Source organism: Homarus americanus, unplaced genomic scaffold, assembly GCF_018991925.1.
Source record: "Homarus americanus isolate GMGI-L3 unplaced genomic scaffold, GMGI_Hamer_2.0 scaffold43075, whole genome shotgun sequence".
NCBI classification, from domain to species: Eukaryota; Metazoa; Arthropoda; class Malacostraca; order Decapoda; family Nephropidae; genus Homarus; species Homarus americanus.
The window spans coordinates 496,111-547,351 of record NW_024756438.1 but is presented as its reverse complement, the minus strand read 5'-3'; the positions used below and the strand labels follow the sequence as shown (position 1 = coordinate 547,351).

Below are 51,241 nucleotides of genomic sequence, written 5' to 3'. Positions count from 1 at the left end.
GAGGACATGGAGGAGGACATGGAGGAGGAATAGGAGGGAGGAATAGGAGGAGGACATGGAGAGGAATAGGAGGAGGAATAGGAGGAGGAGGAGGAGGAGGACATGGGGAGGGAGGAGGAATAGGAGGAGGACATGGATGGAGGAGGAGGAATAGGAGGAGGAATAGGAGGAGGAGGAGGAATAGAGGAGGAGGAGGGGAGGAATAGGAGGGAGGAGGGGGAATGGAGGAGGAGGAATAGGGAGGAGGACATGGAGGAGGAGGAGGGAGGGAGGAATGGGAGGAGGACTTTATGGAGGAGGAGGGGGAATGGGAGGAGGAGGAGGGAATGGGAGGAGGAGGAATATGGGAGGAGGACATGGAGGGGAGGAGGAGGGAGGAGGACATGGAGGAGGAGGGGGAATAGGAGGGAGGGGAGGAGGACATGGAGAGAGGGAGGAGGAGGAGGAGGAGGAGGAGGAGGAATAGGGAGGAGGACATGGAGGAGGAATAGGAGGAGGACATGGAGGGAGGAGGAGGAGGAGGAATGGAGGGGAGGGAGGAGGAGGAATAGGAGGAGGACATGGAGGAGGACATGGAGGAGGAGGGGGGAATGGGAGGGAGGAATGGGAGGAGGAATGGAGGAGGGGGGAATGGGAGGAGGATGGGGGGAGGACATGGAGGGAGGAGGACATGGGAGGAGGGGGAGGAGGAGGAATATGGGAGGGGACAGAATAGGAGGAGGGAGGAGGAGGAGGAGGAGGAATAGGAGGAGGAGGGGAGGAGGACATAGGAGGAGGACATGGAGGAGAGGAGGAGGGACATGGAGGAGGAGGGAGGGAGGAGGAGGAATAGGAGGAGGAGGAGGAATGGGGAGGAGGAGGAATGGGAGGGGAGGAGGAGGAGGACATGGAGGGAGGAGGGAGAGGAATGGAGGAGGAGGAGGAATATGGAGGGAGAGGAGGAATAGGAGGAGGACATGGAGGAGGACATGGGGACTATGGAGGAGGGGAGGAATAGGAGGAGGACATGGAGGAGGAGAATAGAAAGGAGGAGGAGGAGGGAGGAATGGAGGAGGAGGGGGAATAGGAGGAGGACATGGAGGAGGAGGGGAATAGGAGGAGGAGGAGGAATAGGAGGAGGAATAGGAGGGAGGACATGGAGGAGGAGGAGGAATAGGAATAGGAGGAGGAGGAGGAATAGGAGGGGGGAGGACATGGAGGGAGGAATAGGAGGAGGAATAGGAGGAGGACAGGAGGAATGGGAGGGGAGGAGGACATGGAGGAGGAGGGGGAATAGGAGGAGGACAGGAGGAGGAGGAGGGAATGAGGAGGAATAGGAGGAGGAATAGGAGGGAGGACATGGAGGGAGAGAGGAGGAATAGGAGGGAGGAGGAGGAATGGGAGGAGGGAGGAGGGGAGGAGGACATGGAGGACAGGAGGAAGGAAGGAGGAGGAGAATAGGAGGGGGAGGGAGGAGGAGGAGGAGGAGGACATGGAGGAGGACATAGAGGAGGAGGACATGGAGGAGGAGGAGGAATAGGAGGAGGAGGAGGAATAGGAGGAGGAGGACATGGAGGAGGAGGAGGAGGAATAGAGGAATGGGAGGAGGATGGAGGAGGAATAGGAGGGAGGACATGGAGGAGGAATGGAGGAGGAATAGGAGGAGGACATGTGGAGGAGGAGGAGGACATGGAGGAGGAGAATAGGAGGAGGGAGGAGGGAGGAATAGGAGGAGGGGAGGAGGAATAAGAGGAGGAATAGGAGGGAGGACATGGAGGAGGAGGAGGAATAGGAGGAGGAGGAGGAATAGGAGGAGGACATGGAGGAGGAGGAGGAATAGAGGGGAATAGGAGGAGGACATGGAGGACATGGAGGAGGAGGAGGAATAGGAGGAGGACATGGAGGAGGAGGGGGAATAGGAGGAGGACATGGAGGAGGGAGGGGAATAGGAGGAGAATAGGAGGGAGGGACATGGGAGGAGGACATGGAGGAGGAGGAGGAGGGGAGGAGGACATGGAGGAGAGGGGAATAGGAGGAGGACATGGAGGAGGAGGGGAATAGGAGGAGGAATAGGAGGAGGACATGGAATGGAGGAGGAGGAATAGGAGGAGGACATGGGAGGAGGACATGGAGGAGGAGCATGTGGAATGGGAGGAGGAATAGGGGAGGAGGGTGGAGGAGGGAGCAGGAGGAGGAGAAATTGTAGTAGTCGGAGGAGGAGGAGGTACTTCAGGAGGAGGATTTGCTTTCAGTCATGGAGGAGGACATGGAGGAGGAGCAGGTGTAGGAGGAGGAGGAGGAGGAGGAGGAGGAGGAGGAGGAGGAGGTACTTCAGGAGGAGGATTTGCTTTCAGTCATGGAGGTGGAAACGGATTTTCATTCGGTTCAGTTAATCCTGTTAATCGAGTTGGGGCCGTTGGTGATCTTGCAGCCGGAGGCCCATCAGGTATTGTCGGTGTTGACGGGGTACAAGACATACCACTATTATTGTTTCAACCAAGTGCTTTAGGAGCCCCTGCAGCTCTCGCTATTGGAGGAACAGCGGGAGCTCTTGGTTCACTAGGTAGTTCACCTCTGCAAGTTCCTTTTGTTCTCCTTGGACACAACTCTCTTGGAACAGGAGTGGCTGGTGCACATCCTGCAGTCAGTAGTGTGGCAAATGCTGGAGTTAACTCTGCTCAGACAGCTGCTCTTGAGGCGACTGGACTTGGTGGTGGTTCTGCTGCTGTTACCTCTAGATTGGGTATTCCTGGTTCGGTAGCTTCATCGGGTGCAGCTGCTTCCTCAACTGCAACTGCTTCGTCAACTGCAGCTGCTTCCTCAGGTGCAGCTGCTTCTTCAGGTGGAGCCAGTTTATTCATCGTTGACCCTTCTACATCTACTCGACAGTCTTCACTAGTTTCTCCTGAAAATTTCTCCCTAGGTGCGCCGAGGCCAGCGGTTGTACTTGGTCAACACGTTTTTCGTTCGACAGAAGGTAAAAATGATGGACCTTCCTCTTTTCCAGTCCAGGAAACACAGGCGGTCGTCTTAAGAAACGCCATTCAATCAGAAGGAACAAGATTTTCTGAGAGGAAACCCTCAGGGAACCATTTTTCTCATCAATTTACGAGACCTAAAGTGTCGAGGCTCTCGATCGACCGAAGCTCCCTAAACGAGGCTGGAGGCCTCGGCACCACCCGTCCAGTTGTGACAGGTTTAAGTCACCAAGAGTCCTTTGCTATAAGAACTCGTCCCCAAAGACACGGAACTAATATATTCTTTGACAATAGCCGCGGAAACCAACCAGCTGTGTTCAGGACAAGGAAAAGGAAGAGACTGTAGAGGGTTGGAAGGTGGTGGAGTCACTCGGGCCAGCATTCTTCTAGGTGATGGCAGATCTCGTGTCTGTTCATCAGCTCTCATGGATGATAAATTGAAATATTTTTCTTACTTTATATTTTCATTTATTTTATTATATATGAGCTATAAATATATATTATGTTTTTTGTTGAATATGTATAGATACGAGTATACATGCATGCATACTGTATACATCGTGAAAATAAACAATGAAATAATGTGGCTTTATTGTATAACCTTGAAAATCATTATATAACTGAGTAAAACAGACGGTAAACACAGCACTGTAAAGATCACCTGCACAGCTATACATCAAGAAGTGGCACCGAAGACGCTCCCTACCTGAGCCTTGGTGACGTAAAGCTCAACAACCTAAACCAGAAACACTAAAGATGGACGTTATGTAAGACTAATAAGGGACAAAAGCATAAACTGGCCAATAATACCACTTTGTTTCTCCTGTTATATCAATGAGGGTTGGCGACCACAGTCCTCCACTCTAAACGGGCTGTTTTTATCAATCCTCTAAGGTTTTGTATCTCTCGGGGGACCCAGTTATTAATTTCATTCACCCATCCCGATCCCTACCTTCCCCTGGCCCTCCTACTCTCAACTTTGCCCGTTAATATTTCTCTTATTATCCCCACATCTCTAATTATAAGACGTGGCATTTCATTTCCTTTGTCTGTACTTCTTCATTTGTTTTCCTGTCATTGTAGCTAATTCTTACCATTCGCCTATAACCACATTTCAAAGGCCTCCAACGTCTTTCTGGTGTCTGCTGAAAGTGTCCCCGCTTCTGGCCCATACATCAGTCCTTGCCAAAAAAGTCTTTTTCTCAAATTGAAGTTAATAACCCTTTCATGGGGTGTTTTAGATCGTTAAATACTGTCTTTGCTTGACCTATCCTTGTTATGATCCCTTCCGCACATCTACCATCACAGCTAATGTTACCTCCCAAATACACCAAACAAATCCACTAAGTTCCCCGTTACTTACCCTTAACCCATATTCTTCACCTTTTACCACGAATGCGTTAACCAGTTTTTGTAATGCCTCTTCACTCTCGTGGTAAGAGCAGCAGCATAGCGTATATCTGATATTACTTTACCATTAAATTTTATTCCTTGACTGTCACTAATAACTTCTCCCATTAAGTATTCTGAATATACTGTATGCTATACACTGTTGGCACTACACCACACTTAGTTATGTATTACCAAATTTAGGTAGGACCTACGGAGTCTCCTCACTCAGAGAGAAACATAAGATAAATATTTATTTATTAAGAACAGACATAAGTTCACTATGATTTAGCATATATATATATATATATATATATATATATATATATATATATATATATATATATATATATATATATATATATATATATATATATATATATATATATATATATATATATATATATATATATGCCATCTAGGAGGGTGATTCGTCACTTTTGTGCCCATACTTGCAGTTTCACCTCCTACCTAGACTACGGTTCTCAGTTGCTTTACCTACTCAATGGTCTTCGACCGGAGCCTATACGACTTCTCCTGCCCGAGTGCAGGTAGTACACCTTCAGCTAGTGCCCTGTCTGGTTACTCCTATTCCCAAGGCTGGACTACTCCTCTGGGATATGTGCAGTACAACTTGACTTACTTCTCACGAGGACCAGGACGGCTGGACCTCCTCTGCTATCTCGGGACCATCAGACCTTAAGTACAATTCCACGTTCCCACTTCCCGCCATTGTGTTCCCCTTTTCCCGTATGTTGTTTAGGTTAGATTTGTTCGTAGGTTTGGTTAGGATTTAGTTGATTATTTTGTGTGTTAGGAGTTAGGTTCTTATTATTCTATGTGCACCGTGTTTATATTTCTTTGTGTTTTGTTGTTAGTAAATGACATAATTTTATTGCCCCTTTACTGTCACCTGAGGAGAGGGTTATCTATTCGGGTCCTGTGTTTGTTGTGGAAGTGTTGTGAACTTCTGTGACCAGTTAACTTTGTTACGGTTGTCAATCGTTGGACACAAGTCAGGATATTCGCCGCATAATCATACATGCTCACAAGGGGCGACTCCGTCAGCTTATCCCATTCGCGACCCGTATATATATAAACAAGGGCGGATCCAGCGGGTCCTGGGGGTCCGGACCTTCCCTTTTCACCAAAAAATCACATTACTTTTTCTTTAATGCAGTACTGTACTCAGGGTTTTTTGTATAGTAAAACGTAGTTACTATTGACCTCAGAATATCTCCTAATATCAAGCGCTCGCCATGTTCCCTGATATACACCATACATACAAACTACTACGTGGACGGTATATGTGTACAAACGATGCACTGTATATAGAGAGATCAGGTATATAAACGATGTATATAAACAGATCAGGTATATAAACGATGTATATAGACAGATCAGGTATATAAACGATGTATATAGACAGATCAGGTATATAAACGATGTATATAGAGAGATCAGGTATGTAATGGCCCTTGTTTCATAAACAGAAGAATTATATTGTATTGTTTATATAATTCCTGAGTGTAGATCAACCGTAACTTCCACTATCTATGAGTGTGAAGGGAGAGGACGGCAGCTATGTAAATAGACCGTTTAATCACGTCCGTTAGATGAAGATTATGAGTGTGACTACTATGAGTAGTGACCCATCGAGGGAGAACGGAATAGGCACGTCGTCCTCCCTCGAGGGAAGACGGAGCCATCCACGGCGGCTCTCAAATAACGTCTTCCTCTAGTCAAGGATATCAAACTACTGCCCGCTTTGGGTGGCCAGAAAGCCGGCTACAAATGCCTTAACTCATCATAATATGACGCAGCTTCCCGTGGGCACACCTTATCACGTGCACTGAACATGTCACCTCATAGCTAGTGGAAAGTTACAGGGGATGAATCAGTATATAGATCAAATGTAATTAACCCATTTATATAATTCTTCTGTATGAAACAAGGGCCATTACAGGTATATAAACGATGTAGGTAGACAACACACACGCACACACACACGCACACAAACTTCTTGGAAAAATGCATACACTTAAAATAATTAACATGTGCTTAAATTTTATTTATAAAACATGAAAAAAAAATTTCTTCGTAGGGGAAGCCCAATAACCGATATATTATATTCCGAGTATTGTCACGAATTACTAAAGAGAATAGAACGTTGTGATGTGAAAAAGTTTACAAGAGTTATCCCTCTTATTGTTCAGGAGACCAGATTTACGTTTTCCTTATTGCATTGGTGGTTGAGTACTGCTGGTAACACCTTAGCGGGAGACTCGTCCAGTGAGCCACAGTCCTCGTGGCACATACACTCAGCAGAAATCACATTTATGTTTGGTGTAAGTTGTTCGTTACCTGAGGGCTTGGTTATGTTTATCAGTTCATATATAACTTCTTCAGCGGTCATGTTCGCCAGCATCACCTCCCTAGTGGCGGTGGTTAGATCAGTCATCAGCTCAGGGGTCTTTGTCATAACACACATAACTTCCAGTGAACTCTGAGAGCAGTATTCAGCCCCCTCCCCAGTACTGTAGTCTCTATCGGACATATGACCCACTTCCCTTGATAACATAATAAACTGTGGATCATTGTTTGGGAAGATCTTTCTAGTATATTCCATTTCTCGTTTCAAGGGATTATGTCAGAAAATCCTGCCACTAGCGGGGATTTATTTTCCACACCAGCGACACTCAGACACTCGGTCTCTGATTCACAAGTGTAGGAAGGTGATCCTCTCCTCCTGAACCACAAACTCTGATATTTAGACTCGTGAACCCGAACGAAGCAGTAAACATTGACACATTATTCTAAATCTTGGGGTTCGTGGTTCAGGAGGAGAGGCGAGAGGACTTTTGTGGGTGTCTGTACAGTATACGCCCGAGGTTCTCCTTCAGGGCTGACATAAATAACAAAAATAAACAAGTTGGTTTCTTGACACATTCAGCTGATCAACTCCATACCAATCGACTCTGATTAAGGATTGGAACAAACCCACATATTATACAATGAGATGCTTAACCATCCGTACCCGAGGGAACGATTGTGTTGCGGCCATTATCAAATGACAAGAAAATATACAAGAGGCACAATAGTCATCGAGATTACTGCCAGTCCTACAAGTCAAATACAAAATAACTCCCAAGAACAAGTTGAATGTAGTCTCGTGCTTATAACAAACTTGGAAGACTTACTAGTTGCTCCTCGGTCCTGTGACGTGTGTGTTGAGCTGGTGGGCGGAGGAGGGGGGATGAACAGTAGAGTACATGATATCTTAAGTCCATAATGTATACCAGCGTCAGGATAACTCTCAGGACTATCTCGTACTCAACTCGTCCGTGTATATCAAGAGTCCGTCATCAACTAACACTGATTACTGACACAGCTGACACCACACCCTTGTTGACCTGACCTCCTCACGTCGGAACTAAATAATTCAATTACCAAGACCTTGTCGTGCACACTGTAAACAGTTCGGTGCACACAATAAACAACTTGGTGCACAATAAACAGCTCGGTGCACACAGTAAACAACTCGGTGCACACAATAAACAACTCGGTGCACACAATAAACAGCTCGGTGCACACAGTAAACAGCTCGGTGCACACAATGAACAGCTGGGTGCACACAGTAAACAGTTCGGTGCACACAATAAACAGCTCGGTGCACACAGTAAACAGCTCGGTGCACACAATGAACAGCTCGGTGCACACAGTAAACAGCTCGGTGCACACAGTCAACAGCTCGGTGCACACAGTCAACAGCTCGGTGCACACAATCAACAGCTCGGTGCACACAGTCAACAGCTCGGTGCACACAGTCAACAGCTCGGTGCACACAATCAACAGCTCGGTGCACACAGTCAACAGCTCGGTGCACACAGTCAACAGCTCGGTGCACACAATAAACAGCTCCCAGCATTACTGTACACACAATAACTGCTCCTCGCCCCCGCGGTATTTATCTCATTAATCATAGGTCAACATCATCTGTTTCTCTACATAAGAAAAATTTCTCCTTAGTTAAATTCCTCAATTTATTCTGTTAATTATTTCATCTTTTTTATTTTGTATAGTAATTTATTCTATCATGTTAATTTAATGTTGATTTATACCTCATTAAATTATTTCGTTAATCCCAAATTTAACTCAATGGCTTTGACTTTAGAATAATTATAAAGGAATTATGTATCAACCCCTATAACACTTGATTCAATATATCAGTTATAATTAATATACTTCGTTACTTCAGGTATATATGAAACACCTGGTGATATCCTGTAGTGTTTGGGAATGTTATACGGGTATAAAAGTTTGGTCTATATCCTAATCCTAAGTACATGATGGATACTAATTTAGGTCATATAGTTAATTCATTCATATAGTTAATTCATTCATATAGTTAATTCATTCGGCCATAGTTAATTCACTCGGCCATAGTTAATTCACTCGGCCATAGTTAATTCACTCGGCCATAGTTAGTTCACTCGGCCATAGTTAATTCACTCGGTCATAGTTAATTCACTCGGCCATAGTTAATTCACTCGGTCATAGTTAATTCACTCGGCCATAGTTAATTCACTCGGCCATAGTTAATTCACTCGGCCATAGTTAATTCACTCGGCCATAGTTAATTCACTCGGCCATAGTTAATTCAGTGTTGATTAAGTATTCGTATAGGTTGAAGGTTAAGAAACAGACTCACTCTAAAGGTAAATAAAGGCTGGAATAACTGTTCATTCTAATGTGGTTTATTAGATCATTCTTCTCGATACATGATGAGGATGATTGGACAATAAATAAATATTTACCCTGGGTCTTATGTCACTCAATAAATAGTTATTATTTAAGTATTTTCATTTTTTGTGTCATCAGAGGCACAGACACACATTCATTTTATCAATGGTCAACACCTGGGAAGCTCATTTATAAATTAACAGGAAGGAAAAAGCCCTAAAATAGTAAATAATATCGTTATATATATTAAAGTATAAGATGAGGTGCAGAGATGGACTCACATCACCTATGCAAGAAGAGAGAGTGTGTGGGAAAGCTGTAGAGGAGGAGACACTAGCCAGCAGTTAGTGGGAGGTACAGACACAGGTATAGACACAGCCATGTGTTGTCAAGTCACCAACTGATTTACTCCTTAAACTACTTTTTAATTATAGCTCGTGAAGTTGAACAATAATCTCTGGGTATCACATTATACATAATATTAGTGAGCTTCCCGAACACCATAAACCTTTACCGCCTAAGTGTCGACATTTTATTTTGAACGCATATGGCACTCGTCTGTTTCTTTATTATGTAAAGATAAAGTTAAGCCGAGGATGACCTGCTGATGGTGACAGAGCCAGTTGCTTCGTATTTGTGGTCGGCGGGAGTGAAGTGATTGATAACACCGGAGACTCTCTCGGGTGTCTTGACGGAGACGGTACGGGTGAGAGACAGTTGGGATGGGGCTGGAGCAGCAGTCGGGGGGGAATACGCTGGGGCAGAACGGGCTGGGGCAGGGCGGGCTGGGGCAGCAGGAGCAGAAGAAGCTGGAGCCCCTGAGGTGTGTCTAGCACTGGAGGATCCTTGACTAGATGAAGCCCTGTTGATGGTGACAGATCCTGTGGCCTCGTACCTGTGGTCGGCGGGAGTGAAGTGGTTGATAACACCAGAGACTCTCTCGGGTGTCTTGACGGAGACGGTACGGGTGAGAGCCAACCGAGAAGCTGACGAAGACGACGAAGCAGTCTTTGAAGGTCGAGCTACATAGACTTGACGGGGAGGTGCAGGGGCAACAGGGGCAGGGGTAAATTTAACTCTTGCTTCCTTGGATTCACTGGAAGAGGCTCGACTAGTTGAAGCCCTGTTGATGATGACAGATCCTGTGGCCTCGTACCTGTGGTCAGCGGGAGTGAAGTGGTTGATGACACCGGAGACTCTCTCGGGTGTCTTGACGGAGACGGTACGGGTGAGAGCCAACTGAGATGAAGCAGCAGCTGGTGATTTCCTGACTGCGGGACGAGCAGCAACGGCAGGTTGAGTGGCCACAAACACAGCCCGTGCGGGACTAATGGATTCATGACTTGAGGAAGAGTCGATAGTCACACTACCAGTCGCTTCATAAACATGTTCAGCAGGAGTAAAGTGGGAGATTACATTTGATACTCGTTCAGGTGATTTGACTGAAACTCTGCGTGTTAGAGAAGCTCCAGATGAGGACCGGGCGCCAAAGGTAGAGGCTCCACTGCCAGAACCAGAGGAGAAGCTATAGGAAGGACCTCGCCTTGAAGATGAGAACTTTGATGAACCAAAGCTTTGACTTGAGGAAGAAGAAGCGCTTGATTCTTCTTCCTCTTCAGAGCTGGATGCACTAGAGCCTTGACTTGAGAATCCAGAGGAGAATCCACCGAATGAAGACTTAGTTGAGCCTGAGCCTCTACCTGCAGATCCAGAGAACCTGCTGGAGAATGAACCTGAAGCACCAGAGGATCCAGAGGAAGATCCGAATCCAGAGGAAGATCCAAATTTAGAGGATGATCCGGATCCAGAGGAAGCTCCAAATCTAGAGGAAGATCCGGATCCAGAGGAAGATCCGGATCCAGAGGAAGCTCCAAATCTAGAGGAAGATCCGGATCCAGAGGAAGCTCCAAATCTAGAGGAAGATCCGGATCCAGAGGAAGATCCGGATCCAGAGGAAGCTCCAAATCTAGAGGAAGATCCGGATCCAGAGGAAGATCCGGATCCAGAGGAAGATCCGGATCCAGAGGAAGATCCGGATCCAGAGGAAGATCCAAATTTAGAGGATGATCCGGATCCAGAGGAAGATCCGGATCCAGAGGAAGCTCCAAATCTAGAGGAAGATCCGGATCCAGAGGAAGATCCGGATCCAGAGGAAGATCCAGAGGAATCCGGATCCAGAGGAAGATCCAAATTTAGAGGAAGATCCGGATCCAGAGGAAGAGATCCAAATTTAGAGGAAGATCCGGATCCGAGATCCAGAGGAAGCTCCAAAATCCAGAGGAAGATCCGAATCCAGAGGAATCCAGAGGAAGATCCGGATCCAGAGGAAGAGATCCAGAGGAAGGATCCATCCCGGATCCAGGAGGATCCAGAGGAATCCAAATCTAGAGGAAGATCCGGATCCAGAGGAAGATCCGAATCCAGAGGAAGCTCCAAATCTAGAGGAAGATCCGGATCCAGAGGAAGATCCGGATCCAGAGGAAGATCCGAATCCAGAGGAAGATCCAAATTTAGAGGAAGATCCGGATCCAGAGGAAGATCCGGATCCAGAGGAAGATCCGAATCCAGAGGAAGCTCCAAATCTAGAGGAAGATCCGGATCCAGAGGAAGATCCGGATCCAGAGGAAGATCCGAATCCAGAGGAAGATCCAAATTTAGAGGAAGATCCGGATCCAGAGGAAGATCCGGATCCAGAGGAAGCTCCAAATCTAGAGGAAGATCCGGATCCAGAGGAAGATCCGAATCCAGAGGAAGCTCCAAATCTAGAGGAAGATCCGGATCCAGAGGAAGATCCGGATCCAGAGGAAGATCCGAATCCAGAGGAAGATCCGAATCCAGAGGAAGCTCCAAATTTAGAGGAAGATCCGGATCCAGAGGAAGATCCGGATCCAGAGGAAGCTCCAAATCTAGAGGAAGATCCGGATCCAGAGGAAGATCCGAATCCAGAGGAAGCTCCAAATTTAGAGGAAGATCCGGATCCAGAGGAAGATCCGAATCCAGAGGAAGATCCGAATCCAGAGGAAGCTCCAAATTTAGAGGATGATCCGGATCCAGAGAACTTGCTCGAGGTTGAACCAGAAGAGGCAGAGGATCCAGAGGAGACTTTTTTAGAGGATGAACTAAAGGAACTTGAAGATCCAGAGGTGAAGCTTGTGGACCCAGAGGAGGAAGCGCGGGATGATCCTGCTGCTGCTCCTGCTGCTGCTCCTGCTGCTGCCTGCTTTGAGGAGAAACTACTGGCTGAAGATCCACCTGCTCTCTGACTCTGAGCTGCGGATCCAGAGGTGAAACCGCTGCTACTTGAGGCACCAGATGAGCGGCCTGTGAATGAAGCACTGGAGAGACCTGCACTCTGACTTGCTGATGAGGAGCCACAGAGAGGTGACCCAGAGGGGATGGCGATGGTGCGGGAACTGGTTGATCCATATTCTCGGACAATTCTGTACCCACAGATGTGACTGGCCGGACCGGTTGAAACTGCAGGCACTGATGACGATGATTGTGACCTGCCAACCTGCAGAGACTCGGCCAAGGAATCGGCAAAAGTGGCAGCGGCGTTCTGTTCGAAGTCCATCCTTCCTTCAGTCTGGAAATCGTTGTTGATGCCTGAAATGGCAAAGTCACCGAACCTGGTGATGCCTTGGTTGGAGAAGATGGTGGCAGGGGCGAAGATATCTGCTTCAACGGGCTTCATCACGATACCAGAGTCCACACGCGTTACCTTAACCTGTAAAAATGCAAAGGTGAATAAGTACAATATTAAGTAACACTATAAACAAGGATACAATGCTACCGTAAACAAATTATACATCGTCACCACTGTATACTCCCGTACACACGCATAAGGAGCCTTTTCACCAGACGACACCGACAGGTAATTCTGTACATGGTTACCTGGGGCAAAAACCTGTAATTAATTGGGTTAATATTTACCTTACATTTTGTTCCGTGATGTTTTTCTGCTAATGTTAGGTAAATAGAGTAAAGATAGCAACATACACACGAAATAAGCATGCGTATTAACTTCTCTAACCTCTACAGTATACTTGACTGTGACTTAGGTGCATGGTAACTGTTCTTAGTATACCTGTACAGTGTTGGTAGAGCTGTCGAACACCCAGGTATATATTATGCCTTAAATGGACTGGTAAATTAGGTAAAGACAGAGGGCATAGATAAGGCATTTCTCAGAGATCAAGAACAAGATATTGTTATAGAGATGAATATTAAAAGGTTGGCATTGATTAACGGAATATAGACAAGATTAAAAGAGGCATAGATTAGATATTTGTTAAAAGAATATAACTAAGAGTTGTTGGTATAGAAAAGTGCTTTGTGAATATAGAAATCCATAAAGATGCCATAGAACTGTGAGATATAATGGCATACATAAGGAAGTTCTCAAAGCACAAGAATAAAGCAAAGACTCTGGCATAGCGAAGAGTTTTCTGAAAGTAGATACGTATATAATAATAATACCAGAGAAGAGTAGGTCATAGGCATGATAAAGACAAGTCATTTCTATAAACCACAAGAGTATAGACATAGACATAGAGAAGAATTAATATTATGTATTAAGAATAAAAATTAAAGAATTTAACTAAGATAAAGTTTAGGGAATCGAGGAAATATTTCTTTCATAACAAGAATGAAGAATTTGAAATAGGGATGAGATTATTAACTTGAAAGCCATAAGAGAAACTTTTAAGAGTATAGGAAAGCTAGAGGTACAGAGAGAGTATTTCTTAAGACAACAACAGCTTTGGGAGGATTGTGATATTATAAGATGTAAGATGGGAGAGAAGCAGAGGTCGAGGGGAGGAGGGGGGACTATGGAGCATGTTGCCAGCCTACAGTGTGTACCTGGTAGCCTTTAACTGGGTGAGCAATGTAGGAGTAGTTGTATTTGAAGGCGTCAGGGAGTAGCACTGTGTACCAGCCGTAGGTTATGCCATCTTCACCCACCCACTCATCTCTGCTCTGGTAATTGGTGTTGTCGTGGTCCTCCACTCGCACGCTGAAGCTGTACGGGTCTGACCCCTGAGAACACAAGCAGGTTAATGCATGGCTTTTGTTGTCAGTTGTGAAATTCTGAAAAAGGCAACTGTCGTTTGTTCGATTGAAAATTCTGAAATGTTTGATGTATTGGTCATAATTTGTTGAGGTGGAATTTTGCTCTAAATGTTATAACAAGATGTAACGGAGGATGTCACCCTGGTTACTTGTCCTGGTGCCATCTTCTTCCTCAGAAAACTCCTTAATGTTAGGCACTACTACATACCCGGCGGTGTTAATAGTGAACTATGACTTAAACCTCACTTACACTGTCACTATCAGCTAGCCTGGTCTGAGCATCTTGGGTAATCTTCACACCAGATCTGGCAGCATCTGCCCTGAACTCCTCCAGTTCTGCCAGTAGGTCGGAGGAAGACACGGAACTACCCCCTTCATAGGGAGCCGCTAGACGGTAAGTAAAGGACTGGGATCCACCAGACGAAGATGATGAAGACGATGATGATGACTGGGAGCGCTGAGAGGCTGCTGCTGCTGCCTGGGAGCGCTGAGAGGCTGCTGCTGCTGCCTGGGAGCGCTGAGAGGCTGCTGCTGCTGCCTGAGAGCGCTGAGAGGCTGCTGCTTCTGCTTGTGAGCGCTGAGAGGCTGCTGCTGCTGCTGCTGCCTGGGAGCGCCGAGAGGCTGCTGCTGCTGCCTGGGAGCGCTGAGAGGCTGCTGCTGCTGCTTGTGAGCGCTGAGAGGCTGCTGCTGCTGCTGCTGCCTGGGAGCGCCGAGAGGCTGCTGCTGCTTCTGCTGCTGCTGCTGCTGCTGCCTGGGAGCGCCGAGAGGCTGCTGCTGCTGCCTGGGAGCGCTGAGAGGCTGCTGCTGCTGCCTGGGAGCGCTGAGAGGCTGCTGCTTCTGCTTGTGAGCGCTGAGAGGCTGCTGCTGCTGCTGCTGCCTGGGAGCGCCGAGAGGCTGCTGCTGCTGCCTGGGAGCGCTGAGAGGCTGCTGCTTCTGCTTGTGAGCGCTGAGAGGCTGCTGCTGCTGCTGCTGCCTGGGAGCGCCGAGAGGCTGCTGCTGCTTCTGCTGCTGCTGCCGCTACCTGGGAGCGCTGAAACGCTGCTGCTTCTGCTGCTGCTGCTGCTGCTGCAGCTGCCTGGGAGCGCTGAGAAGCTGCTGCTGCTGCCGCTGCCTGGGAGCGCTGAAAACCTGCTGCTGCTGCCTGGCTTTGAGACCCTGCTGATGAACTGTATCCAGAGGAAGCTGAGGCCGCTGCTTGTCTGCTGGCACTGGCTGCAGCTTGTCCGAAGGCATTAACTGATGACTGACGGCCAGAAGAACCTGAGCCCCTGCTGATGGTGACAGATCCTGTGGCCTCGTACCTGTGGTCGGCGGGAGTGAAGTGGTTGATGACACCAGAGACTCTCTCGGGTGTCTTGACGGAGACGGTACGGGTGAGAGCCAACTGAGAAGCTGACGAAGACGAAGACGACGAAGCAGTCTTTGAAGGTCGAGCTACATAGACTTTACGGGGAGGTGCAGGGGCAACAGGGGCAGGGGTAGCAGGGGCAGGGGCAACTTCACTCTTGTTGCACGTGAAGCACCGAAGGAAGCCTGACTTGCTGAAGAAGCTTGTTTTGTTGAGCCTCGGGTGATGGTGACAGATCCTGTGGCCTCGTACCTGTGGTCGGCGGGAGTGAAGTGGTTGATGACACCGGAGACTCTTTCAGGTGTCTTGACGGAGACGGTACGGGTGAGAGCCAACTGAGAAGCAGAGGAAAGTGCAGGTCGGGCAGGCTGACGTACAACTGCAGGACGCACAGGAGCAGAAGCAGGAGCAGGACGGGCAGGGGCAGGAGCCGCAGGCTTAGCAACAAATTGCGCTTGGCTTGAGGCACCAGACAGGAGTTTTGAAGAACCTTGAGAAGCCCTGCTGATGGTGACAGATCCTGTGGCCTCGTACCTGTGGTCGGCGGGAGTGAAGTGGTTGATGACACCGGAGACTCTCTCGGGTGTCTTGACGGAGACGGTACGGGTGAGAGCCAACTGAGAAGCTGAGGGAAGTGCAGGTCGGGCAGGCTGACGTACAACTGCAGGACGTACAGGATCAGTAGCAGGACGCACGAAGACAGGTACAGTTCTTGCGGGACCTGAAGAAACAGCTCTCCCACTGCCTGTTGAGCCCCTGTTGATGGTGACAGATCCTGTGGCCTCGTACCTGTGGTCGGCGGGAGTGAAGTGGTTGATAACACCAGAGACTCTCTCGGGTGTCTTGACGGAGACGGTACGGGTGAGAGCCAACTGAGAAGCTGACGAAGACGACGAAGCAGTCTTTGAAGGTCGAGCTACATAGACTTGACGGGGACGTGCAGGGGCAACAGGGGCAGGGGTAAACTTAACTCTTGCTTCCTTGGATTCACTGGAAGAGGCTCGACTAGATGAAGCCCTGCTGATGGTGACAGATCCTGTGGCCTCGTACCTGTGGTCGGCGGGAGTGAAGTGGTTGATGACACCGGAGACTCTCTCGGGTGTCTTGACGGAGACGGTACGGGTGAGAGCCAACTCGGAGGCTCGGGAGGAAGAAGTTGGTCTTGACTGTGTCTTACGGGTGGGAGGGGCCACACGGACAGGCGCTTGAGGCTCGGGTAAAGTTTGTCTTGGGGAAGCATCTTCACCTCTGGTGATGACAACACTCCCAGTTGCTTCGTAGCTATGGTCAGCAGGGGTGAAGTGCGATATAACGTTGGATTTTCTCTCTGGTGTTTTTACACTCACGGTTCGAGAGACGATCTCCTGCAATGATAAATTTAGTGAATATGTGATCCTTAAGCAAGTAGAAGCTGTTAAACTATGAGGTAATCTTATGACTCCTACCGAATATCAACAACACTAACAGAAATTGTACAGGAAATAATCTACTTTGCGACAAACATCAGCGTGAATTCCGACCAGCACAAGACATCCATATCAGAGGGAGAGTGATGGCAGACAGTACCTGGGAGTCGTGGTCGGAGTATGAAGGCAGCTTGGCCCCCAGCCCACAAGTGGCCAGGGCCACCACAAGGACCGCCACCTGGAATTATAACAAACTTGGTCAGTGTTTAAATTGTGTTTACATGTTTCCTGTTATCATAGAGAGTGATGAGGAAGAGACAGTGTGTAAACGTCATAGTTCTACTGAAATATAATGGACTAAATGATACTTACATAGATGTAAACACACACACACACACACACACACACACACTTATCTAGTACTTTATGTTAGCCGCCTTACTGCTGCACCATAACATGATTGCAATAACCCCGAAATTACTCCGCGGGCTGAGACATGGGGCGGACACCTGGGGAGGGGGAGGGGAGGGGGAGGAGGAGGAGGAGGGAGGGGAGGGGGAGGGGGGAGGGGGCATAGTTATATTACTTCTAAAAAAAATACATTAATTTCTAAGTTCCTGTCGTATAAAAGTTACTCGTATCGTCACTCACTTAACCCCAGGCTGTTTTTTTTTTACCTTTATGGACTAATTATAAATTCTATAATACTTTATGTGGCGTTAATTATAGAATTATTCCATATATAATTATACACCATCTCTACTTCAACCAAGAGGTCTAATCATCTCATACATTTAACACAATTTGAGACGATTATTAATTTTTCACAAGAGCATAATTAACACACCAGAATTCCTTGACTCTAAACTATGTTCCAAATTGGTCAAGTCATTAAGAGTTTAGCTAATTATGCTATAGTGGCTTATGTGGTTCAACTCGGTACACTAATTAGATATGTGAGGTGCATTAGACAGAAGCAATTAGTTTTTTACTTGGGTCAAGTTAATATTAATCTAATGTGATAATTGTGAAGTTTTCTTTTAATATAATAGAAGTAATTTGTAGCTCTAATGAGACCTACAGTCGTATAATTAGTGTAAGTGCTGAGATTATTGTGAGGAGATGAAGACAGAAAGAAACGAAGGAGAAGGAGAAGGAGGAGAAGAAGAAGAAGACAGAAAGAAACGAAGGAGAAGAAGAAGAAGAAGAAGAAGAAGAAGACAGAAAGAAACAAACAAGAAGGAGAAAAAGAGAAAAAAAAAGACAAAATCACCAAGACAAATTTATCCTTTTAAAATACATTGGAACTCCTTACACAAAACCTTAACCCTCATCAACCAGACACACTACTCCTTCCTTCCTTCCACCAGACACCAACACGTAACCACAATTGCCAATACTATATCTCTCGGCTCTTGTGGGATCTAAACAAACAATCTTACCAAGGAAAAGAAAACAGACTAGACAACTGTTTTTTGCTGATGTCAATGTTGGTCACTCAAGGTGGGTGAACGAACGACTCTGGCAGGTGTCTCATTCATATGTCTAAAGGTCTATTGACTTTCTAACCGGGGTACACAATATCACAGAAACCTTGACCTTATTTAATGTATATTTTAACCCCATTCTGCTTCTTTAATCACTTTTTATCATTATCTTTATTTATCTATCCATTCTTTGTTTATCTCAAGTGAATAGTGAAGATTAATCAATTATAAATATTGTTTTTGTTGTTGTTTCCACACTTATTTACACTGCAACAAATGTGAGAGAAGGGAGAGGAGGAGGAAGATTGAGAAATAAGAATAATGCAATAAAAGTGTAGAAAGCAATAGAAGAGAATGATAAAATAATATATTTTTCCCAACATTCTTATAAAAAAATGGTTAAAATCAATCACATTCAACCCAAACTTAGAAGAAAAGATTAATATATATCCTGTAGTTGATTTATGCAATTATACAATACAATGCCTTTACGACTTTGCAATAAATTCTATTCAGACAGTTAACATCAGGTAACACAAAAGGTCAACTCATGAGGTATCTGTTGTTGCAGTCACTCTCAATATAAAATTATATCTGGTTGGGTCATGTTTGTTTGTGGGTGTTGCAATGAACGTGAAACCTGATGAAAGGGTTATTTGGGTCACGTCTCGTTTGTGTGTTTGTGAATGATTAAGATACATGTGTGTGTGTGTGTGTGTGTGTGTGTGTGTGTGTGTGTGTGTGTGTGTGTGTGTGTTACCCTCTCTCACCATGACCTACACCACTGTGACACAATATCCCACATTCTAATCAGGTGTTGGATACACACCTCACCGCCCACAGTCCTGCCTCACTCACCGCCCACAGTCCTGCCTCACTCACCGCCCACAGTCCTGCCTCACTCACCGCCCACAGTCCTGCCTCACTCACCGCCCACAGTCCTGCCTCACTCACCTGCCCACAGTCCTGCCTCCCACTCACCGCCCACAGTCCTGCCTCACTCACCGCCCACAGTCCTGCCTCACTCACCGCCCACAGTCCTGCCTCACTCACCGCCCACAGTCCTGCCTCACTCACCGCCCACAGTCCTGCCTCACTCACCGCCCACAGTCCTGCCTCACTCACCGCCCACAGTCCTGCCTCACTCCTAACAATGGCTGTATAATAACTCTGTTGATACCGCCTCCAACACGCCCACGCATGACGCCTCTAACACGCCCACCCATGACGCCTCTAACACGCCCACCTATGACGCCTCTAACACGCCCAACCATGACGCCGCTAACACGCCCACCTGTAACACCTGCGTCTCCTCAAAGTCTCCCATGGACCCGAGGAATCACCCAATAACATCTGTCTTTCTTATCGATCCGCCCGTCTCCGTGAACACCTGTCTACACCACAAATACCTGTCCCTCTGCCTCTCACTGCCTCTCGCTGGCTCCAGAATACATACTAATGAGCTCCTGAGAGGGAAATCATTATGCGTCTGTTAATTCCTAGATATCAAAAGTGTTTACAATGTACGACGATGCTTCGAGGGATATAATTTAGTTTAGAATCTAATCTATGTGGCAGGGAGATGCGTTATCTCCTGTTCCTCTATTAAATCGAAAAATACGACGTAAATAAAAGACCAAATGAAAGACGGACAAGAAAACAACAATAAAAAAGACAAAATAAAAAACAAAAATAAAATATCGGGAGAAAGAGAGAGAGGTGACGTCACGAGATGAAGGATGCTGTTCATGCCTGCACACTTCCCTTCTTTGTGATGGCGAGGAGGGAACGATGGCTGGTGGCTCCTGTACACGCAGCGAGAAGAGGAAAGCTAGGAGCAGCAGGAGGAGAGAAGGAGGAAAATAAGAACAAAGGAGAAGAGGAGAAGGAGGAGAATAACCAGCAGAAGGGGGAGAAGGAACAACAACAGTAGGAGGAAGGGGTGAAAGGGGGAGGAAAGACGAGGACGGAGGAGGAGGAGGGGAGGAAGAAAGGTATCAGGTGGAGGAGGGAAGGAAAGGCAACAGCAGCAGGAGGAGGAGGAACAGCTGTGTCGAGGTCAATATAAGGTGACTTTCACGTGGCGGAAGTGACCCTCTTGTGCTTCTTAAGTCTGCAATGGTTCTCACCCCACCTTCCCCCTCACCCCCCTCATCCCCCCCCCTTCCCCCTCACCCCCCCTCAGCCTCCTCCCTCCTGATCCCTTCACCCCTTTGTTTTATCATCTTTTTACAATCTTTTATATTCGCACCTCACCTCTCACAACTCCCCTCACCTCTCACAACTCCCCTCACCTCTCATAGCACCCCTCACCTCTCATAGCACCCCTCACCTCTCACAACACCCCTACTAGGTCAGTAAAACACCCAAGTCCCTGATTATGCTTTACAATAGAGAGTTTGTTGTTTAACTCAGTTCCTTTGATCTAAACATGGAGGTGACGTTATCAGCGGCAGATTAGTCCTTATTAAAATTCACCTGTTCTCTACCTTAATGAGAGTGGGTGTTCATTAGCTACTCCTGATCACTAAATCTCTCTCTCTCTCTCTCGCTCACACGCACATTTCATCATCCACACACAATCATCCACGCACAACCATCCACACAGAACCACACCATCAACCATCCACACATAACCCAGTCCCACTTCACTTCTGCCCCTTCCTCTTGCTTTACCAACTCCCTCTGCCTTTCCCTGTTGTTGTCAAAGGCGATCATCCATCTGACGCTCAGGATCTTTATGCCCTCGATACACTGTGGCAAAAACTGGTCCTTGGAGAAGCTGCGACCAATGTATCTGTCGTGTAGTGTATTTCAGGCTTATCTAAGGCATTATACGGAGCAGTGAACATGCATCTGGGATTTGAGTTGTCGTTTGTGTATAGAACTAGAAGTGGACTGTTCCCTGACGTGAATTTTAGAGCGATATTCAAGGTTTTTGGTAAAGATAAACAATGAACTTATACTAAACGAGGAATATAGGTTTATATTTTATGGGATTTGTTGATGTATGAGGCTGTGAAATCCCTTAGTGGTGTTCAGATGACAGCTACACAATACTAACATTAATATCCCCAAACAGTTTCCTCAAGTGCTTTTAAGATTTGTTTAAGATATTTGTGAAAATAGACAACCACTTTGCATACGTTTAAATATATTCTTCGCGCCGTTGAGATAAAATAATAGTGGATAATGTTGCGTCTAGCATACCAAGGTAAATGGCAAGGTGGGTTAAGCAAACTCCTTGTGTGATAAAGCATCTGGTTGAGGGTTGAGAGACAAGCAATTGTAAACAGTGCTTAGAATTGTGTGTGTGTGTGTGTGTGTGTGTGTGTGTGTGTGTGTGAAGGGGAAGGGAGGGAGGGCAGAGGGGACGAGGCGTGCCAGTACAGGGAAGGAGGATGAGTGACTTTCACTAAATCAAATTATATAGACGAGATCTAATTCCTCCCAGCCTACCTGAGCCTCTGGCCTGATTGCTCCACACATCTCTCTACCCCACCAGGTACTTTATTCATGAACCAATTCTACGACACAAGAAATAGATTGAGATGATTGACAGACACCTCCAGAGATCCTAATTACATCTAGTTACCTGCCAGAAGGGTTTCAAGTTCACTGAGGCTTTTGTAACCAGATTTGGATATATATGTAGCCAACCTAACAGCTTTGTATTGATCGTTGACCCCAGATTACCCTGGCTTAACGCTCCAATGACTGACTCGGGAGATTGTGCCCTCACCTTCCCCCCTCCCATACCCCCTCCCATCCCCCCCTCATCCCCCACACCCCCTTCTCCCGCCCTGGATTATTATTGGTGGATTATAGACATTAAGGTTCATTTTGGCAATTACAATAATCGTCTATAAAACTCGATAATAGTGTTTTGTTTTGTTTATGCGTATCATTCCTTCGTGTGGTGTCGACAACCTTATTCTTGGGTCAGGTTAAGCCGCCCTACAGCCCAACCTGACCTGTAGCTCACACTGAATTCCAGAGACCAACCTGACAAGATTTTACAAGCTGGAAGTCTCTGAGAAGCGGACTCCACCCTTACCACCTGCTGGGGGAAGACCGACCCCTTCGTCAGGTTATCGTTCACAATCGTCAGACCCAACCATTGTGGGGCTCTGGTGTGGGTCTCCAGCACAAAGAACATCCACCCTCGTCCACACTCCACTGAGACCACTTAAGACCTCGTGTTAAAGGGGATTATATTCAAATGAAGTTGATTCTGATTACAGGTTAAGTTTGCTCGCCGGGATTTTTGTTTTTCTTGTGCATCTTTTATTATTCTTTCGTTACGTGTTTCTTTTATCGGGTTTATTTACATCATGTTCCAGAATTTAGTGAGAATTGAGAAATTTACGGAGGAACGAAAAGCAATGAGAAGGAGAAGTGAAGGAATCTTACCAGAGTTACCAAATACCATAAGGCAAGAACACTCTCTCCCTCTCTTCCTTCCTCCCTCCCTACCTCCACCTCTCTCTCCCTCCAACAACAAACTCACCTGCCCATTGTACATCACCAACAAGCCTTCAACTCAATATCTAATGACGCTAAAAACACACAGAAGAAAACCTCAAAATGGCTGCTGAGAACTACTTAAATTTATGCGTAGCCACTGACCCCCAACGATTAGAATTCACCCTAAGCTGCAGCCTCGTCTCTGGTAACACTGCCCGCGAGCGAAAGTAGTCCCTTTTTGTGTGTGTGTGTGTGTGTGTGTGTGTGTGTGTGTGTGTCAAGCCGTCCTAGTTACGAGTGGTGGGTAGGAGAACGACCACGACACTCATACAATCCTGGACCGGTTCACTAATTTACCATAAAAAAAGAGGTGGTGGCCCCGACCGCCATTCTCTTGCCCAACAACGACAATTGGATGATAATGAGGTGTAGAATGATAGGAGAGGAGGATGACCAGATGATGTTAGGACGAGGAGAGGGAGGAGGAGGAGGAGGATGAGGATGAGGAGGACGAGGAGAGGGAGGAGGAGGAGGAGGAGAAGAAAGAAGAGGTAAGTGAGAAAATGACATGAAGGTGAGAAGAGGACATGGAAAAAATGAAGAAAATGGAACGAAGGGAATAACAAGGAGATAAAGAAGTCAGGTATAGGAAAATTAAAAGAGGAAAAAGGTAAATATAAAACACAGAACAAGAAGAGAAAGATAAAAGAGAATGAAAGAGGGGGGGGGAGAAAGGGACGGATAATTATGTACCATAAACCAAAGTTATCACCGTCTACCTGACCTTGACAAGCCAAACTATACCTGGAGACTACAACCTGTTATATGGCTGCTGTAGTACGAGGCATCTACAGCGAAACCCTTCTATTTAGTGGACAATATGGAGAGAACAATCCGCTATATCGAGGGTCTGTTATGGAACTCACATCTAACGAACTACATAGAGATGAAAGTCCATTATATTGAGGGTCCTTTAGATATGAAGCCCTCCATTTAACGAGCTACATGAAGAGAGAAATCCCTTATATGGAGGCTTCACTGTAAGTTTGTATGAGTCTTATGAGCCTCTTAAGCACCGGGATATAAGACTCAGTATACCTTGGTGATAAGGAGTCTCTGGGAGCTCTTCTTGGTGTAGATGAGAGAGATGATAAGCCAGCTAGAGTTGATGGCCGGATAAGACGGTGGGTGCCAGATATCTCTTATCCCTTGCCGGCTATAATTTTATTCTCTAATCACTTAAGAGGTTATGTAGGTAATAAAGTAGCTAGCATAATAATCTGGCTGATGGTGTAGCAATATGTAGTCAGACAACCTGTATTTATATCAGGGAGTTTGAAGAATAATAACAAGGTGTGGTTGACTCGGGCAGGTACTCTAGTGACACAATGGTTATCAATGGTTCGACTCCTCTGATAATGTGTCTTATGCCTGAATATTATCGCCTTTAGTAAGAGCTTCATGTCAAAGAGTATTAAGACTGAGTCGTCGAGTGTTGGCAGATGTTACTTAATTATACCAGTAAAGTTCTCTCTCGTTTTGCAGTTATGAGGTCTGGAAGGTAGCCAAGACCCCCCCATCCATGCACGGGTCACTGCTCGCTTGAACACTGCCAGAGCAAGCACCAGTTATGACCCTGTGTGTCTTACTGTAACGCTTATGTCATATACTGAGTCCCCTGAAGTAAGGCAAGTGTTGGGTCAAAGGTTGAATATTCAGGAGCAAGACATAACGTGAGTCACAGACGGCAAGAAAGGTCAAACACCACAAGATAGGTCAAAAGTTACAAACCGGATGACACACTACACGCCACGTCACAGAACACGACCCAGGTCAAAGGTCAGAAGCTAGGTCATGATATACATGGTGGATGAGGAGCCACATGCCAAAGTCATTGACCACAAACTGGCTATCAGATTCCAGGCGACATCATGAGACAAACACCATTTGCTTCAGCTGGGAACAGTACAATGTCTTACAACCTTCCGTTTCTCCTCTCATTAACCTCATTCCTGTGTTTATTACCGCGGGTCTGAGCTAACCATCCTAATGTAAGGAAAATGAATACCTTAGCCAGCAATGATCGGACAATATCAGCTTATAATTGGTATTGAGAGACTTACACATGAAGGTCAGATCGTCTTGAGGTCCTGGCTTACTGGTGACGTGGTTAGGTTTGGTGAGGTTAGGTTAGGTTAGGTTAGGTTAGGTTAGGTTAGGTTAGGTTAGGTTAGGTACTGGGTGACATTCCCTAGTACACCCTAGTTGCCACTCTTCTATACCTTCCCCCTTTTTAATCCCACCGCCACCCTATTCATCATTGTTGCTGCCTCCCCCCTCCCCTCCCTTCTCCTCCTCCCCTCTTCTCCCTCCTCCTCCTTCATGTGTGTTGGTGATGACATTTAAAGGAAGGAGGAAAAGTGGATAAGTTCCATAATGACAGACTCCCAGCAACAGGTATTTAAACCCCACCTCACCATCACATATGTTAAAACTATCACGCGACTCTCTTACTAAGATTCTTCACCTTTTAGCGCACTTGTTCCGTCATAGGGAGTTCGTAAGGGAGAAAGTATTCCCTCCTTATACACCAGTCAGCAATCACCCAGCCATCATTGGTAGTGCAGCTTTATAATAACCTAATGTATGGTGCAAGAATTCTCCTCAGTATACCACCTTCAGCTCGTGCCGTGGTTGTTGATGTCTTTCCAATATTCATAACAGAATACCAACACCTCGTGAGCTTCATACACAAGTTTAAAAATAATGATACACGTAGAATTAATGGAGGTTGTGTTTCTCATCTTGAGACACCCACTTGAGAGATACTGTAACGTTTGAGAGAATGATGTATTATATCAAACACAAATTGAGTGGAATTTCCAGTTAATTAGTGAGGAAATTCCTGGCGGGAAACTACGACTACATTATTAACTTGAGGTAACTCCCTCCCACAACTCCCTCTGGTCGCTGGGGCTTATGGTGAAGATGATGAACAATTATAAAGACTCTCGTACCAGCGTCCTAAAGTGAGTTAATGTTAAGTTGACTCTGAACAAGTGAACCTGACCAGGAGGATCTTGTGACTCAGGTGTGTCTAGGAGGCCACACGTCCCGGATGTTAATGAGGGACGTGTAAATAGAAGACGTGATGTGAAGGCCGATTGTGAGATGTATCAGGACATTGGTTGTGACCAGAAAGCCCTAAACACGAGACTTTGACCTAGAAATTAAGAGTATAGGTGGCTTGGGTGGGGTGGGCGGGGGGTCCTCCTAAGAGAGCAAGAAGCTGCTCTCCGTGGCCTGGGGGACACACCACCTGGCTGCTGGCCTTGTGGTGATAACACTTTCTCCACTGCTCTCGGTCGTGGTTGTCTACCCATAAAATTATCTCAGTTTCTATTACCAGTTTTTCTTACGTTTTTCTTCAGTGAACTTGTGAGACAACTGACAGTTCCTCAACGAAGTGTTGCTGATAAGGCGGCGACCATTATAACCCATCAGAAGAAGAGGAAAACTTTGTGTAGCTGTGATCCCTCCTTCCCCCTCTCTCTCTCTCTCCCTTCCTCTCTCCCTCCCTCCCTCTCTCCCTCCCTCCCTCTCTCCCTCCTATCTTCCTCCCTCCTTCTCTAATCCTTCCCTCCCTTTCTCCCTCTCTTTGTCCCTCCCTCCCTGCCTCACCCTTGTGTGTGTGTGTGACCTTAACATCGATTCCCTTCATCCCAGACCCTGCAGTTAAGGTCAACAGTCCTGGTCACTTGTCGCCGGTCTGCTCAGGGATACAGAGACTTGTTGGTCAGCTTATTATTAGTGTGAATCCTGCCTGGTGCTGACAGGTACATCAAGAACGTACTTAATGGTGCACTTGGCCTCTGCACCTCTAACACACAGGCCGGGGATAATCATGTGGTTGCCGCCTGACATTTAATACCAATAGAGAGGTAATTATATTTTTTTTTACGATTAGATTTTTTAACAACGATATTTGTTTTTACAATTAACAAAACATAATAAAATGACTTAGTGAATTATCTCAAAGATGACAAATGAAAAATATTTGTGATAGATGAAAGAAAATGTAAAAATTATACCTTTACAACAACAACTCATTTACCAACACGAGTCAACGCATCAACGCACCTGACATCAACGCACCTGACATCAACGCACCTGACATCAACGCACCTGACATCAACACACCTGACATCAACACACCTGACATCAACACACCTGACACACATCGTCTCAACTCATTCCCTCACGTGTACTTGACCATGACAGTGAAATTCATCTTCATCCTAACAGAACAAATTATTACATAACGTTCCCCCAGCCAGCAAGGTAAGGTGTTGGCCCACAGGTAAAGCTGCTCACCTGTGACTCACCTGTTGTAACTGAGGGGCAGGTGTGGCTTACGGTGTTATTAATTGGCCTCTGTGGTGGAAGGGAGGTACTCTCTCTCTCTCTCTCTCTCTCTCTCTCTCTCTCTCTCTCTCTCTCTCTCATCAAATCTACGCCATAAACATCACGTTAGTTATATCCTGCTTCCACCCCGACCCGGTCATGTCGAGGTGTGTTTTAGTGCTTCCTACACCATGTTCCTCCCCGCCCACCTCTTCTCTTACTCGGTAGATAATTCGTATGTTAATTGACTCCTCCTTTGCAACCAAACAACTGTGGGATATGTTGGGTGTATGTTGGGTGTATGTTGGGTGTATGTTGGGTGTATGTGGGTGTATGTTGGGTGTATGTTGGGTGTATGTGGGTGTATGTTGGTGTATGTTGGGTGTATGTTGGTGTATGTTGGTGTATGTTGGGTGTATGTTGGGTGTATGTTGGGTGTATGTTGGGTGTATGTTGGAGTGTATGTTGGAATGTATGTTGGTGTATGTTAGTGTATGTGGTTGTATGTTGGAGGTGTATGTTGGGTGTATGTTGGGTGTATGTTGGTGTATGTTGGGTGTATGTTGGGTGTATGTTGGTGTATGTTGGTGTATATTGGGTGTATATATGTTGGGTGTATGTTGGGTGTATGTTGGTGTATGTTGGGTGTATGTTGGGTGTATGTTGGGTGTATGTTGGTGTATGTTGGGTGTATGTGGGTGTATGTTGGTGTGTTGGGTGTATGTTGAGTGTGTTGGTGTATGTTGGGTATATGTGGGTGTATGTGGGTGTATGTTGGTGTGTGTGGGTGTATGTTGGGTTATGTTGTTGGGTGTATGTTGGTGTGTGTTGGGTGTATGTGGGTGTATGTGGGTGTATGTTGAGTGTGTGTTGGTGTATGTTGGGTATATGTGGGTGTATGTGGGTGTATGTTGGTGTATGTTGGGTGTATATTTAGATTGTATGTTGGGTGTATGTTGGTGTATGTTGGGTGTATGTTGAGTGTATGTTGGTGTATGTTGGGTATATGGGTGTATGTGGGTATATGTTGGTGTATGTTGGGTGTATGTTGGTGTATGTTGGGTGTATGTTGGTGTATGTTGGGTGTATGTGGGTGTGTGGGTGTATGTTGGTGTATGTGGGTGTATGTTGGGTGTATGTTGGTGTATGTTGGTGTATGTTGGGTGTATGTTGGTGTATGTTGGTGTATGTTGGTGTATGTTGGTGTATGTTGGGTGTATGTTGGTGTATGTTGGTGTATGTTGGGTGTATGTTGGTGTATGTTGGTGTATGTTGGGTGTATGTTGGGTGTATGTTGGGTGTATGTTTTGATTTCGTCTCCTGAGTCATCTATACAGCCACTATACTTCCATGCTGTGTATTAATTATATCCCAAGTTTTATATATGGTTGTGTATGAAATTGTATTAATGTATGAATGTCATGTCCCTCTCATAAATCCTGTATAACTGTGTATGTTGTGAGTTAGTACAGGTTATATAATAAAGTTACCTAACCTCACCACTCGTCAATCGTGTATCAAGGAATATAACATCTTGCCTCCCCTCCTCTCTCTCTCTCCTCTCTCCTTCTCCCCCTCCCTCCCCCCCTCCCCTCTCCCCCCCTCCCTCTCCCTCTTCCCCCCTCTCTCCTCCCCTCCGCCATAAAACGTGTACAAAATAGCTTTTAAAATTGCCATATTTACTCCCCAGAAAATATGCAGCCTAACACGCGATCTTGTCGAGGCCACCGAGGAGGAAAAATGGTCATCTTATACAAAAATAATTTACTTCAGACCGAAAAATGTATATGATAAAAAGATAATACAAGTCGATAAGTGAAATGAAGAAGAAGGAAGAGAAGAAAAACTCGATAATTAGGTAAGTCATCAACAGGTAATAGACAGGTAGCAGACAGGTAGCCGAACACTGAGTAGGTGAGGGAGAGGTGAGGGATGAGTAGGTGGGAGAGAGGGGAGGTGAGGGGGAGGTGAGGGATGAGTAGGTGGGAGAGAGGGAAGGTGAGGGGGAGGGAGAGGTGAGGCTGGTGGGTGGAGAGGGAGGGGGTGAGGGGGAGGGAGAGGTGAGGGAAGGTGAGGGGGAGGGAGAGGTGAGGGCTTGCGTGTGTGTTTACGAGTCTTTACGATCTATAACTTCTTCGTTACACCTTAAGTCATTGTATCGTCCTCACACTGTTTACTTTTTTGTTCTTTAGGTTGTTCGGTGGTTCGTTGACGAAGTTAATAATGACTTGATTAGTACACGTTGGCACAGTCTTCAAACGTTGGCACAGTCTTCAAACGTTGGCACAGTCTTCAAACGTTGGCACAGTCTTCAAACGTTGGCACAGTCTTCAAACGTTGGCACAGTCTTCAAACGTTAGCTGAAGATCTATAAATATTGTCGGGTTTGTTCATCAGTAAGCATGGAAAGACAGACAGCCAAACAGACAGACAGACAGACAGCCAAACAGACAGACAGACAGACAGACGGAGCCGCACGGAGGAAGTGTGTATCTAATAATGATCGTCCTGTTAGCTTGTCAGGTGCTTCAGATTCCAGAGCTTGTTAGTGTTTTGAGGTTGGAGTCTGACCTGAGATGATCTGAAGTCACGACGATTATAGATACGACGCTGGACGACGATTATAGATACGACTGGACGACGATTATAGGTATAACTGTACATTGATTATGGAATATAACTGGACGACGATTATGAATGCGACTGGACGACGATTATAGATACGACTGGACGACGATTATAGATACGACTGGACGATGATTATAGGTATAACTGTACGATGATTATGGGTATAACTGGACGATGATTATAGATACGACTGGACGATGATTATAGGTATAACTGTACGATGATTATGGGTATAACTGGACGATGATTATAGATACGACTGGACGATGATTATAGGTATAACTGGACGATGATTATGGGTATAACTGGACGATGATTATAGACGATTTCCGGGATAAGAAAGAATGAATAAATGCTCATCTACATAAGCTATAGGGAAGGCGAACTAAATAATCTAATATATTGTTTCATGTTTATTAAATTGAGTTACTTCTTCTGTAAGTGAATATACTCCACGTGCTGTGTCTCTCTCTCTCTCTCTCTCTCTCTCTCTCTCTCTGTGTTTTTAAGAATGTCTGTAAATAAGAGGAAGAGAAATAAAAAGAAAGAAGAAAGAGACAGACAGACAGACAGACAGACAACGATACAAAAACTGAAATATTTAAAGGAAAAACACACACACGAGAGGCGTGCGGGCGTGTAATACTGAGGGAGATAGTTAGGGAGGGCGTGGGAGAGAGAGAGGGGGGAGGGAGGGAGGGGAGAGAGAGGGGGGGAGGGAGGGAGGGGGAGGGCGTGGGGGAGAGAGGGGGGGAGGGGTGGGAGGTAGGGCGTGGGGAGAGGGAGAGAGAGGGAGGGGGAGGGAGGTAAGGAGTGAAAGAGTGAGGAAAGGAGTGAGTGAGGGAGGGAGGGAGTGAGTGAGAGATGGCGTGTATGACCGAGTAAAAAAAACAGTGAGGGAGTAAGTGAGCGAGACTGATACGGAGTGAAAGGTGCCCTGGAATCTTTAGAAGGGGAGTCCATCTTGTGTCTCAGAGACCTTGGGTTAAATATATAATTTATTGTTTAAGTAAATAATAAAACTCATGGCATAAAGACTCGGGTAATTTATCATTGGTGACGAAGGACTTAAAAGCTCTTTGTTTATTCTGTGTCGTTGAAAATATCTATGACACGATTTCTGTTCTGTGAGGTAAAGATCTGGTTTAACCCTCTGCCATTTAGGTTCTTAATCCCATCGATGAATGTCAGAAAACTTCGTAAATGTCAAGGCTAAACTCTATAGTGTGTCATGTGGAGTAAGCAGTTGTTTTGGGGGCATTATTGTTAAAAGTCTGAAGTATGATGTAATATGTCTACGTTTTCCCATTGGATTGGACTCTCTCTCTCTCTCTCTCTCTCTCTCTCTCTCTCTCTCTCTCTCTCTCTCTCTCTCTCTCAGGTTTTATTACCATGTTCCTCCGCGGTTGACACACAGAGGCAGTACAGGATGTGGTCACTGTGTTGGTCGTCTGATTGCCTCTAAGGTCAGGAACAAACTCTTCTCGACATATGGTTTTACGAGACGCGTCAGAATGTCATTGTTACTCCTACTGCTTATTAAATTTTATGTCTATTTTACGTTGAAAGTCAGGTTTATCTTCCCTAGCCAAAAGTGTATGTAAATATAATGCGCATCTTGTTATAGTATGTGAAAGGAGATGGTAGCATGCAAGGTCAATTCTTGTTTGTCTTGATGCAAATTTAGTTGGAAAGTAAAGTTGATCTTCCACGACCAAGGAGGCGAGACACAATAACCTCATATTGATATAAATTGAAAGTAAAATTCTAATTCTCGGAAGAAAGTGTTATCCAGAGGCTTGACTCTCAACAAATAGTGTAATAAATCTTCTTCTCTCTTCTAATTGGGGGGAATAAAGCGCAAATAATTACAATAATAACTCGGCAGTCAAGTCATTGTATCATACGGTATTAACTTCACTATCAAGGAGAAACAGACACCCGAGCCTTTAATAATCCAACCCAAAATTACTACGTTCCCAGGCAGGGTGTAGAGGCAGACAGGGTGTAGAGGCAGACAGGGTGTAGAGGCAGGTAGAGTGTAGAGGCAGGCAGAGGCAGTATTAGTAACTGACTCCCGCGATGCCTCCTATTGCCTCTGGCCTTGCAACACTCCCTCTCCCACCAAGAACCCCAAAGAAAACGGGCGAGGGGGTGTTACCTGAGCTCTGTTGTTGGTAGTGAAAGAATTGGGTCACGTGAGGTGGTCGGGGATCTGAGTCACCTTATATGGCCCGAGGTGGGGCTACCATGGCCCGAGGTGGGGTAAACACCAGGGTCAGAGGCCGAAAGTGATCAGAGGGATGGTGTGGTTTAGGTGGTCAGGGGATGGTGTGGTTTAGGTGGTCAGGGGATAGTGTGGTCAGCTTTAGGTGGTCAGGGGATGGTGTGGTTTAGGTGGTCAGGGAGTAATGTACCCTTGAGAGGAAGAAGCGAGTGTAAGAACAGCGAGACAACAGGATTGAGGGCAGGTGGGCGGGGAGAGGGTGGGCTGGTGGGCGGGGAGAGGGGTGGGCAGGTGGGCGGGGATGGAGAGGGAGGGAGGCAGGTGGGAAGAGTGAGAGGACAGGAGGGCGGAGAGAGGGTAGTGGGCAAGTGGCGGAAGAGAGTGAAAAGAGGTCATGTAGGCGGAGAGAGAGTGAAAGGGAGGGAGGCAGGTGGGCGGAGGAGATAGTGTGAGATAGGTGGAGAGAGAGAGAGAAGGGAAGTGGGGGGGTGAGAGAAAGTAAGAGGGCGGGCATGTGAGAGAGGGGGACAGGGAGGAAGAAGGGGGGGAGGGGGGAGGGGGGTCAGGTGGTCGGAACATCTCAGCGGGCAGCAGAACCATGAGGTAAGAGAGGACTGTACAGGTGTGTGATGGATGAGTCCTCCCCCACCATAACACTCATCTCAGAGGGGTAATTACTCAACTACCGGAAACTTATCAAAATCTTACTTTTAACTTTGTGGATGTTGTCTCCCGCTTGTTTTATACAACATGATTTAATATATAAAGACAATTTCATAGTTGACTCGAGAATCTAACAGGCTTTGAATTGTTTGTTTATTATGATGTAATTTCACGTAGTTTTCATTTTACAGATTAGCGGAACAGCATTTGGCTTTGTCCTATAGGTATGCGTCAGGTAGATGGCAACGTAATTAAAAGTGGTTGTGATTAAATGAAAACTATCGTACAGTTATGTTAGAATCTTGTGGACAATTCCTTAGATGAAGTAGAAACTGAATGATGCTGCCCCGGGAAGGAACTAGATATATTACACCTGTAGTAATATTTCGTGCAAGTAAGATGATTCGAGTCTTGGGTATAATATAAAAATCACATTTTGCTTCTCTCGTCTTCACACTTTGATATAGATGTTGTAAAAAGAAACGATCTTAAATGTTAAACAAGTGTCACGGGGCAGAGTTATAATGCACCAGACTGTACTGTAAACAGATTGAGAGGCACAGTATGTTAGGTTGGGGCGCCAGGATGTGAAGCATGTGGCTGGGGCGACAGACGGACGAGACCATCAAGTCCATAACGTCAATAATGAAGGAGAGAACAGTGGCAGGGGAGAGCTGGACACCTGGAGCCATAATCAAGAACCTGTGTTAATTGAACCACATTTACCTGATATCTGGGAGGCAAATGTACATAGATATAACGTGTTTAATGTGAGCCCGACACCAGGGATGGTCGAGGTGTTCATGGTACGTCGAGCGGTGAGGTACGAGTGCTTGTGTAGGTTACTAAAACTTCACGTGGTCAGCGTGGGTTAGTGGAGAGACACTTAACCTCATGTGTTAGGATATACCAAAGATGGTCATGAGGGGCGGTAGTAAATAAACCCTAATATATACGAGGTGTCGATAAGTAAATGGTTTGTCCTATGAAACACACATCCAGAAACTGTAACGTCAAAACTGTAAACCAAATAGTCTTTTCTCACACAAGTTTAACATCACACACATAGTGGCGGGTTGATCACTGCAGCCAGACACTTATACACTGAACACAACACAAGACTCCTGGTCCACAATACCTTGATCCTCATGATCGTGGTGAACGAGAGTAGAGTAAAGGACTGAAGCCTCTGCTGTTGCCCTTCTGCCTTTTATACCTGTTCGCCCTCGACTCCTACCCGTGGCACTCAGTGTCAACGTCATCGATGCCACCGACCCGCCCCTCACGTAGCTCCCCACAACACCTCCACACAGTCTCTCAAGGTTGTCAGTTTTTCATCTTAAAAAAAGTATTCCATCTGTGAAATTATGTTTAAAGTGTAATAATACACTTAAAATGACCTTAGTTACATGATTTAGTAGTTGTTTATTTAACAAATGGGTATTGAGGGATTGGCAACAGTGTGTGGGCTGGGTGAAGGAGTCACCGATGCGGGGAGGGGCGGGGACGGGACAGCCCAGGTGAAAGGGCTCTGGGGCACTCCGGACGAGGCCCTGACGCGGTCACCCACTGTTGGGGGGGAGGAAGGAGGTGGAGGGGATTTTAGTTCTCCTGTGTGTTCTTGACTCGAGGAAAATACAGAGTTCCTGGACTAGAATCTGGAACACAAGAGGAAGTCGTGAGGGTGAAGAGTGTCCTGTGTCCCACTCTCTCCGGGACCTTCCTGGCGCCATGCTCCTCGAGGCCACAGGATGGTCTCTCTCTCTCTCTCTCTCTCTCTCTCTCTCTCTCTCTCTCTCTCTCTCTCTCTCATCACGTCTGTCTTCCATAATTCACATAATTAATAAACCAGACACAAGCACAGAAGAGGCGAGAACACGTGGTCGTATGTGGAACAAGCAAGAGAGGTGAGAGAGAAAGTGGAGCGAGTGGAAATAGAATGAAAGAGAGTGAAAGTAAGAAGGAGAGAGAAAGTACTGACAACAACAAAGGGACTGAAAAAAGGATAGTTGATAAAGAGAGATGACTATAAGAGGAAGGAAAGAGAAAGGGAAATATAAAAAATGATGATGTTGTAGTAGTAGTAGTAGTAGTAGTAGTAGTAGTTATGTGACAGGTATATTAATCAGAGTAACGTTCCCCTTCCCTCACCTTCCCAAATAGTAATTAACACAAACATTCACGGTAGAGTTTAAAGCCACCCTGCCCTCCCCCTGCCCTCCCCTGCCCTCCCCCTGCTCTCTCCTTGCCCTCCCACTGCCCACCCTTTGCCCTCCCTCTTCCCTCCCCCATTAAAACACCATTTGTGATATCCAGTGCAAATAGAATTCAGAATTTACGGTTTTTGTCGAGTTAATTGATATATATAGTTCCATTCCTGAACTGTTATACTCTGGAACATAACTTTGGTCTTTGGGGGAAAAAGTAAAGTGGTTAATTTGACTCTATTTTTAAACGACTTGTATTACTGTGTTAAAGTATCACTGTACCATTATACCATTGTACCATTATACCATTGTAACCCTGTATCACTGTACCTCTCTGTAGAAGATGTTAAGACAGTTTATAATCACAGAAGGACACACTCACACACCACATCCTCACCACCAAAAACTTGCCACACGACGTAAACTCTAGGTCAACAAGACGAGCCATGACTGACGTGTGTACCAACCTCTCCAACCTATAAACTGGACACTTATGACATTTTCTCTCTCTGTCTGTCTGTCTGCCTGTCTGTCTGCCTGTCTGTCTGCCTGTCTGTCTGCCTGCTATTCTCAGTCTCTATGTATCTATCTCTTTAATCTCTATTCACAATCTCTCTATCTCTCACTATCTCCCTCTATCCACAATCTCTCTCTAAATTTTAAGGAGAAACCTGTTTACTTGAAGGCCCTCTGATGACAAGCATATATTATTACTGCACTGTCAGGTGAGCGCTCCGCCGGGACACCTGAGAAGACAGTTGTGTTTGTGACGTAAGTGACTGGAAGAGACTGTGTTATTAATACCTTCAAACCCTGAGGAATTGGTGACGTCAAGTTATAAATAGTGTGTCATAGGTCAACCAGGCCCCAGTCTTCATGATAGGAGGTCTCTTATGTTGGGTCTGTGTCCCAATAAGCCCCATTATTAATAGGTCCTAGTACTGATAATAGATCCATGTCCTAATAGGTTTGAGTTCTATTAGGTTCATTAGGACTGGATGGAGTTAGGATTTATAGAACTTGGATCGATTATACAGTCAAGGGTTTCTGGAGTGTGTGTGTGTGTGTGTGTGTGTGTGTGTGTGTGTGTGTGTGTGTGTGTGTCGCTGCTTACCTTCCTATGAATAAAGTTTCCCCCAGAATGACTCCGCTTGTTGACTAAGCTACAAGACAGATATAGTACACAAACATTCCAACAGACACTGGAGGTTAATGTTTTATATTATACAAATCTAACGTTGATTATTTTCACCAACATAGAATATATGTACAATTCATAAGTCAGCCGCATATCTAATAGTGACATGAATACAAGACGGTGATAAATATTCAAATATATACTTGAATATACATACAAATCTGAATATATATACAAAAAATATGTAATTTACCTTTATAAACACATACACACACACACACACACACACACACACACACACACACACATACATCGTAAATGAATATATGAATAAGTATATATAAATAAATACTTTATATATACAAACAATAAACTATTCGTAATTTCGACGTAGAGTTTGTAAGTTGATTTGTCTTGTGTCTGGGAGAGTCGTGGTGTTTACTGATGAGGGAGAGGCCAGGAGGTCACCCTCACCCACGGGGAGGAGAGGTGGAGAGGAGAGGTAGAGAGGAGGGGTGGAGGGGTGGGGTGGAGAGGTGGAGAGAAGGGTTGGGGAGGAGAGGTAGAGAGGAGGGGTGGGGTAGAGAGGAGGGGTGGAGAGGAAGAAAGGAATAGAGACCTTGGTGTTGGACGACCATTAGTATAGTAACTCTCTCTCTCTCTCTCTCTCTCTCTCTCTCTCTCTCTCTCTCTCTAACAGACATAAAACAACATTATCTATATTCATGCTGCACATTCAACTGACCTTAAGATTTATAACCAAGTCTTTAAGAAACTACCAACTGGATCCACACACACACACACAAAGATCTTGTTTCCACAGTGTTTCGTCAATTGTTACCCATAAGAAGAACTGAGATGAGTTTTAAGATACCCGAGTTAATATTTAAAGTCACTGGTTTACAAGATGTTAAATGAGTTATTAATATTTATCGTTATTTAAATGTTTGATTGTGGAGTAGAGGTGAAATATACTGTGGCTATTGTTATTGTTATTGTTATTGTTATTATTAATTTAGCCTTGTTGTATATTGAGTAATTATGTATAACCTTATAAAAATTAAATAATAATAATAATAATAATAAAAATAATAATAATATTAATAATAATAATAATAATAATAATAATAATTGTAACTTTACGGTTTTCATTCGTATAATTTTTTTTCATCTTACTAAACCTGATTAAGGACTTGTAATTTCATGCCAAGTTAAGGTTGAATTATTATTAAATTAAAGTAAGCTTATTTTCTGTCTGTCTTATCGTAACCAATGGGTAAACAGACATTTGATGAGGAACCCACATAGTTCACACACAGACACAGACACACACACACACACAGACACACACACACAGACAGACACACACAGACAGACACACACACACACACACACACACACACGTACATTTCTTGAGGTGGGATGACCATCAAAGTGGTTCTTCAGGAGTGTTTGAGAACGTGACTTCGACCACACAATACCAAGTTAGTTTCTCCTTTACAGCGACACAAACTATTGCGTGTTACCAGAACGTTGTCACACCCATCCAGTGCCATGTGGGTCAAGACTTTCACTATATAGGAACACGTGTAAGTTGATAATTGAATATAGATAAACGCTTAATACCTGTAGGCCCTAGAGTGTTTCAGAGACATCCAAACAGACTAAGAAAATGAAATATAATAATAAATAAACTATCTCTGAAGGCAAGAGTATTACATAATATCTCTTACCATAAAGTATTAACACCACGTCCAGGGTTTATAGGAGGTGCGGTGAATGTAATGTGGTAAGGTTTTTTTTCTCAGTTCAATTACTCTGCTGTCGTCTCCCGAGGCTGTGTGCTTCTTCAAGTTTAATTCACCGGAAATTCCTAAGCCGCGGGTTTTGCTTCCATTATAAGGCTATGACATACCTTCCGCACCTTCCATACACGTGTCAGTCAGTCAGTCAGTCAGTCCGTCAGTCAGTCAGTCCGTCAGTCAGTTAGTTAGTTATAGCCAGCAGGAGGAAGTTTCCCTTACAGGTGTTATAGTAAACATGTGTTTCGGCTACTGTATCTAGGTCTCTAGTACAAGTGTTATCTCGTCAGGTGTTTTTTACAGGTGTTGAGCCGTGTTAAACACCGGTGAGACACGTGTTAGCTATTAGGATATCCCACGTGCACTTGTTATAGCTACGTAACAGTGAATCTACCTCCATTACAGGTGTTCTCTCATTAGTGGCTCTTCCTGTAGGTGTTATGACCGGGTTCCACGTCCTCCGTCTCCTTCACCTGCCTACTATCCCTCCTGTAGGTGGTCAAGGCATACACACAGCTACCTCGTCTATCTATCCCAGCTCAGGTGCTCTCATCGACACAGGTTATGACATCAATTTATCCAAGCCAAGTCCAGCAGGTGTTCCGAGTGTTGTAATGGTCGAGTGAGGCAAAAAAGGGGGTATTTGTGAGTGTGTGTGTGTGTGTGTGTGTGTGTGTGTGTGTGTGTGTGTGTGTGTGTGTGTGTGTGGCTGTATACACCCCCACTCTAGGTCAGTCGGGGTCATTGATCTACTTCTGCCTTTTATAATGACATTTACCCCACAGCTGAATAACCGGAGGGAGAGTCAGGGTTTGGTTAGACTGGTGAGGCTTCATTCATCCTAGTCCACCACATACCACAGTCTGGTCCACCACATACCACAGTCTGGTCCACCACATACCACAGTTTGGTCCACCACATACCACACCCTGGTCCACCACATACCACACCCTGGTCCACCACATACCACACCCTGGTCCACCACATACCACACCCTGGTCCACCACATACCACACCCTGGTCCACCACATACCACACCCTGGTGGTCCACCACATACCCTGTCACGGCTGAATGTGTGTCAGTAATCTTGTAAGTCAAGGCTGATTACATGAAAGATTTCTTATTGACTCTTAAGACAAAACCTACCTTATTTAATATCACTTTCTGGGTCGTTGAAGGAAGAGGCATGAGAGGAAACATTGATTTCTTAAAGTAATTTTCTAATACTGATGACTGGGAGTAAGTTGAGTAATGGCCAATGAATTCTGAGATTATTTTTTGTCTGGTATCGACACTGAACGTAAACCAGTGGAGAACGGTGGCAGGTGAGAAGGGAACGAAGAGCTGTGCGATTATGGGAACGTGTTCATTCACTTCTCCCTTTGCTGGGTTGAGTGAGTCTCTCAGTGTAGCCATAGTGGCTGAGGATCTCCTGCTGGGCACGACTCATACAACGACAGTGTTGCCATCCAAGCGAAAGATATCTTGGTTAGACAAGATATAATTACGTGTGTGTGTGTGTGCGCGCGTGTGTGTGTGTGTGTGTGTGTTTAGAATTTCATTATTTACACTTATTTTTCTCGAAGTTTTGAACAAGTTTATACAGACAGAAGATCAAACAGACAAAAATACGACAAATCATACATTAATTTCATCAACACTGACCTAAATAACTTATGAGGATTTGAACTAATAACGGGAGAAAGATGGTTAACACTTATTTGAGTTGGTGATCACTGTGACCTAGACAATGTGTGTTTTGACCCGTAAATTCCGTATGAATGGGTAACAACTGTTGCAGCGTTCAACCAATAGGAAAACAGTTCTAGAGCACATTATTACGTTTCAGTAACTCGTCATAAGCAACGCTATTTCATGACGATTTTTACTCTCCTACTCCACCTGTTGGCTAATATGTGAACTGACTACAGACTTCCAAGACAACAGCACGGGAACAATCAGCCAATAAGACGGCATCAATGTAAGAAAACGGGTAGTTGATATGATGTCATGAGAGGCAGGCCTTTGAAACAAGCATAAACCCTAAACTGTTGGTTCCTGTACTGTCCACTGATAGTCTCTTCCTGGGCTGAGATGTTACACAAAGTTGTATTCTTAGTAGCACAATGTTCCTTGATTTTCTATTGGTTAAATTGCTGATTAATTAGTTCATTATTTAGATAAGAGATGGCGCAGTAGATCATTTTCACACACACACACACACACACACGTTCACACACACGTTCACACACACACACACATACACACACACACACACACACACACACACACACACACACACACACAACACACACGTTCACACACATACATATGACTCAAACACGCGACGCATTTCTCCCCACCAAATAGCTATTTCCCTCAACCTTTAATAACACGACACCACCAACTCGTCACCGGGATCGAACTCGTGGCACTGTGTATTTTCATTTAAAGATTTAATATCCTGAATTTGACCTTTGCCCTTCAGCTGTGACCTTTTACCTTCAGCTGTGACCTTTGACCTTTATATGTAACATTTGACCTTTAGCTGTGACCTTTGATCTTCAGCTGTGACCTTTGACCTTCAGCTTTATTATACTAAGAACGAGGACAAACTTACAGACACACTAACCCCCCTTAACCCCCCTAACCCCCCTTAACCCCCCTAACCCCCTAGGCCCTCCCCCTAACCCCCCAATGCTGTAAAAAAATGCTGTAAACTAAGCAACTAACACAGCAACAAAGACAGCATCACCATCTCACATTTCCTCTCACTCATCAGCATTTTCCAGGAAGTTGTAAAAAAAGTCATAATTTCTACCTTATTAAGTGTAAATATTTCGGGAGCCGTTGTCAAGGTACCTTCTCCCCACCTTGACACAGCTGCTGGTCCACGGCAATTTCAAGGTAGTCTACTCTCTAGTTAGTTGACATACTTGGCGAGGTTGGTACTGGTAGGTGTCTTAAAAACGATTCTGAATATGTGGGGAATAAATTAACTTTTCTCTCAGTCTTATGTTTCTTTTTTTTTCTCTCTCTCTCTCTCTCTCTCTCTCTCTCTCTCTCTCTCTCTCTCTCTCGTTGTCTTTTTCTCTCTCTGTCTTTGTCTATCTTTATCTCTTTCCCTCTCTGTGTGTCTCTGTTCCCTTTATTTAACACCACACCACACCACATCACACCACACCACACCACACCACACCACACCACACCACACCACACCTGAGAGACTGAAAATTTTAATGAAGAAAAATTATAGATTAGTGAACACAGCTCGGCATGTCAACAGGATCTGAACCGATAAGTTATCTTTTAATGGTCTGGGAGGAGGGTCAAGGGACTCGAAATGTGCAGATAGAGAGTTGAATTACATGTTTTACTGAGAATAATAGGGTTTTTTGTTGTAATGAAGAGATAAATACTAGTTTGATATCGTTAGAAATTGTTATTAAAGTGCACACACACACACACACACACACACACACACACACACACACACACACACAGCCGGATACAGTTATCTTTGTACCAAATTTGGCGAAAATCCTATTATCAGCTGTTGAGTCCCGAGCTAATGAGTTGAAAGGTGTGAAGAGAAGGTGTAAACTATGAGCCTTAGTTCCATGTCTTAGCGCCAGACTTGTACCTAACATAACCTAACCTAACCAAAGCAAACCAAATCTAATCCGCTAGACCCCATCCCAACACACCCCTGGCAGTTTCCTATCACCCAGTCGAAGGTTCTGCTGTTTGGTGGTCCTTTGCTAGACACAGATATGCAAATGCGTCTACCTTGTATTTGAGAAATTTCATATGCAATCAGACACCCTGATAATCTGGGGCGGATGCAATCATATGCTGTGGTGGTGTGTGGTATGATACATGCTGTGATGGTGTGTGGTATGTGGTGTGGTCTGATTGCTATGATAGTCTTTGCTATGTTGATCTGATTGCTATGATAGTCTTTGCTATGTTGATCCGATAACCATAATAAACTTTTCTTAAAAATCCCGGAAACAAGAAGGACCAAGACACAGGTTTTAAAGAATAAATTCAATTACATTTGACTAACTCTTAAAAGACTTCACATATCCAATACAAGAACTTAAGTTACCACTGATTGAATTTTTACCTCCCTTGTCATATTTCTTAACTCTATCATGACGTAATCCGCTTGGCCTTGAGGAGGAAATTGAATCACTGGTCAGGTACAGATGTCAAGCGAGGTGAAGGGGAGAGAGAGGGATTGAAAGGAGGGAGGAGGGGAGGGGAGGGGAATTCTCCTCCTCCAAGCCTCGATGTCGTTTACAAATACGTCTGGTGTTGTGGTGTGATATTGAAGATCTCTCTGTATTTTTTATACAGGGTGTGGTGTTGGGTTGGTTATTTCCATAGCAGTTGTGAGGTGATAGTCAGTCCTTTTACAATTGGTTTCCTAGAGGACAGGAGGGGGGGGTTGAGGGGAAGGAAGAGGGAGCGGAGGGAAGGGAAGGAGAAGGAGGAGAAGAGAAGGAGGTGGAGTACAAGGGGGGATGGGAAGGAGGAGAAGGAGGATGGAAAGGAAAAAGAGGTAGGAGAGAAGGAAACGAGGGAAAGTAGGGAAGAGAAGGAGGAAGAGGAGTGAAGAAAAGGAGGAGGATGAGGAAGGATGGAAAGGAGGAGTAAGAGGGAAAGGAAGGAGAAGGTAAGGGGGGAAGGGAAGGAGTAGAAGGGAAGGAGGAAGAAGGAAGGATCACTAGTACGCCTAAACAGTGACAATTTCTCACATATCAAAGAATCAGTTGAGAGGCTCAAATTAAGTGTGTTTTTCCTATTACCTTTATATTAGGTCAGGTTAGGTCGGGTTTGGTTAGGTTAGGTCAGGTTAGGTCGGGTTTGGTTAGGTTAGGTCAGGTTAGGTCGGGTTTGGTTAGGTTAGGTCAGGTTAGATACAGTAATATACGAGTTACGTTCAAGTTGAAGGTAATATTTACGAGTTTACTGAATATTTAAACACCTGAATTACTTATTATTTCATATATATAATAATTTTATAAGACTTATTTTACGCTACATTAAAACGGAAATTGTAAATTTCAAGTGACAATGAAAACAATTCCCGAAGAGAGAAAGTTTCCCATAAATTCTGGGGATAATTTCACAACAGTATTTTCCAGGGCGTCTCGTTGATACTCTGAGGAAGTGTTTTTATTTTATCAACGCGAGTCAATGGTGAATCACGCGAGGACTGACCCTCCCTGCTGGGCCAGCATCTGTTCTTAACATCTGTAGAGAGAGCGAAGCTAATCGGTAAAATGTATAGGCATAGTTTTCCATTATTAGATTTCATCCCCAGATATCGGCTGTTAAATAGTAATAATAATAATAATAATAATAATAATAATAATAATAATAATAACAATAATAATAATAACAATAATAATTTACGGTTTATTGAAAGAGCATGGCAGGCGGAAGGCTGAAAATATACAGTTGCATAATTGGGGAATGGGTCACTTGATTGACAAATAATATACAAGTATCATATGTGATACAAATATGATATATAATAACTAGGTGGGGAAAAGGTTATACTACAGGGCATTTCAACATAGTGACAGAGCAAAAAGGTAAGATTGACTGGGAGTGAATACACTGGTTGATTACAAGTTATCGATAATTTTTACAATGGTTGGGACTGGGCTGTTCTTATAACGATCAGTTCGTGCTCGTATGGGCTGGATGCGGTTGTGATGTCGAACAGCAATTCTCGGACGAGGGATCTCGGATGGTAATAGGAGCCGGTGTCGAGGATGGTGCAGAAGCTTCTCACCAAATTTGCAGATGAGGTCGTGGTGATGGTCAGACAGAGCCGAGAGGGTCAGTGTGTTGAGCACTTCTTGATATGTGGAGTAGGAAGGGGAGAGATTAATCTTGCATGCCCTCTTTCGCACTTTTTCTAGGTGTTTACGTTGTGTGGCATTTAGGGAGGAGGACCAGGTAGGAGACGCATAGGTGAGCTTGGGAAGTATGAATGTTGAGTAAACACTGAGGAGCTCGGGCGCAGGAACTCAGAGGGACTTGAGTCGGCGGAGGAGGTGGAGACGGAAGCTGAAGGATTTGACAACTTCCCTGAAGTGTGTTTGTGTGTGTTGGGGGGGGGGCGGTCTATGTGCGTGTGTGTGTATTCTTGGATGGCGTGAGAGGGACAGTGTGGGTTTACAAGGACTTAGAGCCGGATGGAAAGCTTGCCATGTTCTCGGTGAGGTAAACGTGTATTGAGAAAGAAAGGGGAGATGGTTACTAGGGCCGGATGTGCGTGTGAGTGAGTGTACCTGTGTCATATATTACAACAGGTTTGGATCATTACTGAAGAGCAAGTCAGCCGTGTTTTTCCATTGGTGGGGCGCATGACTAAGAGTTCTGGGAGAGTGAGAGTGACCACTTTACCTCGCACTGATTAACCTGTACCTACTAGTGAAGCTTCTCTCAAATAGGAATGCATTTAGCTGTTCAGATTGGCTATTGAGTCAGACATTAATTATACACATGACGCTGGTAGTGAGTGGCCTTGGTGACGGCTTGGTCTCTCCAAGGATATATTCGTCTTGGTGAAATTGTCTTGAAAATCGTCCTTGATAATAATCCTTCGTCTGGTTTGTTATCTTTATTTATTGTACTGAGTTAATGTGAATGAATATAATGAGTCTACTATTATTTTCTCTCTCTCTCTGTCCAAGGTCATGAATAGTTTCTCCCTTTGTCTCTCGCTCTCCTTCTCTCTCTCTCTCTCCCACCAAGGTCGTGGAGGTCAGCGTGAGCACGAGTCTCAGGAATGTAAGAGCATTTATGGAAGGGAAACTAAACCAGGTTTACTGAAGGCTGCCCTCACCTTCTCACCCCCACACCTCTCTTCCTCGCGTCCGGCTCACCTCCACACCCCCACACCTCTCTTCCTCGCGTCCGGCCCACCTCCACACCCCCACACCTCTTCCTCACGTCCGGCTCACCTCTCTTCCTCACGTCCCACACCTCCTCACGTCCTTCTCACCTCCTCACCCCCCACACCTCTTCCTCACGTCCTTCTCACCTCCCCCCACACCTCTCTTCCTCACGTCCTTCTCACCTCCTCACCCCCCACACCTCTCTTCCTCACGTCCTTCTCACTTCCTCACCCCCACACCTCTCTTCCTCACGTCCTTCTCACCTCTTCACCTCTACTTGTTTAACTTTCAATGTATTACAATGTGTCTCAAGATACACAGGAAGACACGTGGATAACTTTAGCTGAGATTATAAGCTAAAGATTATATATTCACAGGTATTTTAACACTTATTCAACCTGTTAAAAATCTAACTGTATTCCCACCTACTGAAGCTGCTCCCTTGACTGGTATGCCACACCACAAGGTCCTCGAGCCTGGAGGTGTTGAGGGCGTCGGTGTAACTGTGATCAGGGAGGAGTGAAGCTCTTGTCCTGGGATGAGGAAGGGCAGCCCACCTTGACCCACCTTCCCATACTAGTTAAACACCTGGATGTTTTTACTGTTCCTCCACCTGACTCTCTCTGTCTTCCTTAGTCACGACGAGCTTGTAGTTCCATGAAGCATAAATCATGACTATTTCTCTACCTGACTATCTTACCTGACATTACCTGTGTATAATCTACCTTTAGAAACTCTTAATGGTTAGAATATTATTTCTGTCTGTTTCTTCGTCTTGGTAATATTATTTCTGTCTGTTTCTTCGTCTTGGTAATAATCGACGACGAATAAATCAGCTCAGATGATGGGCAGGTGTGAGTGGGCGTGAGTCATGGCGACACACAACTCACCGTGGGTAATGTCTGGTCTTGTTAACGTTGAACCAAATTACAGGATGAGTAATATTAACAACTCAACATAACTCTAGTGGCTGTGTTATCAGGTGAACATCATGTGTGTAATTCTAATGTAGAGTATAACGTAGGAGGTGTGGAGTGTGTAATCAAGAGGACATAACTCACTGCCTGGGTTTGATGTGGATTAGTTGGACCAGCATTATGATATTGATTCGTAAATATTATGTTGTAAGTTAATAGAATCATTATTATGGTGATAGATGTAGTAAATAGATCCCATGTTAAGGTTCCTGTGATGTATAGTGTGTTGTAGTCATTCACACACATACACACACACCCACACACACACACACACACACACACACACACACACACCCTCTCCCTCCCTCCCTCACACACGTCCATAGCCACACACACACACTTAATTATCCCCTTAGAATGATATAGAAGGCATCGTTTAATGTGGATGTTCTGTTTCCCATTGTAAGAGAATCTGATGAGGGAGCCAACATGTAAAGTTTATCCATTGAAGTTCTATATGAAAGGTAAACAGTGATTATTTGGGGGGAAGATTTTGTGATGGGTTTTACTTACGTCTTAAAGGATATTGTGATTGTTGCGGCCTTCCTCCTCACCTGGCAGTCACCTCATCTCCGACCCCTCATCTCCGTCACCTCATCTCCGTCACCTCATCTCCATCACCTCATCTCCGTCACCTCATCTCCATCACCTCATCTCCGTCACCTCATCTCCGTCACCTCATCTCCGTCACCTCATCTCCGTCACCTCATCTCCGTCCCCTCATCTCCGTCACCTCATCTCCGTCACCCCATCTCCATCACCTCATCTCCGTCACCTCATCTCCGTCACCTCATCTCCATCACCTCATCTCCGTCACCTCATCTCCATCACCTCATCTCCGTCCCCTCATCTCTCTTTGAGCCAGGTAAGTAACTGATAATTATAGAGACTGTACACCACTCGGCCACCTGTTACCTCTCATGCTGTGGGAACAAACCGATAAAGATTCAGGTAGAGGAACAGACATACAGACAGGTAACACAACGAGGGTCCCCATTAACAGAGAGAGAGAGACAGACAGACCCACACACACACACACACACACACACACACACACACACACAGCCATATAGAAGACAGACACACAGACACAACTAGATAAACAAACAAACACAAATGAATTACACAAGACACATTCATTCTCGAAAAAAATACAAATAAAATTCCATATAAGACTAGTGCCCTTAACGTGTCAACAATAATCAGGAATATTTACCAAAACGACTTCAAACACAACAAGTTATTTCCATCATAAATTCCATAAGACTTATCCTGATATAGCACTCACTGTGGTCCAAGTCCCTCAAGGCTTATAATTATTTATCCAAACTGACCCAAGTCCGTCTGTGTGTTGAGGTATTTAAGGAAATTATAATGGAGCGAGTATTATGTAACGTATTGGTGGGTGTTATTACCTCCAGGAGAGATAGTGGGTGTTATTACCTCCAGGAGAGATAGTGGGTGTTATTACCTCCAGGAGAGATAGTGGGTGTTATTACCTCCAGGAGAGATAGTGGGTGTTATTACCTCCAGGAGAGATAGTGGGTGTTATTACCTCCAGGAGAGATAGTGGGTGTTATTATCTCCAGGAGAGATAGTGGGTGTTATTACCTCCAGGAGAGATAGTGGGTGTTATTACCTCCAGGAGAGATAGTGGGTGTTATTACCTCCAGGAGAGACGGCCGTGTCAGGGTAAGAGATGGCCAAGGTTTTTGTCTCGTAAAAGCGTCAAACTTTCCACATTTCGAGGGACAGAAACAAACTTTTACAATCGACTGAGAGATAGAAAATTACGTGTCCTATATCCACCTAATTCTTCTCGTTACAATGTTATCTCTCTCATCATATACGACCCATTGAAGCACATTATGGACACTGTATACCAAAAGCCTTCAGTACACAAGAAGGTACACTAACTTTCACTTCCTTATCTGTAAAGTTAATGATTGTACAATATATAAATCTGCAATACCATAAAATTCTTGCAAACATTAGCCCAAAATTTTATAATGTCTTGTAAAATTCTTGTAAATATATAGTTTTAAAATTTTTCCGTAGTATAATTTTATTTTTATACACAGTCTCTAATTTCAACAGGTATCTTAAACAAACAATCATACGAAAATACATTCACACAAACATTCACTTCCAAACTTACAAACTTATTAAATAAAAGCAACAAAAGGCAGAAAAACAAAAATAATAGAATATAAATAAATGTGATGTTAGAGGGACATATAGATCATAGTATAGTAATATCAGTTACAATGGAGGGCTTCACCTGTGTGTGTGTTATTACAGGTGTTAATGAGGTGATTACAGTGATGAATAACCACCTGTTCTACCTGCTGAGAGGTTGAGCAGGTGTGTGATAGGTAACAGGTGTTGATGATGAGAGGCTGAACAGGTGTGAGTCAGGTAACAGGTGTGGGTGATGTAATAAACGAGTATCAATGGCAGGTAATGGTGTTGGGATATTTGTAGGTGGTGGACAGGTGTGTGGGGGAAGGAGTTTCAGTGGATGGAACCTTGTCTCAGAAGAAAACTGCCGACAGAGCCATAAAACATATCCTAACCCCTGGTGGGACTCGAACCCACAATCCTTGGCTTAGGAGGCCAATGCCTTATCCATTGGGCCACAGGGGCGAGTTGTATGAATGGTCAGGGAAACTCTATCACTCTTTCCCTCTCTCTCTCTTTCCATAAGTCATTGTATGATTATAAGAGTCTAAGGCGGTGCTGTGAGATCATGAGACACACGCTTATAACAGCACTCATTAAGTATAGATACCACACACACACACACACACACACACACACACACACACACACACACGCACACACTAATAAAGAGCAACTCACAGAAGCAGGTGGGAGGAGAAGGGGCAGGAGGAGGGCTGAGCTGTGGAGGTGATCACTATCTCAAACTAGTTTTCTTGGGGGACGTTGCCTTCCTTGCCTTCCTTCTCTCCCTCCTTCCCTCCCTCTGGCTGAGTCTGCCCTACCATCAACTTACTGTATCAAGCTCCTTGTACACCGTGAGATAAACAGCATCATACTCTTCTTTGGAATTTTCCCCCTTATTAGTCTACCCCAAGATGGCAGTCAGTGATGTAGAGGGTCTGCGTTACTGATCTTGACAGTGATAGGACAGTAAGGAAGTAGTAAGTAGGAAAGTCCCACCGTCACTGTCTTATAATAAACTCTGATATTATCTGTGTGTTTAGTTGAGGAATAAAGACGGGGTGAAGGGGAGGGCGGGGGAGAAGCTCAGCTGCATGGTTAGGAAGGGCAGACAGACAGTTCACTCGGTCGCTATCCCAGTGAAAGTAAAAGGTTGCATATATAGATTACTCCGCTTTCACTTTACAAGATCACATCAGGAGTTACCAATATATATTATACGTTATATTTATATGAGTTGATGGGTTTGTCGTCTCTCCCGTAATAGCGATATACGAGTATGTGAAGGAGGAGAATATTGACCTCTAGGAACATCGTCAGTACAAAATCCTACTGAAAAAGGATCACCGAGGCTTGGGGATTAGAGGAGCTAAGAGGGGAAGCCTGTAGACCACCTGGGGATGTGGGGGGGGGAAGGGCCGGGAGAGAGGGAGGATGAGGGTAGAGGGGAGAATAAGGGAAGAGAGGGGGAAGGAAAAGAGGGAGAGGGAGGGGAAGGGGGGAGAGGAAAGGAGAATAAACTTAATGAAATATGGTTGAGTGAAGTCTTTGTAAAGTCTTCTTGGATGAGTGAGTGAGTGAGTGAGTGAATGAAAGAGTGAGTCAGTCAGTCAGTCAGCGAATTAAAAAAAAACCATTCCACCAACTCATTTTATTTCCAGCGCTTCATATAATAAAGGTTCCTCATTAACTGCACGACGAGGCAACTAACCCGATACTTGTACTGATTACATACATTGACTGGAACCGTAAACCATGATACTAAACCTTTTGAAACATTAGAAAAAAAGGAACAAATTATCAACAACAATATACTTAAACCAAACACATAAACATTTCGGCGATGTTTTCAATGCGTGAAGATAAATGATCATTACGGGAGGATATAAACCGTATTTATGTCATTTTGTGAGAGAGAGAAAAACAGCTTAAACCACAGTGGCTAACGTTGGATTTGTTCATAGTCGATACAGCTTACTGGCAATGACCATTCTGACTCGTTTATACCGAATAAGTGAAGCGTTTTACTGCCCTTAAAGGAGAGAGGAAAGGTACACCACTACCACCCTTCAAGGCATCCTAGTGTCATGCGCTTCTAGTAACGGAATTGGAAATATAACACAACGTCCCCCTCAACATAATTTCAAAGCGGAGATAAACTACTAGTGTGTGTGTGTGTGTGTGTGTGTGTGTGTGTGTGGGCGAACTCTTACCACCACTGCATTTAACATTCTAAAGCGTGACCCGGGTGTTTGTAGCGCCCTAGATGTAAACAGGGGGTAAGGCGAGGGAAACAAAGGGTAAACATGGGGTAAACAGAGGTAAACAAAAGCTTAGTGAATATAAACAAAAGCTTAGTGAATATAAACAAAAGCTTAGTGAATATAAATAGTCAAGCTTAGTGAACCACAAGTCATCCAAGCTTAAAATACAGGTTACAGAGGCTTTTTTAGTTTAACACGGAGGCAAGGTGTGATTGTATGTTCATTTTTCAAGAGTCGTAGGAGGAGGGGGGGGGTACGAGGAAGATAGGTGAGAGGTCGGAGGGAGGTGAGAGGTCGGAGGGAGGTAGGTCGGAGGTAGGTGGAAATTCTTGCGTGTATTACTCCGTGCTGTGAGGAAAAACATATACTTTCACTCCTTAAGAAATTGGCAACTTTAATGCATTTACAGAGTGTCTCAGAAAATATATACAGGGTGTCTCATGTCTACTGTAACTCATTTTATCCCTCATCTTCACTACATCTTATGATTCATCTTTAACTTAAGGTATAAATTTATCTCTGAATTAAACTCTGATTTACGGTCGCTAAGAACACCTTGGACTGATCTTCTTATGACTCAGGACTGCTTCTCATTGAATCTGTTCGGTCATCACGCCACGCTTCACGCACGTTCCTCCCGCTCACTGCTTTGATGACTATTACAGGTTACTGATTGTATACCTGTACTAGTGGCTTAATGATGCTGTGAGTGGTCGGTTACCTGAGGTCGTTATATACACGTTATATACCTGGGGACTATCTCACCCTAACTACACCCTCACCTTAGCTACACCCTCACCCTAACTACACCCTCACCCTAGCTACACCCTCACCCTAACTACACCCTCACCCTAGCTACACCCTCACCCTAACTACACCCTCACCCTACACACCTCACCCTAGCTACACCCTCACCCCAATCTCACCACACTAGCACACCTCACCCTAGCTACACC

At 44.9% G+C, this 51,241-nt stretch overlaps 1 protein-coding gene and 1 non-coding gene across 2 annotated transcripts; both read right to left on the bottom strand.

Moving 5' to 3' along the window:
* Positions 1–9,081: 9,081 nt before the first annotated feature.
* On the bottom strand, positions 9,082–34,014 carry LOC121856816 (hornerin-like). The gene is given in 7 exon segments (XM_042352542.1): positions 9,082–11,354; positions 11,443–12,816; positions 13,953–14,129; positions 14,413–15,600; positions 15,603–16,874; positions 17,077–17,154; positions 33,931–34,014. Coding segments are annotated over 7 exon segments (5,781 nt in total). The 5' UTR covers positions 33,943–34,014; the 3' UTR covers positions 9,082–9,674.
* Positions 34,015–48,410: 14,396 nt separating this feature from the next.
* Positions 48,411–48,483, bottom strand: Trnar-ccu. Its single transcript has one exon. It is a non-coding gene; the product is annotated as a tRNA-Arg (tRNA).
* Positions 48,484–51,241: the final 2,758 nt, after the last annotated feature.